Below are 72,089 nucleotides of genomic sequence, written 5' to 3' on the forward strand. Positions count from 1 at the left end.
CTTGTACTGAGGATTTTCGTCCCGCAGACGTTTATTGCCTTAGCAGCTTTAGGACCAATTTTACCAAATTCTAGGTTTAAAATTTTTTCAACTTCTTAGTTGATTTGTTGACCATTGTTGACCTTTCAACTGTTTTTGATTTGAGCACCAATGATAAATCTAATGATGAAAAACGTGCGTCGGGCGTTCCAAATTATGAGTCTGGTATCTTTGATGAGTTTTTACTTACCCATATTCCCTTCATTTAACATGAATGTACAGTTGAATAAAAAACCATTGACATTCATGATTGAATATATGTCTTATCACTGTGAAGAGATAAATGTTTTAAAATCATGATATATCTGTTCAAGTTGCCATTACTAGTAAACCAATTTTGAACTGAAACGTTCAAATTGATCTGTACAGCTCTTAGGAGAATATATAATGAATTATTTTGTTATTTTACTTTTACAAATTGTGACTTGGATGGAGAGTTGTCTCATTGGCACTCATACCACATCTTCTTATATCTATGTTCAGTTTTTCAGGTAATTGTCAGACTTATCCACTAGGGTAAGTTCGGTACTGTTCAGACTATTCGCTTGCAGTCAATTAAAATATTTTTTTTTTATTTTACTCATATTGTTTGGTAGCTGTGATTTACATGTATCAAACAATACCATACTGAATTGTCAGTAAAGGAACTGAACAGTACTTGATTTATATCAAGTAAATTTTCTTAACAGTACCGAATTAACAAGAAAAAAACTGAAAAATAACTTAAACTTATTAACAAGACTAACCGTTTTAAGTTTCAGACCGTTCAGATGAAATTGAGATCAAAATGACAGTTTAAATACATTTATTAGCGCTGTCGGTGATATTTCAACCGACAGACCCCATCTTGTTTTCACAACCATAGACAATTATTGGTTTCATAACGATTGAGAATTACATATCGCTTGACATCCATTCGAGTTATTGAATTTGTGATCTTTGCCGATGGAAAATGTTGCAATTTCCAAACACGCTAGAGGATCAGCAACTAAATCAATGCATTTTTCGTATAACTTATGTATTTCATACTACGTTCAGTGTGATTCTAAAATAGCTTTTCATGCAGGAAATAGATAGCAGTCCACAAAAATATAAGAATCTACAATTTCGACTACATTTAAGTCTGAATGTTTGCTTCGGATTTTAACATATATCCGCTAAAATCTGCTTCCAGTTCAGAATACTATCACGAATGCGATCGGTAAAACGGATAATGACAATATGCATACCTCCTTAATTATTGTACACATAAGTTTTCGTTTACAAATTTAATTAATTTAATTTTCAGTTTGGCCTTCCAATTAATAAAATACAAATAGACGAAATGTGATATCTTGAAAAGGCACATTTGACTTTATTTGAATATTCTAATTTTATTCGATTTAGTTTGAATGATACTTTGAAATGGTATGCCCAACTGTTTCCTATATTGAATTCAAAGGAATGTGTTTTTCTTTCTAAATTTGTTACTTTAAAGCGGTCATTTATTATTATGAAACATAAAAGATGATATTTATTGAATCCGCTGTATTTTGTAGAATAGTGTTGAAATTAATAGTGAATGAACAAAAAATGTTTTACTGTCTGTAAGCTGAATGCTGGGTAATTGTTTTCAGTACACCGATACACTACTGAAGCTTCTAACCTCAGATATGCAGATTCAAGAAATGATGTGTAACAAGATTGAAATATGACCTGTCGATTATTTAGTTGATTATTATTTTTTTGTATGTCTGCTTATCTATTCATTCAATTATTTATTTTTCTGTATAATAAATGCTGTATTTTATTCATTTATTTATTTATTTATTTACAAGTTTGATCGTTTATATAAATATACATTGTTAATTTCCATTTTGTAGTGCAATGTAGGCGTACATATAATAATAATTTTGCAGCTGATATAATAGTTTTAGGTAAATGAATTGAAGAAAAACTACGGTTTCTTATTGGTGCATTCTGAATAAAATTCGGATCTATCATAACTTTCATTCGTATACACCTCTATGTCTTGCATTGTTCTGGACATAATATTCAATTTCATGTATGATAATATAGTATCAACATATGCTAATCTTACTTCAAGCATACGGATTCATTTCATCTCTATGGGTAGCAGATTCTGCTGAACAAATTTTATTGGTTTTAAAAAATATCGGATGCCTATATAATTCTTTCATTGCCTTTTGTAGTTGAGAGGTTGTTTAATTCAATTAACAACAATTATTTTTGTATACAGGATATTTTAAAAATGTGTTGGCGGATTTTACAAAATAAATGGAGAATGTCTCCCCATGGACACAGATGATGCCCCTGCTTGCATACATTATAAAGGGACATAACTCAAGAACAATAAAAGTGACGCTACCCAAATTTGTACTTGATCTTAGTTTTGTGGTAATAAGTATTGTGTATAGGTTTCATGTTTGGTTTGGGCAAACTTAAGTTACAGAACGGAAACCTAAAATTTTGCAATTTTTCGATTTATAAAGGGGCATCACTCAATAATGGTTAAAGTGACACTAACCAAATTCAACTTGATCTGTGTTTTATCAGTGGAAGGTAAAATTAAACATTGCATTGTATAAAGCATTGATTGTAGTTGATTCAACTATAATCATGGACAATGGAAGATAACTCCAATTTTAATAAAATGCTCCGCTGGGGCGCAGCTTGATACGACCGCAGAGGTCGAACCCTGAACAGTTGGGGCAAGTATGGACACAACATTCAAGCTTGATACAGCACTGAATTTGGATTGTAATTAAATATTTGACACAGCATAGGTTTCTGACACAGAATGACTGTGGTCTAAGAACTTAAAAATTTTTAATTTACCTATTCAAACCATATCATTATTATTTGCTTTTATATATAAATCAGAAATAACCAATTTAAAATGGAAAATTTTAAGGAAACCCCCCCCCCCCCTCCAAATTTTTTGAACCCCCTTATGATTCATCACCACCAAACTCAATCCCAGCCTTCCCTTTGTGGTATGGTACCTTGCAGTACAATTTCAGAGAGATCCATACACTTGAACACAAGTTATTGTCTGGAAACTAGAAAAATGCTTGTTTTTTGGCCCCTTTTTGGCCCCAATTTCCTAAACTTTTTCGGCAATTACCCCCAAACTCAATTCCAGCTTTCCTTTTGTGATATGGAACCTTGTAGTACAATTTCATAAAGATCCATACACTTACACACAAGTTATTGTCATGAAACTAGAAAAATGCTTGTTTTTGCCCCTTTTTTGGCCCCTAATTCCTAAAATTTGGAGGCAATTACCCCCAAAAGCAATCCCAGCATTCCCTTTGTGATATGGAACCTTGTGGTACAATGTCAGAGAGATCCATACACTAACACACAAGTTATGTCTGGAAGTTACAAAAATGCTTATTTTTGGCCCCTAATTCCTTAACTGTTGGTACCATAACCCCCAAAATCAATCCGAACCTTCCTTTTGTGGTATTGAACCTTATGGTAAAATTTCATAGAGATCCATTCACTTTAAGTAAAGTTAGAGTGCGAAAACCAATGTGTCTTCGGACGACGATGCCGCCAACGTCATACCAATATACGACAGCAAAATATTTTTGCGGTCGTATAAAAATCACTTGAACAATGGCATCATTGATATTTTTTGAAAAAAATGAAAAATTGCTATTGTAAAGGGGCATAACTCTAGAACAGTAAAAATGCCGCCACCATAATTCAAACTTGATCTGTGTATTGTGGTGATAAGCATTGTGTATAAGTTTCATAACATTTGGTTGATGCAAACTTAAGTCAGAGAACGGAAATTAAAAATTTTGCAATTTTCCATTTATAAAGGGGCATAACTCTAGAAAGGTTAAAGTGACGCCACCAAAATTCAAACTTGATCTGTGTTTTGTGGTAATAAGCATTATATATAAGTTTGTTTGAGGCATACTTAAGTTAGAGAAAGGAAACCAAATTTGGGACGTACGGAAGTACGTACGTACAGACGGACAAGAGTAAAACTAAATGCCCCCTCCGCTTTGGCAGGGGCATAAAAATATGGAAATAGCATCTTCATCTTTGCAGGATGCTGATATGGCTTTATAAAGTTCCATATTGAACACACCATCATGTGGATGCTGGCATCTTACATATATATAGACTTTGATATACCTTTTGTTTGGATGCTGACATCCCAATTAGATGTATATGCATGCAGACTCAACTTTCTCTTTGGATGCTGCCATCCCATGAAAAAAATTGGATGTTCATCCTTAATCTCAGGGATGCTGGAACCAGTTGTAAGTAAAAGTTGTCTCAACACATTATATATTGAATGCTGACAGTCATTTCCTTTGGATGCTGGCATCTGTTTCTGTGAAAGCCGGTGACCGTTTTGTTTAAAGGCTGACATCTTTGCATTATATGTTTCTTTATATATTTGACCAGGTGACTTAAGTTTAATCGCTCAATTGAAAAGTCTTTTATCTTTTAAAAAAAAATCACATATTTGGTGTTTGTTTATTATTTACGGTATATAAAAAATATATAGGAAAAGCGCATAAATCTAAAACTTGTGACTATTATTGTGATGAATTACAAAAATACAAATAAAACGAAACAGTAATATACAATATTATATTGTATTAAAGAGTGTTTGGGGTTACTGAAAGTGAGCTTAACCTCATAGCCTGCTGAAATGATATCATAGACATACACTCTACTATTCAGATTGGTGACTGCACTTTATTAAGGTGCTTCATATGAAGTCTGTAAGCCTGCGTTATAATTTTGTGTCTATGACAAACCCCCATTTTTAATTAAACTATATATTGGCATTAAATATATAAGATATCATAAGGAGATCTGTCTTCCCTAGTTGCCTGCATACAATAATACAGTACTGGTTTAATAACAATGCAAAATCTTTTAAATTTTTATTTTAATTATCAGTACTGGTCTCTTTCATTTGTACGTACTGGATATTGTCAATATCACTGGACTTGCTATATGCACATCATGTCATGATCTGTTTTCATTTCACAAGGAGATTTGTTTTCCCCAGTTGCTTTCATACAATAATACATGTCATGCATGTACCACTTTGATAACAATGCAAAATCTTTTAAATTTTAATTTTAATTATACGTACTGGATATTGCCTATATCACTAGACTTGCTGTATGCAACTTCCCATGCGTAGGCACATCATGTCATGATCTACTTTCATTTCAATCACAAAACTTACATTTTCAGTATTACGATCATTGTTAAGCTTTTTTCTGTATTCAATATTTATCAATCATCTAATAAAATCAGTTACATGAACTAGAGCTTTCTAACTTTCTTTTATCATTTATTACTTATCTGAAATCAGCTGGAATCGCAAATGATCATAATGATCTTGTGCTGTTTGGATGTTTTGTCGCCTAAATTCAACCTGTCCAGTAACTATAAAGTGTTACGATACATAATACACAACACATGAATAGTAACCGGAAAGGTACAGCCATTGCTTAAAAAACACTGAAACGAGAAATAAAAACAGTATAGTTTTTAATACAGATAAATATTCTGACCAATATAAATGTTTAAAGAAATTGCTTAAAATGAGTTTCCTGTGGCTTACGTATTTCATCCACGACAATTTGGGCTCATATTTGTCTCTAAGGCAATTATACCACATCTCCTTAGTTTCACATTCACAGTAAAATATAAACTGGCCTCAAGCAATCAATGATTCTATATTCTTCATATAAAATCTTGCAAATATATGAAAGATTGTCAACAATAAGTTTTTGTTGTAACATCACAATACTTTTAAAGTAGATATTCATGTAGAATGTAGTGTTAAAAATATATTGCTTTCCTCCCAATGTTCAAAATGACTACTCGTGGTTGCAAAAAAAAAAATACTTACACCCTTCCATCCTTTTCCACCCCCAAGAAAATGCATGATTGTTTGTGAAAACCTCCATTTAAACTTCACTTTACCAAAGATTTCCATACCAAGCCTGGTGCTTCTGCGTAGTCACAGATAAACCTATTAAAAAAAAACATCTGAACCACTAATTAAATCGAATTATAATTATGGAACAACACTCAGATCTATACACTATCAAATAAACAGCTGCGCCATGAGCGCATGATACGCCCGTCGCTTTTTAAAAGAATAATAAAAGTTCAATAACTTCTCAATGTCATATCAGAAATTTATGAAAAAATAAACAAGGGAGGTTATCTTAATAGATATAAACCAGTCACCAAAGTTTCATGAAAACTCATCAAAGCACTTTAAAGATATTGTCTGAAAACTGGAAAATCACCCCTTTTTTATGAATAAAATCCCATAACTCCGAAACGTAAAATCTAAAATTTATAATAATCGAAATGGAGCTTACGTCAATAGATATAAACAATTCAATAAAGTTTTTTACAAATTGGTGAAAGTGTTTTTGAGTTTTTTTTCCGACGTAACTTGGAAAGTTAATATCTAAAATTTATAAAAAAACGAAAAGGAGCTCACGTTAACAGATATAAACAATTCACCAAAGTTTCATGCAAATTGGTTAAAGCATTTTTGAGTTATTGTCGGACATGTTGACGACGGATGGACAACATTATACTATAATAGGTCCCGTAAACGAGCGTATAAAAAGGGTGCAATTTCATCAATGTCATTCGTTTTGGAGAAATATACCCTATTTGGAGATATTTCATGAAATTGCAATCCCGTGGGTAGATTCATTTTACATCTTAATTTATGTTCCGTTTTTTGCTTGACCCTAGTCCTAAAACACAAACATTGTGTGGCGATATTTACATTTTCTTTAATTTTTTCGTATTTTCTTTTTCATTCATTTTTGCTATTTGCTATTTTCAACTTTTATAATCAAGCTGTCACGATCTTCAAAATTAAAAAAAAAAGCAAGAAATGAAAATATCAGCTTTAAAGAAGCATGAGCTACGAGATACAGAAAAAATACTTTTCCATTTTGTTCAATCATTAATGAAAGTGAAATAGTGAAATGATAATTCGCTTTTAGCAGCCAGTTTGGTCCAATTTTGTCAAAATAAGCTAAGAATCTTCGCTGATTAATTATTCACTTGCAAGTGAATAATTCGACCTGATTAAATCCATTTTTATGTGACCTTCAATAAAACCCCTTAGCTAGAGATTGATTAGGCATAAACTAGGCATGTTCAGCTAATAAAAGGAAAAGAATGTCAACATTGAAACTCAAAAAGTAAAACTAAAACTAAACCATTTGGTTGACCGATTCGATCAACAAAAACTCATTCTTATACAGGAAATCAAAGCACTGTAAGCGCTGTAGGCAGTGACCCAAAAACCAAGGCTAACGCAATTATGAAAACTGTGGCAGTGTTGCGTCAATTTTTTTTTAAAGATTTGAAAGAACAAACATTAAAAATTCGTATATTGTACATTTATGTTTATTTAATGAATGATTATTAAGGAAAATTAATTAATATTTTATCAAGGTTTTCAAAAGCAACGCATATATCAATGTATGTTTTTAATGGTGAGTCTGCAGTGGTACAAGTTCTCAATGATTGTAGTTGTTCTAGTTGGTAGTTAACGTTGGTACCAGTTGACTTTTAGTGGTACAAGTTGACGTAGTACGAGTTTGTAATAGTATGAATGGACTTTCTTCCCTGGAAGGAACACTGAGTTTGGGTTCTACAGTACAAAAGTTATGAGACACAAATCAGACAAATGGTTACTACTACACTAACCAGCTGCCCATAGTAAATGTAAATGACCCCCACCTTCACCCCAAGTCCATGATGTCACTCCATACCAAGTTTGGAATAAAATGACAGGTGATTATAAAACAGTTGGTCAAACATTCTTGGGCTTTACACTGCTTGAAAGATTTATATGTTTTCTTTAAAATGAGCCATATATGAAAATTTTTATAGGCCCAGAAATAATTCAAAAAATAATTAAAGTAAATTCAATTAACCTAGACTCATTTTTTGCATCAATAAAATTTTATAATAAACAAGAAATAATTGTAACAGGATGCTGTTATGAAGTCTCCCAAACAAAGCACCCATAATTCGTCATTCCCATGGTCTCCTGATATTGGGCAAAGTCCAGTACACATTGGTTTGGTCTAGTAAAGTGATATGCATATGTGACGCCTAGGAGATTGACCCTGTATGTCATTCAAATCTTTTTGAAATGACAAACAGGAATACATATGGTTTAGGAGTGGGTATCTCGACCATTTACAAGTTCTCAAACAGGAGGGGGTGGGGTGACCCCAGGGACTCCCCCTATATTTTATTTGATTTGTTATATTGTCCCATACATGAATATATATGGTTAAGGGGTGGGGATCTCGACTGTTTACAGGTTCTCAAACAGGAGGGGGTGGGGTGACCCCAGAAACTCCCCCTATATTTCATTTGATTTGTTATATTGTCCCATACATGAATATATATGGTTTAGGAGTGGAGATCTCGACCGTTTCCAAGATAAAAGCACATTTTCAAATTGAAAGGGGGGGGATGTGGGTATGTGACGCCTAGGAGATTGACCCTGTATGTCATTCAAATCTTTTTGAAATGACAAACAGGAATACATATGGTTTAGGAGTGGGTATCTCGACCATTTCCAAGTTCTCAAACAGGACGTGGTGGGGTGACCCCAGGGACTCCCCCTATATTTCATTTGATTTGTTATATTGTCCCATACATGAATATATATGGTTTAGGGGTGGGGATCGCGACCGTTTACAAATTCTCAAACAGAAGGGGGTGGGGTGACGCCGGGGATTCCCCCAAATTTTCATTTGATTTGTTTTATTGTCCCATACAAGTATATATATGGTTGAGGGTTGGGGATCGCGACCGTTTACAAGATAAAAGCACATTTTCAAATTGAAGGGGGGGGGGGGGGGGGTGGGTGGGATGACCCCAGGGACTCACCCTATATTTGATTTGATTTGTTTTATTTTCCTGTTCTCATTACTGAAGACCGTGTATGTCTATCACTTACTGTTTTCGAGAAATAGTTATTTGAAAATTTAAAAAAAATTAAATCCCATAGGGTTCTACAGTAAACCCCTCCCTTCTTTTATGCCCCTCAAAATACCCCTAAATAGTTCCCAATGCACAAAAGAAAGATTGATGGCTCCGCTAAACATGTTAGTCTTCCATTTAATGAAACCCTAAGTAAATCTTACAAGCGGTCCGAGTATTCTTCTTAGACGGTCCAAGTGGACTCGGTCCGACTTGTCTCTGGGACGAGTTGTTCCGTATTTCTTAAAACATCGACCTGATTGGTCGACGTTGATTACGTCGATTTCCGGTTCTTTTTTATTCATAAAATAACAACAACAAGGTCAGTGATAAACAGAATAATTTGATAAAAGAAAGGAATTTAAATGTGCATACATTTAATTGAAATCAATTAAATAATCACAATCTTCTTAAACTAAAAGAATATCATGATTAACAATACTTTCTTTTAATCGGGCTTTGTATCACCAGAATCAAACGAACTTACGTTTCGTGTAAGTTAAAACTACCGCCAACTTAGACTACTATAAATAACTTTATTTCCTCTATCATAGAGATTTGGTGTATATGAACAATAATCCTGCGCATTTTGCCATTTGGGAAATATAAACGACTTATAATTACAGATTTTCGGCGATGAAATATTTCATACAAATGTTCTGTGACATCTTAGCCAAAAGAACAGGGGATAATAAAATACGTACGGATTTCTATTGAGCACTATTTCCTATGTGCAACTTCAAATATTATGGGTCGTTCGACGATCATTTAAGGTTATTCTGGTCATATTTGTATTCCAGAATTAAAAGTATGAAAAAAATGTCCAATTAGTTATAAATAACATATTAGCCTGTTAGATTATAGCAATGGCACTTTTTTCAGCATTCGTTGGGAAGAACACAAATCTAGGGTGCTAGCATAAGGCAGCTTAACTGCCTAAAAACGATGATTAACATATTTTTTTAACCTACAATATGAAATCAAACAGACCAAGAAAAATCCAATTGCACGTGTTTGCTATCTATTTGTATCTGTATTTATGTTTATATCAGGTCACATGACCGTCGGCAGTCTTGGAGGTCACCTCGATGGTTAATTAGAGGCGTCTAGACTAAAATACACACGAAATTCTGATACATATTATCGAGTTCATATATTGCAAATTGTATATTTAAGACTTTTCTTAAATTGGGATATAAGTTTTAGTATGTTATAAATCAAATATGAGAATTTGAGTCATATCGGTGAACATGAATTTGACAGCTAATGCCCCTTTAAAAACACTAAATAACTAGATATCATTGAGATGGGAGCCATCTCTGTGGGCCCCGTTATGAATAATGTGTGGTAAAAAATTTGTATCTTTATCATTGGACATGGGATTGTCAACTGAAACCGAAGTTTATGACCTTGACCTTTGACCTAGGAAGTTGTACATAAATTATGACACACCCTCTGGTGTTGGTTTATATACATGTCAAGTATAGACTTTGAAATCATAATGGTTCTCAAGATATAGAGCGGACATGATCTTTACCATAGGACATGGGGTTGTCAACTAAAACCAAAGTTTTTGACCTTGACCTTTGACCTAGGTAGTTGTACATACATTATGACACACCCTCTGGTGTTGGTTAATATACAAGTCAAGTATAAACTTTGAAATCATAACGGTTCTCAAGATATAGAGCGGACACGATCTTTACCATAGGACATGGGGTTGTCAACTAAAACCAAAGTTTTTGACCTTGACCTTTGACCTAGGAAGTTGTACATACATTATGACACACCCTCTGGTGTTGGTTAATATACATGCCAAGTATAAACTTTGAAATCATAACGGTTCTCAAGATAAAGAGCGGACACGATCTTTACCATAGGACATGGGGTTGTCAACTAAAACAAGTTTTTGACCTTGACCTTTGACCTATGAAGTTGTACATACATTATGACACACCCTCTGGTGTTGGTTAATATACATGTCAAGTATAAACTTTGAAATCATAACGGTTCTCTAGATATAGAGCACACACAATTTGTTAAGGACGGACGGACGGACAGAGGGACAGACTGATCACTATAGGGAGTCCGCCATTCGGCAGGGCCCTAATGAAAAGATGACGCAAAGGCATATATATATATATATATATATATATAGGACTAGCTTGACCAATAAAAACATGTAGCAAATTTATTTCTTCAAGTACAAAAATATATGTATTAGAGTAAATTTTATTTTAAGTCGATAAATCTATATATTCTTTAACATTATTTACATGATAGTATTCATAGTGACATTCACCCTTTAATATTCATACATGACAATGCAGTAAGGGTTTTGCTCATTGTTGAAGACCGTACGCGGTACACTATACATGTAGTTGTTAACTTCAATGACATATGGTCTCAGGCTGGTGGAGAGTTGTCTCATTGGCAATCATACCACATCTTCTTCTTATTATATATGCTGTAGCTCTGGTTCCTTAACTGATTTGGGTCCTTTTCAACATTTGTATTAGCTGTGGAATCGCAGTGGCGGATCCAGGGGGTGGGTGGAACCCCGCCTTTTTTTTTGACGATCAATGCATTTGAATGGGGACATATAGTTGGAACCCCCCTTTATCCTGGGTTGGGAACCCCCCTTTTAAAAATGGCTGGATCCACCCCTGAATCATGACACATATGATCCTTGTGATTTGATTCGACCCTCAGTTTTAATGATATGAACTATTAAATCAACCAACTTGCTAGATGAGCACAGTATTATCAGACTTTAAGGTAAGCTGGTGAAAATGAATGTTGTCAGATAAATCCCCCCCTCCCCCACAAAGAATTTCAAATACTTGTTCCCTTCAGACCTGTGCAATTAAGATGCGAACAACATATTCAACTTTCTGGTAAACTGGATAGACCTTATCGCTATTTGTCTGTCATTTCTGGACATCACAAAGGTTCCCGTAAAATTTTGACTTCACAATACAAAATGTGTGACGCCACAAAGGAAAAGTGATTGTTGTATGACGTCAATACTTCAAGTGTAGCAGATTATCAGGTCAAGTGTTCTGATATTCAATTAGCGATATGGTCTATTGTCTGCTGGTACGAGGAAAATTCTCCCTTACGAACCCGAAAATCAGTAATTCATGGAATTTCTTTTCGTTTATATGGCTTTTTTTTGTGAGGCATTTTTTTCAGGGTGAATTCAGTCTTTGAAAAGCAAAGCTTCTTGACTTTCTAGACCGAAAATCAATCTTAAATCAAATTCTTATACATTGCCTGTATTAAAACTGTAACTTGTAAGGCCTCTTACCAGTGATGAAATTTACTGGTGTAGGTTATATGGCTAGTGGTGAACAAATTAATTTACCTGACCGATTTTTATATTGGCCATGGCAGTAGGGCTTGTGGTTAATCGTAATTAGAGACATAGTCTTGGATTTGGTGTCATGTGCATCAGATTTTTGTCAAATCTATTTAATTCTCTGCGGAACAGCTTAATCCCGCAAAGCATGATAGGATACATATTTTAATAAAATGCTTCGCTGGGGCGCAGCTTGATACGACCGCAGAGGTCGAACCCTGAACAGTTGGGGCAAGTATGGACACAACATTCAAGCTTGATACAGCTCTGAAATTGGATTGTTATTAAATATTTGACACAGCAGAGGTTTCTGACACAGAAAGAATGTGGTCTAAGAACTTGAATTTTTTTTAATTTACCTATTATGGTCCAATGTCCAAAATCAAAATACATGGTTAGATTCAGCATATCAAAGAACCCCATATATTCAATTTTTGTTAAAATCAAACAAAGTTTAATTTTGGACCCCAACTTGGACAAACTTGAAAACTGGGACCATATTCAATAAAATGCTTCGCTGGGGCGCAGCTTGATACGACCGCAGAGGTCCAACCCTGAACAGTTGGGGCAAGTATGGACACAACATTCAAGCTTGATACAGCTCTGAATTTGGATTGTTATTAAATATTTGACACAGCATAGGTTTATGACACAGAAAGAATGTGGTCTAAGAACTTGAATTTTTTTAATTTACCTATTATGGTCCAATGTCCAAAATCAAAATACATGTTTAGATTCAGCATATCAAAGAACCCCATATATTCAATTTTTGTTGAAATCAAACAAAGTTTAAATACTGGACCCTATCTTGGACCAACTTGAAAACTGGGCCCATAATCAAAAATCTAAACACATGTTTAGATTCAGCATATCAAAGAACCCCAAGAATTCAATTTTTGCTAAAATCAAACTAAGTTTAATTTTGGACCCTTTGGACCTTAATGTAGACCAATTTAAAAAACGGGACTTAAAATTAAAAATCTAAATACACGGTAAGATTTGGAATATCAAAGAACCCCCATAATTCAATTTTTGATGAAATCAATAAAGTATAATTTTGGACCCTTTTGACCACAATATGAACCAATTTGATAACGGGGTTCTCAAATAAAAAATCTAAATACATGGTTAGATTCAGCATATCAAAGAACCCCATATATTCAATTTTTGTTGAAATAAAAAAAAGTCTAATTTTGGACCCCAACTTGGACCAACTTGAAAACTGGGCCCATAATCAAAAATCTAAACACATGTTTAGATTCAGCATATCAAAAAACCCCAAGAATTCAATTTTTGTTAAAATCAAACTTAGTTTAATTTTGGACCCTTTGGACCTCAATGAAGACCAATTTAAAAAACGGGACCCAAATTAAAAATCTAAAAACACGGTTAGATTTGGCATATCAAAGAACCCCAATAATTCAATTTTTGATGAAATCAAACAAAGTTTAATTTTGGACCCTTTTGACCTCAATATGAACCAATTTGATAGCGGGGCCCACAAATAAAAAATCTAAATACATGGTTAGATTCAGCATATCAAAGAACCTCATATATTCAATTTTTGTTGAAATCAAACAAAGTTTAATTTTGGACCTCAATTTGGACCAACTTGAAAACTGGGCCCATAATCAAAAATCTAAATACATGTTTAGATTCAGCATATCAAAGAACCCCATATATTCAATTTTTGTTGAAATCAAACAGAGTTTAAATACTGGACCGTATCTAGGACCAACTTGAAAACTGGGCCCATAATCAAAAATCTAAACACATGTTTAGATTCAGCATATCAAAGAACCCCAAGAATTCAATTTTTGTTAAAATCAAACTAAGTTTAATTTTGGACCCTTTGGACCTTAATGTAGACCAATTTAAAAAACAGGACCCAAAATTAAAAATCTAAATACACGGTTAGATTTGGAATATCAAAGAACCCCAATAATTCAATTTTTGATGAAATCAAACAAAGTTTAATTTTGGACCCTTTTGACCTTAATATGAACCAATTTGATAACGGGGTCCACAAATAAAAAATCTAAATACATGGTTAGATTCAGCATATCAAAGAACCCCATATATTCAATTTTTGTTGAAATCACACAAAGTTTAATTTTGGACCCCAATTTGGACCAACTTGAAAACTGGGCCAAAAATCAAAAATCTAAATACATGTTTAGATTCAGCATATCAAAGAACCTCATATATTCAATTTTTGCTAAAATCAAACAAAGTTTAATTTTGGACCCTTTGGACCTTAATGTAGACCAAATTGAAAACTGGACCCAAAATTAAAAATCTGAATACACTGTTAGATTCGGCATAACAAATAAATAAATGTGATCAAAGATTTTACAAATCTAATGCGCCATACTGTGCAATTAAAGATTACTTCTTGAAATTTTTCAATATTTGAAATTTGAAAAAAAAATAATATTTGAAGAATAATTCTTTTTAATTTCTGAAATCTGAAATGAGAAAAAATTGACCTCCCACAATTTCTTTTTATCCCCCCCCCCCCTTTTTTCCCCCAAAAAATTCTTTCCCTCACGTTTGGTCATAATCTCAATTCAAATTTCCAATGGAGTTGGCAACCATAATTACCCATTTAAATTTACCATAGTGCTAACCTAATCTATTTTACAATAGAATTAAAAATATAGTGTCAAATCTTTCATATGGAATATTTTTGTAAAAAAAAACAAGATGCAACATTTGCAGATATTTTTGCTGGTCTTCCTTTATAAATATGCATTTCTTTAAACATAATTTAAAAGCAGTGTAAGGGAAGTAACCAAAACGTTGTATTTGGATTACCTCCCTTACACTGTTTTAAATTATCTTTATTGTTCATTAACCATTACTTTATACATAATTTAAAAGCAGTGTAAGGGAGATAATTTCAATGATGTATTTGATTTATCTCCCTTACACTGCTTAAAATTATGTTTTGTACTAAAGTATTTGTCCATTAACCAGGACAACCTTGTCTTCCCCCTTTTTTGCCCCTAATTCCTAAACAGTTTGAGCCATAACCCCCCAAAGCAAATCCTAACCATCCCTTTGTGGTATGGAAACTTGTAGTATAATTTCAGAGAGATCCATACACCGTTCAACAGTTATTGTCTGGAAACTAGAAAATGCTTATTTTTGGCCCCTTTTTGGCCCCTAATTCCTTAACTGTTGGTACCATAACCCCCAAAATCAATCCCAACCTTCCTTTTGTGGTATTTAACCTTATGGTCAAATTTCAAAAAGATCCATTCACTTAAACTAAAGTTAGAGTGCGAAAACCAATGTGTCTTCGGACGACGACGACGACGACGACGACGACGCCAACGTCATACCAATATACGACCACAAAATTTTTTTGCGGTCGTATAAAAATTTAAACACATGTTTAGATTCTGCATATCAAAGACCCAAGAATTCAATTTTTGCTTAAATCAAACTAAGTTTAATTTTGGACCCTTTGGACCTTAATGTAGACCAATTTAAAAAACAGGACTTAAAATTAAAAATTTAAATACACGGTTAGATTTGGAATATCAAAGAACCCCAATAATTCAATTTTTGATGAAATCAAACAAAGTTAAATTTTGGACCCTTTTGACCTCAATATGAACCAATTTGATAGGCCCACAAATAAAAAATCTAAATTCATGGTTAGATTCAGTATATCAAAGAACCCCATATATTCAATTTTTGTTGAAATCAAAAAAAGTTTAATTTTGGACCGTTTGGACCCCAACTTGGACCAACTTGAAAACTGGGCCCATAATCAAAAATCTAAACACATGTTTAGATTCAGCATATCAAAGAACCCCAACAATTCAATTTTTGTTAAAATCAAACTAAATTTAATTTTGGACCCTTTGGAACTTAATGAAGACCAATTTAAAAAAGCGGGGCCCACAAATAAAAAATCTAAATACATGGTTAGATTCAGCATATCAAAAAACCTCATATATTCAATTTTTGTTGAAATCAAACAAAGTTTAATTTTGGACCCCAATTTGGACCAACTTGAAAACTGGGCCCATAATCAAAAATTTAAATACATGTTTAGATTCAGCATATCAAAGAACCCCATATATTTAATTTTTGTTGAAATCAAACAAAGTTTAATTTTGGACCCTATCTTGGACCAATTTGAAAACTGGGCCCATAATCAAAAATCTAAACACGTTTGGATTCAGCATATCAAAGAACCCCAAGAATTCAATTTTTGTTAAAATCAAACTAAGTTTAATTTTGGACCCTTTGGACCTTAATGTAGACCAATTTAAAAAACAGGACCCAAAATTAAAAATCTAAATACACGGTTAGGTTTGGCATATCAAAGAACCCCAATAATTCAATTTTCGATGAAATCAAACAAAGTTTAATTTTGGACCCTTTTGACCTTAATATGAACCAATTTGATAACGGGGTCCACAAATAAAAAATCTAAATACATGGTTAGATTCAGCATATCAAAGAACCCCATATATTCAATTTTTGTTGAAATCAAACAAAGTTTATTTTGGACCCCAATTTGGACCAACTTGAAATCTGGGCCAAAAATCAAAAATCTAAATACATGTTTAGATTCAGCATATCAAAGAACCCCATATATTCAATTTTTGTTGAAATAAAAAAAAGTCTAATTTTGGACCCCAACTTGGACCAACTTGAAAACTGGGCCCATAATCAAAAATCTAAACACATGTTTAGATTCAGCATATCAAAAAACCCCAAGAATTCAATTTTTGTTAAAATCAAACTTAGTTTAATTTTGGACCCTTTGGACCTCAATGAAGACCAATTTAAAAAACGGGACCCAAATTAAAAATCTAAAAACACGGTTAGATTTGGCATATCAAAGAACCCCAATAATTCAATTTTTGATGAAATCAAACAAAGTTTAATTTTGGACCCTTTTGACCTCAATATGAACCAATTTGATAGCGGGGCCCACAAATAAAAAATCTAAATACATGGTTAGATTCAGCATATCAAAGAACCTCATATATTCAATTTTTGTTGAAATCAAACAAAGTTTAATTTTGGACCTCAATTTGGACCAACTTGAAAACTGGGCCCATAATCAAAAATCTAAATACATGTTTAGATTCAGCATATCAAAGAACCCCATATATTCAATTTTTGTTGAAATCAAACAAAGTTTAATTTTGGACCCTATCTTGGACCAATTTGAAAACTGGGCCCATAATCAAAAATCTAAACACATGTTTAGATTCAGCATATCAAAGAACCCCAAGAATTCAATTTTTGTTAAAATCAAACTAAGTTTAATTTTGGACCCTTTGGACCTTAATGTAGACCAATTTAAAAAACAGGACCCAAAATTAAAAATCTAAATACACGGTTAGATTTGGAATATCAAAGAACCCCAATAATTCAATTTTTGATGAAATCAAACAAAGTTTAATTTTGGACCCTTTTGACCTTAATATGAACCAATTTGATAACGGGGTCCACAAATAAAAAATCTAAATACATGGTTAGATTCAGCATATCAAAGAACCCCATATATTCAATTTTTGTTGAAATCACACAAAGTTTAATTTTGGACCCCAATTTGGACCAACTTGAAAACTGGGCCAAAAATCAAAAATCTAAATACATGTTTAGATTCAGCATATCAAAGAACCTCATATATTCAATTTTTGCTAAAATCAAACAAAGTTTAATTTTGGACCCTTTGGACCTTAATGTAGACCAAATTGAAAACTGGACCCAAAATTAAAAATCTAAATACACTGTTAGATTCGGCATAACAAATAAATAAATGTGATCAAAGATTTTACAAATCTAATGCGCCATACTGTGCAATTAAAGATTACTTCTTGAAATTTTTCAATATTTGAAATTTGAAAAAAAAAATATTTGAATAATTCTTTTTAATTTCTGAAATCTGAAATGAGAAAAAATTGACCCTCCACAATTTCTTTTTATCCCCCCCCCCTTTTTTCCCCCAAAAAATTCTTTCCCTCACGTTTGGTCATAATCTCAATTCAAATTTCCAATGGAGTTGGCAACCATAATTACCCATTTAAATTTACCATAGTGCTAACCTAATCTATTTTATAATAGATTAAAAATATAGTGTCAAATCTTTCATATGGATTTTTTTGTAAAAAAAAAAAATGCAACATTTGCAGATATTTTTACTGGTCTTCCTTTATAAATATGCATTTCTTTAAACATAATTTAAAAGCAGTGTAAGGGAAGTAACCAAAACGTTGTTTTTGGATTTTACCTCCCTTACACTGTTTTAAAATATCTTTATTGTTCATTAACCATTACTTTATACATAATTTAAAAGCAGTGTAAGGGAGATAATTTCAATGATGTATTTGATTTATCTCCCTTACACTGCTTAAAATTATGTTTTGTACTAAAGTATTTGTCCATTAACCAGGACAACCTTTTTTTTCCCCCTTTTTTGCCCCTAATTCCTAAACGGTTTGAGCCATAACCCCCCAAAGCAAATCTTAACCATCCCTTTGTGGTATGGAAACTTGTAGTATAATTTCAGAGAGATCCATACACCAGTTATTGTCTGGAAACTAGAAAATGCTTATTTTTGGCCCCTTTTTGGTCCCTAATTCCTTAAATGTTGGTACCATAACCCCCAAAATCAATCCCAACCTTCCTTTTGTGGTATTTAATCTTATGGTCAAATTTCAAAAAGATCCATTCACTTAAACTAAAGTTAGAGTGCGAAAACCAATGTGTCTTCGGACGACGACGACGACGACAACGCCAACGTCATACCAATATACGACCACAAAATTTTTTTGCGGTCGTATAAAAATATATGAAAAGGGAAATGGATGTCCCAGATGCTCACCACTACCACAAAAAGATCGAAGTGCTATATGCACATATCATTGGCCAAATGAACGACATGTCCTAATCAGTGTTTTTAAAACTTCTCAGAAAAATATTGACGGAAATGAGGAATGAGTAGTGAAAAATAAATGAAAACGGAATGATTCTGATTCTAAAAACGGATGTTAGATATACTGAACATGTATATTTGAGTTAATTAAGATGCATACGATGTTATATTTTTGTCCAGTTTCCCATGTTAAATAATTAAAATGAGAAGGCATTTACCTTACAGCTTCATTTTCCAGCGATGCTGGAATGTATAAATGATATAAAACAAGGTAAGAAAGCGTCTTGGACCTACTTTATCTCTTTATTCGGATACTTGCAGATATCTTCTCAAAGTTCAACAGGAATATTAGAAAAGAACCCGGATAGAACCAAGAAGTTGGGTTTCTATAACCAAACAACCCGGATTTTGAACCAGTTACCATGTCCTAATTTGGTGTAGATAAAACTTCTAGAAAAATATAGACGGAAATAAGGGATGAGTGGTAAAAAATAAATGAAACTGACAGTTTCTTTCCGACTGATTTAAAAAGAAAAGGATGTGCGATATACTGTATATCTAGGTTTATGGAAGTATCATAAGATTCTATCTTTGTCTAGTTTCCAATGTCAAAATAATTTAAATGAGAAGATATTTACCTCAAAGCTTCATTTTCCGGTGATGCTGAAATGTTTAATGTTATAAAACTAACACCTCGTTCATATAAGATGCGAATACATGAAAGCTGAACTGATAATCTGTCCTGCTTGAAATATTGATGTCATGCAACAATCATTTTTCAATTGTTGCATCAGATATTTTGTATTGTGACATCAAAATTTTACAGGAACCTGGGTGATGTCCAGTAATGGCAGACAAATAAAAATAAGGTGTATAGGAAAACATGACCTAACACCTCGTTCATATAAGATGCAAATACATGGAAGCTGAATGGTTGAATGTGTTCAATATGAAAATAATAGTTAAAATGTCATAATCACAAAACAGCCGTTGGACTATGAGTATGACTTTTGAGCAAATTTGGAGGGAAATGGGGAGTAGAGGGGGTCAAATAGTGTTCAAGGGAAGCAAATGCTCTTTAAATTTTGCGTGTTTCAAAAATTGAGGAAAAATTACAGGGAAGTTGGGTCATCTTTTCAGACTTAAGTTAAATAATGACTAATGTACTTACCTTCTATCTGGGATATATAAAAAAATCACAACTCAGAACAGCCTGAACAATAACACTATGTCTATGTCTATTTTACTTTGACTACTGATCTGCAAACCTACAAACAGACACAAAAATATCATAAAATAGAGAAATATAAGATTGATTGCACTTTGTATGGATAATTCCCACACGTGTTACATGGGGAGCCAGTTTGTTTACAAATAATAATGTCACGTGATCGCGCACTGACGTCACAAATTTGCATCGCCCTTACAATACACTACACAATTCACGCATACATAGCCCATTTATCATGCAAAGTGAATGTGATTGGTTGTCAAATAATACAAAAATATCGCATGTACAGTTAATGAAGAAATTAGTTCATCAAATAGATAAGATTTTCACTCATGACACAACATAAATCGACTGGGTTAACATTTTTGTCATCGGGGATAATTGATAAATGGGATTAAACTGACCGTCAAGAAGGTTTAGAGAACCTCTGGAGAACCTTAACATTAATTACATAATTTAATACTTACCAAAATTACTCTATATTATTAAACGCTATTTAAATGAAATGTCAGACAGATTACGATAGAATACTGATGCAGGCAGTGATGCAGGTTATTTTGGCGCGAAAAAATATTCTTACTCCTATTGTTTGACGTAATAAAATTTGTATAGAATCAAATTTAACTAAAGTTCAGCGTAAACAAAAGTGAATATGCAGAAGCATGACAATATATTAATGATAAAATGTGTATATATTTCTGTAAAAGAAGTTGCCAGTATACTTCACTAAGAATTACATTTGAGCGAAAGGAGATCTCTATTTGTCAATTGGTTTATTAACCCCGGTTGAACCCAGGGTCGAAGTTCAACATGTTAACATTAACGGAAAATTACCTAATTGCATTCGGAATTCTCATGACTTTTTATACCTTCAACGTATTTTGCATTCAGAATTCTCATGACTTTTTATACCTCAACGTATTTTCCAAATCATTTATTTATTTAGTATATATTAACGGAAATTTACCTAATTGCATTCGGAATTCTCATGACTTTTTATACCTTCAACGTATTTTGCATTCAGAATTCTCATGACTTTTTATACCTTCAACGTATTTTCCAAATCATTTATTTATTTAGTATATTTATATATAATTTATTTATTTATTTATAATAATGTATCGGCAGATACACGAAAAGGATCTTTTGAGTCTCCTGTTCAATATGATATGATAGGTAATGAACATTTTTTTTTTCACATTAACTATATACAATTTCTATGTTTTTCATATCTGTTTTGTAGTGAAATACATTTAAAGATATATCACACTTTAATAATTTAAATTTGTGATATATGATATACTGCTGTTTCAGGTTGATCGCAATATATATGATATGTGTCTATTAGCTTTATGATTTTATGATATCGGAAACAGTCATGATATGGAGGATTTGACCATTAGCAACAATGAAATGAAATTTCTAAAGGACGATGTAACGTCTAAGAGTCCATGGATATCTATAAGGAAATGCTAGCAACAGTGATACGGATTTGTCACAATCTAAATGTAAACTTTAAATCATCAAAAGGACACACGGAATCGTTTATATTGTACTTTCCTTGGTTCATGACTGAATACAAGCATTATTTAAATGGTTAGAAGAACCAGTAATATTATATCCCTGACTGCATTCTTTTATTGGGAAATTACTTCAATAAGTTAACTGAGACTTAGAAATTAATTCAGATGGAAAATTTACTGAAATTAGCTTGAGAAATGAGATATGTCATCCAAGATACGTTTTATCAATACAATTATATAAGTATGGAATAACCCAAAAATATTCTTTACAACTGGTTCAATGCTCATTAACCAACTTATAAGCAATCAAAGCAGCTGATGTTCAATGCAAACAAAAATTAATATGCCTTAGATTTTTTATAATTGCATAACATTCTAGTTCATGCATGTTTATTCATTGGATAAGGACATCATTTAAATTTGTTGAATATATTCAGCTGATTTGAATAATTCGAATAATGTATGAATGTTAGAAGATGACACGTGTCGCTTGTATCCTTTAATTGAAACTTCTATATATATACACCACTATTTTGTGAAATTTTAGGGATCGATTGTAAAAAAAATGTGGAAGCATTCTGGTTAACCAATAAACTGGGATAAAAATTCATCAGAAATTTTTGCTATTCTTTATTTCATTATTGAAAGTATAAGCTTTGCAGTAAAGCATCTATGCTTATTCATGTAAAACAGATAAACTTGTGGAGTTATAATCTCTTTTAAAATTATGACGTAAAACAATAAATAATGATTGATTGATTGGTGATTGGTGATTGCATTACGCCGCATCAACAAGAAAAGGCTATATCGCGGCGAGAGCTATTTCAAATATTATAACAACATGAACAAGACGGTTTCTTTTAAAAATCAGACAAACAGTCTTTCAATTTACTAAAACTTTAGTTTAAAGAGAAAATATTTATTTACAAATAAAAATTCATCAATAAGATAACATGATAAAAGCTTAAAATCATATTCAACTAATAAAAGAAATTCAAATTTTGAAATACATTCCAATTTCTTTTAGAAATGAAACAATTATTTCAAGAGGAATATTATTAAATAAATCATACATATTATTCATTGTTATTTACATTAAAAGGTTTTTTTTTCGGATATCAGAAAAGTCTATACATTCAATTGAAATATGCTGTATACTAGCAATCGCAGAGGTATATATACTGGTTGAATACCATTTACTAAAAGATACTCATGACCAATACGGCATCTAGAAATAACACACTGATCTTTCCTGCTTGTAAATTTGTTTAAAGGTTTGAATAAAGTTGGTTTAATTTCGTGTAATTTTTTGTCGTCCTTTGACTCCAAGCATTTTTCCATATATTTAAAACATATTATCTTATATTAGATTTAAAATCAGTATATGGTATTTAACATTTAGATATTGGGTCGTTCAGGACATTCTTTGCTTCCTGGTCTACAACTGTGTTTCCTCGGATGACGGTATGACTTGGCACCCATACATTTAGAAATATTATTTCTTTTTTGAGAATTTTCAAATTTTCCATTACGTAAAGGATTTTAAGAATTAACGGGTTTTTAGTTTTGGTATTTTGTATTGCTTGAAGACATGATAGCGAATCAGAACATATGATAAACTTTGATTTGTCAGAAGTACAAAAAATAATGAGGGGTCTACATCTTTTTAGTAACATAAAAAATGCGTACCATTGATATCTTTCATGCGTCTCGTCATGATATAAGCTAACTATTGCAAAATTGCATGCAACAAAAGTATTTACTGAAATACATACATATATAATGTGTAATTGTACATATATTCTGTGTCTTGATGTATATTGAAGGTAGTGAGAACCTTAATTTTACAATCTTATCACTTTTTTGTGATTGTTCCCTTTCGACTATTAAAATATCACGATAAGGATTCATTAATGATTGTTTATTTGGTTTAAATGTTGTTTTTCTGTTATTTCAGGAATAGTAGCTGGTGTCAGTGGAGGAGTACTTGTTACAATCATAGCTGTGTTTGTTATATGTCGCATAAAAAGGTTATATACTATTGTTATCACGCATTTTCATTTCAAAAACGTATTGGACTGAAACAATCAATATCATGCTAACAAAATACATCCAAGACCCTTCGTAAAGACTATCAATGCTTGGCAACACTTAAAATGTAAGCGCAAACAATCTAGACGTTCAATTAGGTGTACCCGAAAAGATCTTTGAGAACTTTCTCACGAGCAATTTATACATCAATTACTGTGCTTACAATATTGGAAACTCGTCCAGCGACTAGAAACATGATGCATACCTAGTTAAAAAACAAACTTTGGCATATACCGTAAACATTACACAACATAATGGACACTTGAACTAACTTATTGTTAAATTACTTTAATCTGCCTAGACCAAAATGTTGACCTAGTACGGGACGGACGAACAAACGGATTGACATACAGACCAGAAAACTAGTATCGTAGGCGGAGCATACAAATACACAAGAACCATTGACATAAATGCATATCACTTGATGAGCTATTGATATCCCATCTGGTTTAGAATCCGTGTTAATGTTATTCATTGTCTCCCCGCAGTGTCCTTTTTATTGGATAAATACAAAAATAAAGACAGGTTGTATGATTGTCAATACCACAATGTTTTACGAACTGACTTAAAGAAAAAGAATGTAAACAACTATAGGTGAACATACAGCCCTCAACAATAAATCCGATTTAGAGGAAACTTTGGCCACCTTTATGTGTATTACACGAGAAAGTATGTTGCAAAAATATATTCATTTATTTAGTTTCCATGTAAAAATAATGTACGGAGAGGGCTGAGTTGTATGTTTATCCTGGTCATGTATTACTTAAATAGTTAAAGATTTTGTATAATTTGTACAATTACTAGTATACAATTATGTCCTTTTGAACACTGGCTGAAAACTTATATTTGAAACAAAAGTAATTTGATTCAACTTTCTTTCTTTTTTGGTCAAAAAGGAAATATTTATCTTCAAGTCGACGGATGTCAATAGTGAAGTATAAGTTGCTTACACTTCATGATCACTTGAGTGTTCCCTCATAAACATTTAAGAAAAAATAATCAGGTACATGTGTTATTTATTTTTTCCAATATATTTAGTATGGCATGACAAGAAACAAATATGTTGTTTATTTTTACATGTATTTTACAGGTCAAAACCTTGTAAACAGGAGGCTAGCATTGGCAACGGTAACAAAGCTTTTGATGAATTACAATATGACGAAGAAAGTAAACTAAATCCAACCTCGTCTCAATGTTTAGGTCAAGATTGAATCACACATAACAATTCAAATTTAAATATACCAAAGAAGTTGGATCATGGGGGTCAAGAACCAACCGATCTTTATAATATTTCCAACGAGGATGGGACGTACGATATTTCCAGTAACGATAGACAACGAAAAAACGAAAATGATAACGATATATACAGTCACACGGCAGACAATATTTATGATTATGGAAGTCAACACAAGCTACTGGACAGACATGAAGAAACGTATGATCACTTCTTCGGACAGCAAACAGAAGATGAATATTACACCACCACTCGAACGTAAATGTTACACGTTTAAATTGTATATATGGCGTAAATGCAGACCTTTTTTCGTGAATCAGCTTGTAAAGCAAACAGTTATAATGTCAAACATTTCTATAAGTCTAGTTAAACCTAATATATCATACGCACATGGCAGATGTATGCTCATTAAAAACAATATCCAAAATGATAAAGTGTACAGTACAAAATTGTTAACATCAAATGTATTATTCTATGTTTTGAATTAACAGTATTAATCATGTTAACTTAGTTGAATTAAAATGCCTTCTGCAGTTCTTACAAATAGATCTTTATTCAACGTATTTTTATGATTCGTTTTCTGTGTAGTTATAAATGAAATGATAACTCAGATGGATTTGATTGTTATTTATTTGTCCCTTTTGATATTGTAGCTCTTCACGTGCTTCAGCAGGCGCGGATCCAGCCATTTTGAAAAGGGGGTTTCCAACCCCCGGAACACTAGGAATCGTTCACATAATTAAAAATAGGGGGACAGTACCAGAATCGAGACGATTTTAATTTTGAAATTATCAATTTCCCCCACCTTAATAGCAATATACCGACTTTACCTGCATATGGGAAATACATTTCTCAACTCATTCGGTATTCAAGGGCTTGCAGCTGCTACTCAGACTTTATAAAACGTCACCAGTGTCTGAGTAGAAGGTTGATGAACCAGGGTTATGTCAAAGAACGTCTCGTCCTTTTTCTAAAAAAAAGTTCATCGGAAGATACCAAGCCCTTGTTGATAAATATTCCGTATCAACTTCAGAAATAATACATGATGGTCTTGAAGTATATATTCTAGGTAATGACGTTTTTTATCATCTTAATTACGTGTTACAGTGTTCTTTTATTTGTTTTGTAAATTACCGTGGCTCGGTACATATGCATCCCGCCATTTTGTTATTGTGCTGTGGTCATTTTTTGTATTCTTGTCTTTCATTTTTGCTTATGTGCTTTGTCTAAATGTCATTTTGTTTTTCTTTGTTGACATATTTGTTGGTTTTTATAGTGATTAAGATTAAAACACAATGTTGACCGCTGTACTCTTATTTTTGACATTTGTACCTGTTATGTCTGTTTGTGTTGTTTACACATTGTTGTCAATATAATGGAATTTTATGCGACTGTCATACAAGAGAGAGGTTTAGCTAGCTATAAAACCAGGTTTAATCCACCATTTTCTACATAAGGAAATGCCTGTACCAAGTCAGGAATATGACAGTTGTTTTACATTCGTTTGATGTGTTTGAGCTTTTGATTTTGCCATTTGATAAGGGACTTTCCGATTTGAATTTTCCTTGGAGTTCGGAATTTTTGTTATTTTACCTTTTTCCAACCTCCTGGACAACATCCCCCTTGATTCTGCCAATGCTTCGGTATTTATACATCCTTAGTTTTCAAATACTTGACTTTGATCGTTCATGATGCAGGTAAAATCAGAAAGCTCTCCGTATGTTATTGTGTCAATAAGAATGTTGTTTAGATGTTACTAAATGATACCAATGTACATTTTATTACAGTTAAAAGCCTTATATCAATTCAACACGCAAACACATTAAACCATCGGTTATATTGAGGAGCAGAGTGTAAAAAAGATTACGATGTTGATAATATGTTTTTTTATGGCCATTAAGTTTTCATATGAAAATGTAAAGGTACTCCCAAAAATCTATCTGTCACTTCCTTGTTCTTTATTGTGCTTAATGTACTGTTTCGTCAGCTATATATAATCTCAGTATTATTTTTGTATGTTTGAATTAGTATAAAATATAAGGAGATGTGGTAGAAATACCAAGAGATACCATGCTCAAGAGGCAGAAAAGAGGATGTTAAAAACTATAGGGCACTGTACAACCTTCAAGAATGGCAAAATCCATACCGTATTGTAAGCAGTACAAGGCCTTGGCAAGTTAAAATGTGAAACAATTCAAAATTGAAAACAAACCGCCTGATTACATGGACCAAAATAGTAATTCGTTTCCTTGCATCATGGTACTTAAGTCATCAGTGTATAAAACAAGTAGTTTATTAAAAACAAAAGCTGCGTTTCCCAATATTGAATAAGTTGATCTTGAGTATTTTTTTGTAGGACTTAATAGTGGTGATGCCTACACCACATGCAGATGCCATGCGCTCAGAGTCGTTTCAAAACGTTCATATTGTTTTATACATTTGCTATTTTTTATCCATGTTAATTCCAATTCGATAAACGGGTTAGTATTTGTTAAATAAATCAACAAGGCAAGTACTACCCTGGATGGCACTAAATGGGATACTCATCTTGATGTAAGTCAGGCTAGGCGATATGTTATATGGAAAGCATGTATGTGGACTATACTGAATAACAATTGTGGAGGATACTACGTTCCATGCAAGTGTAAGACACGTTTTGTGTGCGCACATCAATGCTACAAAACCTGTATTTATCATGTTTATAAGCTTTCTACCCAACTCTTCATAACTTGTTTCTTAAAGAATTAAACGAAGTCATTTTTTGTATTTCATCAAAACCATATTTGTTTAAACTACTAGTATTCAATGTAAATTTAATATCGTCCATGTCACATTCAACGTCTCGATAGAACATTGTTTGTGCTGGCACGTTAAACACAAACCATTTGATCAAAACTGTTAGTCTGTGTACGCGTTTGTATTACATAGAACGAAGACTGAGTATACTGGTGCGAATAATAGGTTTTGTTTGAATAATACTAAAATAAAGACGGATGTCAATAACTTCTTGTATTAGTGGACAACGACTGTACATATTATATTTAACAATTTGTAGAGTAAAGAAGTCGATATATTTAAGACATGTTGTGTATCCATTTTTTTTCAAATTATTTGCTATACCTTCACAACAAAGACCAACTGATGTAGACTTACGCACCTACAGACCACCGTACGGCCTGCAACAATAGGCAAAAACCTATAACGCATAGTAAGCTTTAAAAGGTCCGACGTGACAAAATCTTGATAAATTTAAACGAAAAAACCAAAAACAAAACAACACATGAAAAATAAACATGATAGACACCAGTCATCGACAACAATTGAATTATTAGCTCCTGAATTGGGATAGTCACATATCTAAACATGTATAACATACCTGAATACATTGTACAATCTGTATTGTACTCTTTTTTTATTATTATTATGTACACGCTGCTTTGGTTTAAATTTAGAACGAATACAAGGAGGTAAAACGAATGCGTAAACAACCCAATAAAACAACAAATGCTGAAACAATATAAAAGGATCAATAGCATAAAGCATTTAATGTCAAGCTACAATGTATATATTTTATGACGTCATCCTTCGCACTAATTCTGATTAAAAAAAGGAAATGTACTACATGAAGTTATGTATGATAAAGCAACAAATAACAGGAAATTAGCAGTAGTTCAATTAACCAGTTGATATAAGTTAAACTTCCCGTTTGTATTTGATAATTGATACTTTCATTTCGGTTGACAATTTAAAATAAAGCAAATATTAACAAAAAAGTAAAAAAGAAAAAAACATTTTTGTTAAGAACGCTCCACTGTAATTTTTTTAAAGCTCAGTTCTCCCCTATTAATTTCGATCAATTGAAAGATTAATATAAGAACACGAAATGACTTTACTTTATCATATGGATAACGAAGCAAATGAAAAGCAATAACAAGCTCTACTCCTTGCATGTTTTTGTCCTATCTATTTATAAATTGTAGCCTAAAAATGTCATGTTGCATTCCTTCTCGAACATTTCATTCGACTCTAATTAATATTCTCTTTTAGTTAAAATTTGATACTAGCTCACGTGTGCGGTCAAAGTCAGGAATCTCGTCAGCGATATTTTAATACCCCATTTAAATTATCAAAAGTAGGTTTGGTAAAGTGTGTCGACCACGAAGAATTGCGATTCCCTGTTGAACGTGGCATGTTGGATAGAAGATATTATGCCTTGCATTTTTCACCCCGTAAAGAGATGGTGCAAGGGTTTTTCAATTTGAAGACACCGTGACACAATCTCTTAACAAAGGATCTGACAGACCTTTGCTGTGTATCTGTACATCCCGCATATCCCACCATACGCCCATCTTGGCATGACTTGTGATTACCATATGTCTTTGTCCAATAAAATGTCAACCCTTTGGGTGATTTGACACCTAATTTAAACAAATGTCAGTCTGTGAAGAATGAAACAACCTGTTTTTAATTTCGTGAGTCCGAAGCGCGTTTCATGATTAAACTTTATAAGGAAACCTCTAATCCAAATATTTTGACTTCCAAAAATCAAAATGAACTTATTTAAATCTACTTAAAAGTACCGACATATTGGTTAGCCAAATATAATTGGTTCATATATGTATCACATTTTATTTAACAGAAAATCTGAATAATGAAATACGCCGATACATTGCTTCCAAAAGGTCATGAAAATACAATATAACAGTTTAGTCATTCTACAAACCAATCTACTGGCATATTGTTAAAATTCGGTAAAGGGTCATACTAAATCCATCAACTCAGACAAGTAATTGGCCATCCAAATGTCCTTAATAATAGTTAAAATGTTGTTTACAAAACATTTTTATTCGAACACATTATAATAGTGAATAGGTTATAACTTTTAAACATGAATAAATAAGATGTATTTCTTGATATGTGTCTATGTATGTGTGTGTGTGTGTGTGTGTGTGTGTGTGTGTGTGTTTTGTATATTTTAGGTCATCGATAATATCCCCAAAAATATCACATATGTTTTATTTAACTAAATTCCGAAGGTAAGCTTACTTGTAATAATGATTTGCAAAAATTAAACAATTCATTAGATTATAATTATTACCTGTGTAAAGTAATAGAAACATGACGATTAAATAAAAGCTATTTTAGTTTGAGTCTTAAAAGCAATTTGAAGTTTCCATGTCCTTGGCGATACCTTGTACGACAATATTTATACTGAAAATTGACGAATAAATTTATTTTTGATAGAATATAATGACAGTTAATGTACCAAAGGGCTTTTATATAATATTTTAAAAATGATTTGACATAGTGGTTACAATAGTTCACAAAGTCATACATTGTAACACAGGGCAGCCACTGTACTTCCCCAATTAATAAACAATGAAATATACGTCAGTATACATCCGATTTACAGGGTATTTTACTAGTATAATATATAAATATAACATTTTCAATTTTCATAACTCATACATTCAAACATTTAAACCTTCCTGTACGTTACCACATATATCCGTTATGTTTAAAATGGATACGGTGTGGATAAGTGAATTCTTATTTGTGTATGTTCATTGTTTTGGTATATCAACGATGCAGGTAGCAGGTAGGCTTTCTATCTTTAAAATCCATGCACTACCTTTTAATGTGTTTATTTATACGTTACATGCATATTTTTCATCTTGATTACTTTTACTTCAAACGATTTCTCTTATTTAATTTATGTAGTATAGAAGTCTCCTATTAAATACATTTTTTTTAAATATAGGACTAGTATGATCGACTTATAAACACTGTTGTCGAATCCAAGTAAATGTTGATGGATAATTAACCATAGCTTTCAATATTTATATGAAATACATTATTACTATTGTCTCCACAACTGACCTGTCCGCTTTGAAAAATTCAAATATGAAAAAAAGAAGATGTGTTAGCATTGCAAATAAGACAACTACCCATTAAAGATCAAAATGAAATTGTGAACAATTATAGGTTATAGTTATAGTTCAATAGTTCACTATTCTTAATAGAACAAACAGAGGATATGGGGTATACATCTATGACACAAAATAAGTACATTCACAACAAAAACACACAAAAAGCAAAGGAACAGCACTTTAATTGCTGTTCTTCATCTCAAAGTCACGGTGAGGCCTTCAATACTGAGCAAAAATATCTCACATTACTGCAAGTTTTTACATGCTTGTACCATTTCTCAGTAAATATATCAAAAACAGATAAATTACAAATAAACGGCATACTCTTTTTCGTACCAATTCAATGAAACACCAAGTTTGGTGGATGATCACTTAATGGATCAATGGATGAATCATAAACATCCAGCGACAAATATTACATTCATATGCAAGACGGGAAAAAATATGTGATATGAATTTGAATCTTGCTATGTAATTGTTATGTTATATGAATATGAATCTTGCTTTGTAGCAGTCCTTCCATATTAGCCGGATATTAAACTTCCTTGTTGCACAGGTAACATCTCTTCCCGGACACATTGCCGACCTTTATTTGTTTTTTTTTTATTCGAACATTCCGCGTGTATAGCCATTATAGGTGAAGGGCAAATTGCATTACAAATTTGCCGGTAATAAATCCAAGACTTTTCTATCTCCATGTATGCATGAAAGCACCGCAGTGATAATGTACAAGCTACAGTACTTCCCATGCAATTTAAGAAAACAATAAATTTTTCAAAGAAACTAGTTTTTTGAAGTCCATCATCTAAAACAGTTAGAGACCCCTGCAACGACAAAAATAAGAGATCATATATAACATCAAAATCTGAGTAACTGTTTATAGAAGATCTATAAGGACCAAACCACGACAGGACATAAAGAGGGACAGTGGTAAATACCAAAACATTATAGGGTAGCAACTCAACGAAGTATTTTGTAACGTATGATGTCATTTGTGGGCCTTTTTCAATTCAGAGCATTTATTTACTACCCGCATACAGCTTAGTTGCTTGAATACTTTATAGATTTTTGAACGGAAAAAAATGTGATTGATGGACGTACTGTAGCGCAGTCATATAACCTATGAAAAGACATTTTAAAGCGTTTCGGGATAATTACACAATGTTTTAAGCAGTTTTACTCTTCGACGCTTTGTGTTAGAATAAAGTCTCGCTATCAGACCTGCATTATATATTATACTGCATTTGTCTGTGTGTTTTCCTGTCTTGACTAGTTGTCGTTTGTGTGATCTTTTAATTGTCTGTTTGAAGAATATCAATAAGGACCTACTAAGACTTACCATGGAATCATTTATACCGAATCTAAAAACATATGTAAGGACTTCAGATAATCAGGGGCAGATACGAATGTTGTTGCATCAAAACGACAAAAGAATTTGAATATATAGATCCCAATAAGCCATTTAACGCAATACAAATGTCCAACTCCAAACAATATGTATTGAAGGCTATCTTATGTGAATGAATTAAAAATGCTTTTATATCTGATAAGGCAACTGAACATGAATTTCAACATAAATATTATGTAACGTACGACGTCCTTTTGGTCCTTTTCAATTCAGACCAATTCATTTCTATTCTAATATATACTATGTATAAAGTAATTTATAGCGCTTCGATTTAATTACGAATGTACTTCAACCATGTCAACAGTTAATTAAACATAAATCTTTATTTTGTGTGTCAGTACTAATCCTGGCTTTCAGGCCTGCATGTGGTTTTATGCTGCTATTTTCTGTGAGTTTTTTTTCTGTTTGACTTGTTTTCGTAAATGGGTGGTGCTGTTAGTTACTTTTAGGGTCTAATATGTATGGTAATTGCAGTTATATAACTTTTTTCTATACAGTAATGACCGTCATTTATAGTCTAATTGTTTATGCTAATCACTTTAATCTTATTGTAAATGGTAGGATTGGTTACGACGATACAGTATCCAGACGAAAATACAGTAAATATCTCATGTTGGAACACTTCTCTAATACAAATACAGAACATAAGTGTACAAGTAGAGGAAACGACCTGTGGTCCAAATCCATGTGTTTTGAATTATAATGATACACAGACTGTAGAAGATAGTTGTGACGGTCGTAATTCCTGTCTGATGGATTACAATTTTACATCAGCCTGTTTACGGGAGTTTAAATACATAAGTCTGTCGTACACTTGTAAACACGGTACTTAGTATTTTCAAACCTTTTTATATTCATTATTTCTGTATATACCTCTTTAAATAGGTAACTCAAGATGACGAAAATATATAGCATACACTCATATTAACCGCTTCAACATGATATATACTCATAAGAAACGAGATACATTTTGTAATCCAGATACTTTTTAAATACTAAAGATACATTTAACTGTATCCATAAAAGAGGTTACAAGTCGAGATTTTCATATTAATTTGGTTATCTATAGTTTTTTGTTCATTTGTTCAGCTATTATATATATATAAAATCTACTTTCAATAACCATTTTCAAAGTATATTCTGTCATTTGCCAGGGACAAGGATTTTAACAACCGTAGGAACCGTACGACATCTTCAATGAGCAACACCAATATGGTTTACTTAGCTAAACAACCCCAGCATTGTTCAAGTGAAGGGTGATGCAGATGGTTGATGCACTGGATTGTTATTGTGTTTCGACTTATACGACATATTGTCTAGATACACTAAGGAAAATTTTTATGATATAACCCCAACATATTTTGTGAATGTAACGAATTAGGCGATCTTGATCATGTGTTGTTTGTTGTGGTTTTGGTTTCGTATGTACGTCTATCTTTTCCGTAGTAGTAAAGTGTTTGCGCACATTGTTTGTGTTGTCTGTTGTACTGGCCTATAACTTTTGGCATTGCTGTTATCATTTTAATGATATATGAAGTTTTAAACTTTATAAAAAAAAATAAGGAGATGTAGTATCATTACCAATGAGTAAATGCGAATATAGCTACGCACTAGAGACAAAATGACATGTGTGTGAAAATCTTTTTTGATATATCACCGTACAGTCATCAACAATGAACAAAATCAGTACCATTCAATTTGTTAGCTATAAAAGGCCCGACATAACAAAATGTAAACAATTCTAACGAGTAAACGAACGACATGACTAATGTAGCAACTGAAAACTGTATAAATAAAGGCAACAGTAGTTTATCGCTGTTCAAAAGTCATAAATCGATTGAGAGAAAACAAATCCGGGTTACAAACTAAAACCGAGGGAAACACATCATATATATAAGAGGAAAACAACGGAACAACAGAAACACTGAAGTGCAACAAAAACAAACGCCAACATACATAGAAACGAACTATTTGATAACAACTACCATATTCGTGACTTGGTACAGGACATTTTAAGAAAAAATGGTGGGTTAAACCTGGTTTTATGGCTAGCCAAACCTCCCGCTTACATGGCAATGTTAAAAATAACCACTTTCATTTTTTGAGAAAAAGGTCTTTGCAAAAATTAGATATGAGCCAAATTTAGTTTACCGACATATACAATCTGTATCAGACATCTTGTTACATCATACAATTTTTTGTGTGGCAAAACCTTGGCTTGTATCTTAATACTTCAAGACGGCAATATTTTTCTTTATTTTATTTTAAAGTCAAGAAGTTATTATCCCTAAAGCAAATATATAAAACATAAATCAGATATATAAATATTAATATATGACAAACTATTATGAATTCTGAATTCAAGGGGCTAAAAAGTAGCCATAAATGAATGACACCTGATCCTTACCATATTAGTTCATCGTTGAAAATTTATTATATTTTCTTTTTGCAATTAGATACATGTATGGTCTTTAATTTGTTTGTAACATTCTGTGTTTAAAAACCTAAATGCGTCAATATCACGATAAATATAATAATCAATATTGATGTTACAACAATATCCTGATCAATTTAAGGGGTAAACAACCTAGCAACACCAAAAAAAACACAAAAGTGGCCAACATGCAGTCTTCGGCAATTTAAAATGTAACTGTTCCTATACGTTTAACGAATGCTGACATACTAAAAAGTAAAATAACAAAAATACCGAACTCCGAAGAAAATTCAAAACGGAAAGTCCGTAATCAAATGGCAAAATCAAAAGCTCAAACACATCAAAAGAAAGGATAATAACTGTCATATTCCTGACTTGGTACAGGCATTTTCTAATGAAGAAAATGGTGGATTAAACTAAATTGGTTTCGGGTTATTGCATATATCTATCTTACGGAGGCAAATATTATGGGTTAATCGTTATATATTTATAATAGATCTATACGGATATTTCCATATTTTCAAAGGAATAATCGAGACATCCCCGTATGAGACTCATTCTATGAATTTTACTGCAATAATCAACTCTACAGGTGTCAATCAGTTTTTGTTTGTTGTTATGTGTACCTTGCATTAGATGGAGATAAGTTTATCGTATTTTAAGCTTAAATTACTTAAAAACTTGGTTCTGCTGTCGATAATAAACTAACTATACAAAGTTCGTTACTGCATGTATTAAACCCAATTTGCGGCAGTAAAACAACGTTTAACGTAGGTCCAACTTTAAATACAATACAGTTATCTCTTATTAATATGCATTGCTGCTGGTAGTTACTATACTATACTAAATGTACAAAAAATATATTAATCAGCTAATATAGAAATCATTCACATGATTAAAGTTCAAAATGTTTTAAATTAACATATGTATTGCCGAGTTGAAATACAGAAACCTCATGGAAAATGCAGAAAAGCATGATACAAGATAATTTAAGTGCAAATTTTCAGTACCATTTTTATACTTTTTAAGTCGTGTTTCAAGCAGTGATTACACGAATCGATATTTCAAAACATTTGTAAATATAACCTTTTTTTTTTACAAAATGAAGGTTGCAAGTCTTTTTACAGTAGTGATACGTTTTCCCATATCATTCGATGCCTAAAAGGAACATAAAGATAAAAAAAGCGGATATTTAAAAGAATATGCTTCTTAGGTCGTGTTCACATTAGTTAAACTCGGTGTGATGTACATGTGCTCAACCATCAAACTACCTCTATTACGTTTCCATTGACAAAAATCAATGTTTACATGTAATTTAAATCAGATTTTCGACAACAGGCAGTCGAAACTCAATGTAGGCTTTGTGTGGGTTATGTGTACATAAAACAACATATTACGGACGTGGATTTTATTGTGAAGATTTAAGAAAGTAACACATATTGAATAAAAATGATTATAATAATATTATGAATTAAGTTATTTACCTATTTATATGACAAAAACTAAAACATAATAAGTTAAAAACATGATTATTTTTTATAGCCTTAGTGGACCTTTTGATTTTTAGTGGGAGGGGGATTTTTTGCTGATGGAATATTCATTTTACACTTGTTGATAGTACGGCTTATCTATTTAGTGCGATTTTTTTCTCACTTTTTGAACACAACTATTTCTTGCATTATGTAGGACGAAATATTCATTTTCATCATGTCTTGGACAATGTTGTTTTTTTACAGTTAGTACCAGTCCAGAATATTCATTTCCTAAATCACCCAAGGGTGACTGGGGAATAGCAATATGGCCACTAAGGTCTTCTTCCGATCGGCAGAAAAACCTTTGCCAAAGTAGGGACTCCGTTTGGCTGTGGTGGATGTACAAGTACGCAGCCAGGTTCGTTCAGCATTGAGACGTTAAATCCCATGACTCGTGAAGAGAGTATGCCACGCTCTCTGCACGATAAGAACACTTGCAACAACTCTTTGTGGGTTCAGTATATGGCCTCTTGCCTGGCAAAATTATTGTTCCTATCCAATGTACTCCCGTTTTCCAATTGCTGTCCAAATTTCCCAGATTTTCATCCCGGACGGTCTATATTAGAGGAGATACCTTTTGTATTTATTGTGAATTTATTCTCGTCCTGAACATGCATGTAATATTCGCCACTGGACGTAAAGCAACCAACAGTCAACCAATCAATCATACCAAATTTCCTATTTTTTGCCTATTGTTATGCTGCTTTGGTCTGTGTAATCGTGACATCTTTAGAACTCTCAAAGTTCTTCAAACCAATAGAACGATTTTTTAAGATACCGACCGGTTATCTTCGTGGGTCAAATCATTTTTTTTTATTATTACTTTAACAAATACAAACATTTTTTTTTTCTTTCAAATTGATGAATTGGTCTTCGGCTATTTGTTACAAAAGTTTACAGAGAAATTTTCAATTCTATGTAATGTAAATGTTAATTACGCATTTATGTGGTTTACTGGTGTGAATAAGGTAATTAAAACCGATGTACAGATGAGAACAAAATTGATGTGAACCCAATGTTCCTTACATGAAACTAAATTTAAACATGTTTACACAAACAAATCCATTGAAGATGAATGTTTGGTGCCTTAAAAAATTGTTCTACTCGACTGGAGAAAGGAGTAGGTCCGGTAAGGGCCGATTTTGGCCTCAAAATTCAGGTTCATCTGATGAAAGATTTTGGACACTTTTTAAACACTTAAGTGTCTACTTCAGTCGATTCAATTAGTTTATGTGAAAGATTTGAACTGATTTAGTCATTAAAGACGCTCAAATTCAAGCTTAAATATGAAAAATCTATCAAATATGCCATAATATGTCACTTTTCAGATGGTTTTTGTCAAAAATGAAAGTGGCCGCATCCGTGTTCATTCTCAACCTTTATATATGTTATGTATTATCATCAAATACAGCTTACATTTAAATATTAAGAATGAACACAAATGCGGCCACTTCCATTTCAGACGGAAACCGTCTAAAAATTAACCAAAATTCGAAAATTTCGAAGATTTCAGTAATCTAGCATGACTTAATGATGCTAGTACCCGATACATGTGCATTGTATTGTCAAAAACAGCACATATTTATGTAACAGAAGTATTCTTCTTTCCAATAAATAGCTAAAAATTTACATTTTAACAATTTTGTAAAACTTCTATATTTTGGGGCCAAAAAGAGGTCTTACTGGGCCTACTCCTTTGTGAGTTCTAAAGATGTCACGATTACGCAGGCCAAAGCAATGAACAAAAGACGAAAAAAAACTTTGGAAATGAATATTCTGGACTGGTACTAATTGTAAAAAAAAAATTATATTGCCCAAGACAGGATAAAAATGAATATTTTGTCCTAGTCCTACAAAATGTAATAGTTGTGTACGAAAAGTGAAAATAATTTTCGCGTGCAAAAAATAAAAATAAAAATAACCCGTTCTATCAAGAGGTGTAAAATGAATATTCCATTCACTAAATTCCCCACTCCTTCTGAAAATCAAATGGTCGTCACCTAAGGCGATTTAGATTTAATAGATATAAGAAGATGTGGTATGAGTGTCAATGAGACAACTCTCCATCCAAGTCACAATTTGTAAAAGTAACATGTTTGTAACTGAGCTTTTTGTTTTTATTTTTTGTGTGTGATATGAATAGGTAAATAACTAATTTCTTAATATTATTATAATTATCATGTTTTTTTGAATATATGTGTAACCTCCTTAAATATTCATAATACAATTCACGTTCTTTATGTACACTTTATCCACACAAGGCATACATTGACTATCAACTGTAGGTAGTCACAACCTGATTTAAACAACATGTAAACATTGACTTTTATCAATGGGAACGTAGTTGAGTTTAGTTTAAGTAATAGTTGTACACCGAGGGATAGGTGTGTCTGGATAAGAAACCCCGTCGGCCGGAGGCCGGAGGTTTTTTTTATCCAGACACGCCGTATCCCGAGGTGTATAACTAACTTACACCCCATTCTAAACCCTATATTTGTTAACATTGATTATCAATTTAAAAAAAAAACAAAAAAACGATAGCATATTTATTGACAATATCAAACCATGATTTATAAAAATATTTTTTTTTATTACATGAAACCCCACTAGTAACCTTCCTTTGGCTATCTTCGTTCAAACTTTGACAAGTGAGTATATTTTACAAATGTCAAGTTGTTTTGCATATTCCCGTTAAATCCTGTGCTAATATGGATCAGCAGGTCAAGGTTGACTGTTTCGTGTATTCTTATTACAAACAAAAATAACATCATACTCCTGGTATACAGTTGTCAATATGGACGGGTATAAGACGGACGACATTTTGTGGCAAGCGTTGGATTTGGTATAAGAGACTAAAGACAAAGACAATATTATAACCCAAAGTACTTACCTATATCAGTTTAATAAAGGTAATCATAACTGTACTGTATATCTTACGATTTTATCAAAAACGAAAGCCCCCCTCCCCCTCTTCTCGAGAATACACAAACATTCCGGGGGTTAGAATCCCCATTTTTTTTTTAAAGATCAATGCTTTAGAATAGAGACATATGCTTGAGATAAAAAAAAATACCTTCAAGCAAAAGAGTATTTAAAGGATTATTTTTGTATTCCATATAGATGCTTATTGGAATTCCTAAAATGTTTTTTTTTAATATCATGAAACAATTTGTAGTGAACACTATTAGTAATTTCTTATGTTCATGCTATTTAAAAAATAATCAATTTCTATTATTACGAATAACAATGGACTTTGTTTGCGGGGTGTAGAAGCAGGGGTTTCCCGAAAACCCGCTCGTCACACCCTGTGGTCAAAATCCATTGTTATTCGTAACAATAGATCTATTCAATTTACACATGTTTCAGAAATAGAAACTATGAAGTATAACAATAGAACTGGGGTGTAAGTTTATGTATACCCATACCACATCGAGTTTAACTCAATGTAATTACGGTCTTATTCACCTCCTGAATATACCGACATCTTGTGTTTAGTGACAACACAATTTCTCGAAAGGAAATGCATTGCTTAAATTGCCTCGTTATAATGAGTATCTGTATTTGAGACATCCTGATCAATGTGAACATAATTTTCATTTTCTAAATAAATATAAAATATCTCTACATATATACCTATAAATTTCTCCAGACACCAATGGCGACAATGATGTTCAATGAATTTTTTTTTAAAATCTCAATATTTTAAAGTAGTATAGTGTATCCCAACACAAATGTTTGCACAGTCTTTGATTTTGCAAAAATCATAATAACAATATAGAAGACGATTATCGTGTATTTGGACAATGTTTCATATATTCTTCTTATAATACTATCTTCAGTAAAGATACGTCTTCGGCTTTTTAATAAATAGAACTCGTAATTTACATGATGTATCACTAATTATAACAAAATCAATTCATTTCAGAGAACGGTACAAGCGTAAGTACTTTTGAGGCAGATTTTGGAGATTGGATGGTAGATTCATCAAATGGTACTAAATGGAAACGTAACGCTCTTGTGAAAGATCACACCCTAGTACACTTAAGTAGGACAATATTTTATCTTTATTAGTATACCTTATTCAAATCTCCACAGACAAAGGAGGCCTATGGTGTGTTTAATATACGCATGTGTACTGTCGTCGATTTGTATTCTATCTAGTGGTAACAAGAACGCCGTTTAATTTTATTTGTTTTTCCCATAATCAAATATCGACTTTTCTTGCTTTACACTAAAATAGTTCGCTTGGCAGTACATTTTCATTTTTGAATATTCATTAAAAAAAAAAAACTCATGATAAATACCGGGTCTCCTCAAAAAATAATTGATGAGATAAAAAAAAAACATGAAATTCTTGAAATGTAACAGGATTATCGATTCATGTATGTATATATTTTTTTTTATATTTTAGATAAGAATGGTTATAGCATTTATGCGTTTTCCTATTCTGGTATAGCTGGTACAATACGTATTGATACAGATAAAGAATTCGTGGAACCAATATGTTTGTCACTTTGGTATCAATTGTATGCCAATTCTTTTGATTGCCTTTTTAGTATATACAAGATTACTGACGGAAATCAGACTTTACTATTTACTGTGGATGGCAATTCTACATCTTTAAGTCAATGGATCAATATATCGGTAGATGTATATGGACAAGATCCGTTTAAGATAGTATTGGAAGCAGACTTTAAACAACGTTATGCAATAGCAGCACGTGCTGTTTTAATAGATGATACATCGATAGCGTATAGGCCATGTGAAGGTAAGTGTGAAGTAGAATAACATCGATTCAGACACGAAGTAATAAGCTTCAAATACCCATAACTTCAATGTAATTTCGACATAAAAAACAATTGATTTAGGCATTCTACAAATCTTTACAATAATATTGTGACAAGTACAATGATCAAATTTGTATGCAACTGTATCTTCAGTTGCATGTAAACAATGTAAATAACAATATGAATAACAATGGAAATAACAATATTAATTACAATGGAAATATCTATTATATTACAAATTTTCAATGCAAGAATGATGACATATAATAACCTTTATTTATTTTTTCTGGGTTTAGATACATATGTCGAAATACCAAATTATATTTTAATAATCCAGATTGTGACAAAAAAAGTCCATGATCCAACAATAGTCCTCTATGTTATGTTAAGTAATTTTATGGTAAATAAAGGCAACAGTAGGATACCGCTGTTCGAAACTCATAAATCGATAGAGACAAAAACAAAACCGGGTTACAAACTAAAACTGAGGGAACGCATCAAATATAAGAGGAGAACAACGACACAACAAAAATACAACATTAAAATGTAACACACACAGAAACGAACTATAATAGTGAAGCTACATTTTTATAAAAGTTTGACGGATGTCACCATTATTCGGATGGCCGTAAGGAGATTTATGTGGCACAGATTACTATGTATGTTCCACCTGTCGAAGTCCTAGTCCAGCATCGTTCATATTATAGTGGGGCACTGAATGCTATCCATCAATTGATGCATCTAGATCAAGCAGGAACTGTTTACCCTTCACCAGTACACGTGTGCTCCACAAATGTGTGTATTATATACGTCCGGTACCTTTGATGAGTTTTTTTAGTTAGATATGTGTCGATTGTGCTTTAGTTGACTGTGCTGATTGTGGCTAATATTTATTTTTTTACTATGTTGATTATTTTGTCTATCTTGTCTTCGTGTTGAAAACTATACATATTTTCTTTTTAAATCTCCACGTTTGGTCATACTTCAGGCTTAGATAGTTGAATTGCATGTATATCTTATTAGCTTGATGGTATCTAAGGTGTTCAAAAAGAGTTATTTACGAAACTCTATGGTATGACGACTTTTCACTCAGTCTGACTTTAACGCTCCAGATGATTTATTGAGCAACATGCCGGTGGAGGTGGAACTGCTGACCCATGCAGAGCACATGAGTGTATCCATGTTTTTTAGTTGGACTTGTGTTGCTATACTCTTTAGTTTTCTTTGTATTATTTTGTCTGTAAAAGCAGCATGTTTTCTGCTTCATAGTTTGTCTAATAGAGAGACCAAGGATACCAAAGGGACATTCAAACTCATAAGTCGAAAATAAACTGACAACGCTATGGTAAAAAACGAAAAAGACAAACAGACAAACAACAGTACACAAAACACAACATAGAAAACCAAAGACTGAGCAACACGAACCCCACCAAAAACTGGGGATGATCTCGGGTGCTCTAATCTTATGTCAACAAAACGGTAGAAAATTTCTTTACAATTGGCTACTACAGAAATGCAACAAAATTGTAAACCAGTCTTCGCAAATATCAACCTGCAAACACTACACAAACGGGGGGACTGCCTTGAAAGCTTAGAAAACTATATGTGTCTAAAATATTAATAGGGCTCGTCTTCATCTTTTAGGGATTTCCTATGGGTGTTTTGCATTGAGATTTTGTAACACTGTTGTTTCATTATTCTTCTAGTTGCTTCAAATCTACATAAATAACTATCTGGTTAACAATTACTGTCCAATCTTAAGCCCTGTGTAATGTAGAAATGTGTTTTGAGCAATACAATGCAAACGAGTGTTTTAAGTCAAAAATCATGTTTTACTTGCACAAAATCTTCATCTCTATACTTTTTCTATCAATGAAGGTCAACAAGTGCATTCAACCTGCCTCGATTTGAACGAACCAATTGAAATAGACTGTGAAAAACAATTCCTTGTCGGTGACATTAGAGCTGTACTCGAACCCGAAAATCCGACCAATCATCTGAAAAAGTGTCCCGCAGAATCTATTGGAAATGAGATAAATAGCTTTTGTAGAAACTTGACGGAGACGGACAAATGTCAATTCAGCGTATTGAATTTTATGAACGGAAATGAAGAATGTTACGTCTCCAACAAGAACATTTCTGTTTTGTTTCAATGTAGTAGTAAGTTTTTTTTTTATTTAGGTTTACAAAGTATATAGATACGTTAATGTATACACGTCTAAATGTTTGTATTTGAATGCATCGGTTGTGTAAAGGGATGGTATTTTATTCCATAAATGTTTAATCCCATGTGGCATTTTCAATGTAATGAATATAAGTTTGAGTAGCTTTGCGATATAACCCCTTCATTATACATGTATACTATATTTTTACCATTTTATCATCTATTTTAATTAACACAAATACCGAATAGTTCATCTGTCATTCGATCTGTCAGTGATCCTTTTCAGATTATAACTTAATAATCGTAAGCTTGCGTTTCATTTTAATTAATCTATTAATTATTGTTTTATATAATGAAAAGACGTTCCATATTGACCTAGGGTCACCTTTTAGAAAATCACGGTCATATATACCATGAATAGATCAGTGCAGATGAACACTCTTGTTGAAATTAATACAACTGTCTTCGAAAAATGGACCCATCGAAAACGTTATCTAATGACAAAGGTCAAAGTTGCTAAACAAATAAATGAGTGCAGAAAAATAATGACTTGTGATAAAACCTTATTTTAGATTGAAATCAAATTTGTATTGTATTGTATTTTTAATCAAAGAAATATTTGGGATAGGATTTGAACATGAATACTTGTCCAAATTTAATGAAAGAAACCTTCATATTCGGAGGTAATAACCATGATAACGTTTAAGATCTGGGTTACATACACTATAATTCGATCAGTAAAGGAATGATAATCCATGAACCACATTTTGTATTTGAACCAACTTGATATATTCAATGTATGCAACATGATAATCCATAAAAATGAGATATATGTGAAATTAACCCTGCCAGATGTACATCTACACCTTATATACGTTCCATTCATCAAATATAATTGCACTATAGCCTATTTTAACTGAGCTTGTTTTCCTATATATACGTCAACCCGTATTTTGCAATACACAACAGTCTGTCTACTAAAAGATAATAAACATTGTTCTGCATTTTAGACAATTTCCAGACAACCACCCATGTGAAAATTTCAACAGAACCCAGCACCATGTTTGAAGGTAGTTACAAACACACCTTATAATAACATAAGCAACACGACGGGTGCCACATGTAAAGCAGGATCTGCTTACCCTTCCGGAGCACCTGAGATCACCCCCAGTTTTTGGTGGGGTTCGTGTTGCTTAGTCTTTGGTTTTCTATGTTGTGTCATCTGTACTATTATTTGTCTGTTTGTCTTTTTATTTTTGGCCATGGCGTTGTCAGTTTGTTTTCGATCTATGAGTTTGACTGTCCCTCTGGTATCTTTCGTCCCTCTTTTATACATTCCATTCATCCAATATAATTGCCCTATTGCTTATAGTATCTGAGCTTGTTTTCTCATGTACATTGCACATCACCCATATGTTGCGTTACGAATTGACCAAAAGTTAGTCCACTTCAAGATAATTAACAATTTCTTTTCTGCATTTTAGACAATTTCCAGACAACGCCACATGTGGAAACATCAGCAGAATCCAGCACCCACTTCGAAGGTAATTATACATTTTTATAAAGTAACAAAGAAAATATAAAATTAAAATTAAGAAGAAAAACAGATACAAAGTCTACTCTAAAATCTCCATACCGGACCATCACAAGTCTATCATTATATAGAGTTGAACCAGTCAATAGGTACGTTTAATTTATATATTTGAAATACCTAATCATTCTTACTCCAGTGACCATCAATTAAATATAAAAAGAATAATTGTAATAAAAATTTACAAATTCCATCAAATGACATAAATTTCAATTTTCGTGATATATTTTCAAAGACTATTGTCACATTGAACATAGTTCAACATATTATTTTATGTTTACTAGTAGTACGTGTAACCAATTACAATGTACATGTATAAGACACCGCATTCAGGAATTTAGGATGTCCTTTTCTCTCTATTTGTAGAATTTGTAAGCCATGTTCGATGTGCAACATAAATATTAGGGACACAAACTACATGTCACTGAATATACATTTTAAAAACTCCTAGCAGTTCTAGTGAAATATTTTGGAGATATCTTCAAGTTTATATGTTATATGCATTTTAGTTTCAGAATTAAATAACCCTGACAACGCTTATACTGAAACAAACTGCATTACTTTGTGTAACTTCATTTAGCTATTTAAGAATTGTGTTTTATGTTTTGGTTTCTTAAGGATGTTCGCTACTCTGTTTCAAAATAACAAGCTTTTTAAAAGACTATTATAAATTGATAGTATATAAATAAAGGGACTAATAAAGCAGAAAAAAATGAAGGGTCTGTGTGCTTGTTTTCGAGATATAAGCCATTGAAAATTCGGCGGGAAATGATTCTCTCTAGATTTTTCATGCATTTAACATTGGCACCTTTTGTTTCTTTCAAAAACAATGAAAAAATAACAAGGATTTTATAAGATTTTCAAATATGTCTTTTTAAACTATATGTAATACAATTATGAAAAGAAAAGTAGGGGTTAGCGGGCAAAATTTTGAATGGCACTACATGGATAAAACCAGAGGTTTCCGAATATCTGGCATGAAATCAAAAACAAGAGGAGCGAACATCCTTAAATATGTTTGCGCCTAGCATTAGTTTAGATACATGTCGAAAAGGGAATAACATGCGTGAACTTATCGTTATTGTGTGTACCTAGAACAAACAGTGTTCACTCCATGTTGACACAGAAGCAGTTCCTTGTAAATTCTCATCCGTTTGGACAAGTTTTGTTTATAGTGCTTTGCACATATTCTCTAATTTAACTTTATGTCTGAATACCTCGCTCTTAATCCAACAAAAGTCAAACATGGCCTCCAATCTAAGCAGGGGCGTAGCTACCTTCTTAATGAAGTGGAATCAAAAACTAAAGAGCGAGGGGTCTGGGGCGAATCTTGTGAGCGTGCAACCGTACCCTAACCTGGAAGAGTGGTGTAGCAGCATAATATAAGGACAAACTGTCATTTGAAAGTTGAAAATGGATTGACTCATCAAATTGACACGAAGCACAAAATACGAAATAGAGACAAGAGACACAAAGTACCCATCTGAGACACAGTTTTATTTGTTTAACTTAGTAGTTGAAGTTGGCTTTTTATTTATTCTGAATTGATTTTGTACGTAGGAAATTGATGTTCAACTATCCGTCTGAAAAGAAGATGATTTTATATTTATCTCAATCTTTTTCTGTAGGTTATTTTACCCTGAAAGCTATCAGTGATTATGTAATCGGAATTCCAGATGCATTATCCCTAATAGCAAGATTACTAAACGGAGGGGGAAGGGGGAAGGGGCGATCCCCGTAAGCTCAGCGTTTCAAAACAATCATATCCGTAATCAAACTTGTAAATTTTGTTTGTGGTTTTCTTGTCAACTATTTGTTTAACTTCGAGTCGAATGAAGACTTAACATTGTCGTTTGAGTGTGTATGAAATTTGCATGAGGCAAACTTAAGTAAGAGTACGGAAATGAAAAGTTGAACGGACGGAAGGACGGAAGGACAGTCAAGGGTAACACCTATTGTCCCATTCGCCTAGCGGCGGGGGCATTCAAATGTGTCTCTTCAAAATCACTCAGTATATGTTTATACAAAAGTTTCATGTCTAACAGACATACGGATAGACGAATAAAAATGTCCAGACGGTAAAATTCACATGTCCATGAAGGTACATTTTGATTCTGCAAAAATCACCGTCTTCATACAAAATACTTCAACATGTTTTTGTTATATTTTTTGCTTTTGCTTTTGTTTTTGTTTTTGTTTTGTTTATCTGTTTGTTTGGTTTTTTTTGGGGGGAGGGGGGATTTTTTTATATAAAGTTTTGAATATCAAGGGGGTTGTGAAGGAGATGACTTTATTTTCATCGTATGAGGCATAACTCTTTAGCCTGTCAACCAATGCAATGACAGGTAAAAAATTCATGAAGCTTGTTATTGAATATTACATTTCTGCCAAAAATAGTTCCTGAGAAAAATGCCACGAAAACTTCCTCGTATGACCATATGTACGAAAATAAAAGGAGTTCAGAAAGTAGGAAACTGAGGAGTATTTTGCTGTGATGAATAGTTGCTGATAAAAATGTTGTTACAGACGGACGCACAGACAGAGATACACAGTAACCAGTATATCCAGTACTCCGTTGGGCAAGGAACGGGAGGATAAAAAAAAATGTCATTCCCAATAAGTGCATTATGTGGGAACCAACGCAGTCGTTTTTTACAGGTGGTGGCCACAGATTGCATGACTAATCTATTAAAGTAGAAAATACGTTCTGTATATATTGCTCAATTTCTTTATAATTGCCTGCACCAACTCATTGACATAGAAATTTTAAAGGGTGAGTGTTTGGATGTTTTTCTTTCACAATAAGGCTGCATTTTTTTTCATTTTAACTGCCAGAATTATAAAGATTTTCCAAGTAATAATGGGGTGCGGCCCACCCTTTCTTTGCATCGACCTTAACTTAGAAGTCGCGATTTTACAAACACACCGATGGTGAGTCGTTGTTAGTGATCAACGAAAGGGACGCTATGTTTTTTTTTAAACTGATCCTAAAGTTTGAGTAAAAAATGTTTTGGCTTCGATGGGTTTTAAAAAATAAATAATCGGATGTTTTTTTTTTCACCAAATAAACAATGTTAAATTATGAAATAGTTTGTCGTGCCGCATACACAAATTTGGCCCGAGAAAAAAAAACATATGGCCCCTTCAAGTTACATTGTCGGTCCCCAAGTTCGTTTCCCTCTGGGTGCTTTACCCTATGTTCGGTGGTTTTTTTTCATAGACTTAGATCTAACCGTCTTTTTAGCAACATTTATATTTTAACTTTGTTCGTTTCTCTCTCTCTCTATCTGTTTTTTTTGTATGTGAAAACGACGTGGATGCACGTGCTGTCGTGCCTCTGGGTAGCTACGCCCCTGCTAAGTATGACTACACATACACGAAGTGTCTTAAAAAGTAAATTAAAGTAAATTTTAAGCTCTCGAAATTTTATTTGGATTTGCTTAAGTTAAGAAATGGTTGTTATTGTATTTATCATATTTTGTTATGTATGCGAATCATGATTGTTTCCAAAACGTTTTAATGAGAATAAAGCATATATAACTGTATATTTCTTTCAAGAGTCCACTGTCAACTGTGGTTTAGTTAACTTTAAACTTTTTAAGATGTTTCCGCCCATAGCCGATTTCACCATCATGAAATATGTGTATCATATATAAATGATGACGGATTTGTTCGGTTTCTCAGTCACTAACCCATCACCTTTTGTTCTTGAATACCACCATGGTAACTTGTTCATGGCGTTTTTTGATGATATTATCAATTTTACGAGAGCAACTTAAAGAACAAGAACTGATTATTTACCCTCTGGATCATGTGATTTCACCACTCATGTTTCGTTGGATTCATGTCGCTTAATCTTGAGTGTTCAGGGAAGAAAAACCAAAATTAACCCCGTTGCATTTTCAAATGCCTGTCTCGATTCAGGAAAATGCAACGGGGTTAATCTTGGTTTTTGTTTTTGAATGTCAACCTTCCCCCATTTTAATCTTGATCAGTATGTACAAACTTAAATGAGAACATACATTACAAATATGTAAATAAAACGGATCTAACTCTGAAAATACGATTATATGATAACCGAAAAAAAAGGAAATAATAACACATTATACCGTATGAAAGAATGCTCGCAGTTACTGCAATAAACTTAATGTACTTAACCTCTGATAAGAAAGTAATCATGCGTCCTATGCTTAGTCTAAAATTTTAACATACTATCGTGTCAACATCTGGGTCCCCTCTACAAAACAATCTCGACTACGACGGATGATAACCATATATTTACCTACTAAAATATAGTACAATTCTTGTTTGAATTGTTTTACATGTTGTCATTTTGACCTTTTATAGCTTGCAATGCGGTATGGGTTTTGCTCATTTTTGAAGGCCGTACAGTATATGTCAAAACACATTTTATTGTTCAAAAGGACAAATTAAATTAATCCGACAAAAGTTTTTCAACTTAGTTACGTCTTCCCCAAACCTTTAGTTGCTAACATGTTCACTTAGTACGTCTTTTTGTCTCTGTGAGATAGTTGTCTAAGATAAAAACCAAGGATCCAACTCCATAAGGCATAGTTGACCTAGATGAATTTTGGTATTATGTTTAAGTAACTTTGATCCAATAACAATTCACCTGTTATGGTATCATTGGCTTTCAAATATTGGTATTCAGCGATCCCGATGAAGGTAAATCAAGAAAAGCGCAATGGTCTCGTACAGTGTTATTTTTGTTGTTTGTCGCAATGACAATTGGCAATTATACCACATCTCCTTATTTAATTAACAAACAAGTTCTCTTTACATGCTGTAGTTTTTTTTTTTTTTTTTTTTTTTTTTACTAGTTAAAACTCTATATGGCTTTTGTTTTAGATATGTAATATTTCCGATTGTGTTGTTGAATATACTCTTTAACAATTATAGCATAATCAAAATGTATTAAATATGAAGTTATTTACACTTTATTTAACTATTTAGATGCCTGAATATACAATTGAACCGTTACCGTAGTACAATAACGAAAATTTACGGTAAAATGCACATTCACAAAAAATGATTCACTCGAGCATGGCGCAACTAAATAATTATTATTTCCGTATCAAATACTGTACTACACTTTTCACTGTATGATGATTTCATGTCTGATAACGAACCATAACTGATATCAGTGGTATATTTCAAATTCTCGTGTATCTAAAAAATAAACCATTACGACGAGGAAGTTATAACTTTTTATGTAAAAATCTTTAAAAATGTAGTACATGTATCTAGTATGTCGTTAAAAAAATCGCGCGTTTTTTGAAATATCGTGACATAAAACATTTAATGTTCTTTTAAAATAGGTTTAAATAAAGTTTGAAAGTTATTTTGAAATTATAAATCTCAGTGTTTTTTGTTCTAATTCTGTGAACCAAAGAAATGTTAATTCTTTATCCATTTGTTACATACATGTATATAGAGATATATAACTGTGAAACAACAACAAAAAATGTAGTTAGTGAAATGCATTTTACAGTTAGTTCTTATGTTGTGCTGGTACACCACTGTCCCAGGTTAGGGCAGGGTAGAGCGCTTACAAACATAAATCACCACGCCACATTATTTATGAGCCTGTTACAAGTCAGGAGCCTGTAGTACAGTGGTTGTCGTTGGTTCATGTCTGTCATATGTGTTTTTCTTATATTGATTTGTTATAAATTAGGCCGTTAGTTTACTCGTTGAATTGTTTCCCATTTTTCAAGTCGTGGTCTTTTATAGCCGACTATACGGTATGGGTTTTTCTCATGGTTGAAGGCCGTACGGATATCTATATTTGCTTACACTTTCTTCATGTGAACTCTGGTGAATAGTTATCTCATTGGCAATCATACCACATCTCCTTATTAAAAAAAATGTACTGTCGTATTTTGTGAAATTTTGTAAAAATTACTGATATGTTAAATATAATGTATTTTTGTTTTGTATCTTTAGTTAGCTGAATATTGTGATTAGTTCTTCTGTAATTATATATAGGAGAAGACGCATGACTTTCAGTAATAGTTATCCCATGAGGACGCGGTGTGTCAGTGTAAGATCATCCCGACGGCCGGAGGCCAGAGGGTGATCTAACACTGCCACATCAAGTCCGAATGGGATAACTATTTTACATCCCAGCTGTTCTAGATTAGATAACAAAAACCATTTACGCTTCATAAAATCTAGTTTAGAACGCCACACAATCATTATTATATACTTTATATATTACTATATGGTATATACCCTTGATGAACCCCGGACACAATGTTTAAATATGTTAAATTAACATTGATTTGTATCCAGTCGTGCTGGTGTAGGGGTATGACTCGTATGTCTATATACTAAAGATCTTAGTTCGATTCCCAGCATAGACACTGAATTTTTCAACATAAATTTTGATAGTTAGTCTTTTCCGTATAAATATTTCTAAGTTTTAGTATAAATTTGACATTCCCGCCAAAATGTTACAGAACAAAGGAAAGCATGCAGAACAAAGAAACTCAAGCTAGGGTGATGTTAGTAGCCGCTCAGATCACCCCTGGTAGAACAAAGGAGCTGGGATGTAAATATTCATAATTATGACTCTAATAAAAAGTTTTTTTCATGAATACATGTACTTCATTTTATTTTTTAGCAGATATGACAGGAGGAACTTTGAAGTCATCCGTTCAATATAATATCATAGGTGATGAATTGTTTCTTCTTCTTTACAATAACCAATATTTTTATAAGGACGTGCATCATTGCTTTATCATTTAGTGAAATAAATAAGATTTCCGCCTGATATCTCATGGGAAACATTTGAAATATGTCCTACCGTATGACTCACATATAAGTAGGTAACATTTTCAGTTTTCCTACCGATTGTCAGTGGTTCTCTCCGGGCAACCCGACTTCCGCCACCAATAAAATATGGACGCCAAGGAATAGCCAACAGTGCTCACAGTGGCGTTAAACACCAATCAATCAATCAGTCAATCCATATAAGTAGGTTACAATTTATAGGGTGATGGAGATGGAGTATAATTTACCAGAATCCAATGAAAGTTAAAAGGATGTCGCACGAAATCTATATAAAAACAATTATTAACTGTGTAGCTACATGTACCACTTATACAGCTCCTGTATGTTAATTAAACTTCGGGTATATGTTTCTCCGTTACAAAATAATCACGTGAAACCCTAGGAAACAATAAAGGGAACTATTATATGTTTTGCAGTAACACTTTAAATGTGTAACCTGATACAGGTTTGCATGTGGTCTACAAGAGCGCCAAAAGCACTAAACCTTAATGAAAAAATGTCTGTGGGTTTTTTTTTCCTTTTTTTTTCAGAATGCGCATGTAGGGGTTGTTGTACCCGTGGTCTCATAATCTCGTTTTAGTGACTGGACAATTTTAATTCTTTATACGTCAATATAAGGATTAATAAATTATCATTCCAAATCGATTATAATAAATATATTCTGTTCTTTTAGCAATAGCAGCTGGTGTTAGCGGAGGCGTACTTCTTATAATCATAGTTGTGGTTGTTATTTATCGTGTTAGAAGGTAATTTACAAGTCTGTATTTTATTTCAACATCTGATTGGACTATCACATTCAAAATTATTATATTAGCATATATGTACAGAAAACTTCCACATGTTTGTTATCAACTAAAACAGTATATTCTAAGAAATCAAGATGCTTATAATTAAATGTGCCAGAATCGAACTTATTTCAAAAGATGACATTTTTGAAATCTAACAGGAATACAACTGTCCATAATATATTCCAAGAACTTTTTTGAATGTGCATAAATTTAAAAGGAACTATACATACAAGATATAATTTTCAAAATAACATAAAGATGGAATGAATGGGTGGCTATAATTAACACTTTTTACTGATAATGATTCAAGATATTTAATGGAAAAACATTTTTATTGCTGTTTTTTTGTCCTCTTGTCAATTTCGGAAGGTTTATTTTTATTAACAAAATTTCAAACGACCCCTGGTGTTGACTTAATTGGTACACGTTGCTTTTCACTGTCAACCCCTGCAAATAATTTTAAATGTAGATGTGTGGAAGTTGTCAACATCTTTTAAAAATACCATTCATTTCTTTATATCATAATACTATTTCAATAACATTTTTTTAAAGACGATGAAGGCATTTATTTATAAAGGACGACTTGTCAACACTAATTATAGGTAATTTTGGTGTTAAAAGAAACTATATGAGCAAAAACTCTAATACTGAAAAACGCATTATGAGAAAAAACCGTACGGTCAAGAACACATTTTACTGCCTCCACACATTAAAGGAGATATACAAGAACATACCTACTATCAATCAGTAAATTTATCAAGGATTCATCATATGTTTATCAAAATTGATACTCAAAATGCCAACTCTTTCGATCAATTTTTGGTTTGGGTTCGTAGTTGCCTGTGGCTTGGATAATGTCATAATTATTATTCGCTCAGTATGCCATTCTCAAATCAAATCCAGGCTATGCGTAAGGTCATTCCACTTTGTGCAAGAACCTGCATTTTGTGTCACTGGATTTCGTCCTGAATATTCATGAAATATTTGTCACTGCACTGTGGACAATATGTCAAAATAGATCAATTATTATTTGATTTTGGCAATACATTCAGTTCAGAACGTATGCCACAGCATTAAAAAAAAGTTTACTTGATAATTGATTATTTAAATTAAATTTTACAGGTCAAAAACTTGTAAACAGGAAACTAGTCCTGATCATGCTAACAAAGCTTATGATGAAAATCAATACGATTACGCAAGTCAGCAACATTTAACCTCGACTGGATCATCCAATCAGAATAGAAACAAACAAAACAATTCGAATTCAAAAAAACAAAAGCAGGTTCTAATAGCTCCGGATGGTCAACAGTCAGCTGATCTTTATAATATGACTGACGATGGAACGTATGATGTTTCAAGAAACAACAAACACCGAAAAATCCCAAACGATAATAATTTATACGGTCAAACGTCTGACGATGGAACGTACGATGTTTCCAGTATCAATAAACAGAGAGAAAACTCGAATGATGATAACGTATATAGTCAAAAGGCAGACGATGTTTATGATTCTGCGAGTCATCACAAACTACCAGACAGAAGTGAAGAGACCTATGACCACTTTTTTGGACAGCAAACAGAAGATGAATATGATACCACCACGCGAACGTGAATTCATTTCTACTTACCTCCATGTGTATCATCGCGTATTGAAGACAATTTATCTTACATCGGTTATTACGGTACCTGGTTTGCTGTCATTCGTGTGCATTAAAGTATTCAGATTGCAAATATTATCCTCAATTTGTTTTTACAAATGTCCAAATAATAAATTTTATAAGTTGTATACTATATATGTATGTGCCTTAGTTCCTTCGTATGTATTTTCTGTAAGTGTTATTCTTATAATAAAATCTCGTCGCGATATAGCCTTTTTGAAGTGATGCTGCTGAGAATAAAAATTAATCAATCAATTAATATAATATAATCAAATGCAAGTAACATTCATCCTTTTAAAAGGTGTTTTTAATAAACATGCTTTTCTTTGAATAAAATCTCTTGCTCTAAAATGTTTATTACACCGTACTAACATCTTTTAATATTTATCTTAGTTTATTGTATATTGGAAACTATGTGTCTAGTTATAAATAAAATTAAATCATTATGAAAAGAATACATTCCGAAGGTATGTTTCGGTTTCAAGATTGTTTTCTACAAGGTAAATATTTAAAACTACCCTTCACAAATCGTCCTATTTTTTTTTATAAATAAATATAACGTAAATTGAATAATACACTTGAAATTTCATTTTATCTGTTTATTTAGAAAAATGTATGACACTAATGTAAAATTTATTACAGCCAAATCCTTACATTAAATCAATACACAAAAACATCAAACCATGCGGTACTTTGAGAAGAATAGTATAAACAGATTTCAATTTTGATAATATTTCTGTTCGGGCAATTTAATATTCATTAAAAGTAATATTTATATTTTAAATTACCACTTAACAATCCCTGTTACTTCCTTATTCTCTGTTGTACCTGATACTATTTAGATGTATTGTGAATCACTTTGATATTTTTTTATATTTCACTTTGTAGTTAATTAAAGTGAACATGAATTATGTATTTTCCTTGTATCACTAAAATTGTTCTTGCATGTTAATAGAATAAGTGTATTCTGACTGATTTTTTTTGTATGAATAAATCACTTACAATAAATGAAAAATATCATAACTTAGACTGTATCTCCCGTATCGGATCAATTGATCATAATTATGTTCTCTTTAGACTTTTTGTATTATTGGTGGATAGTTTACAAACGTTTCAAAATGGATATTGCTTCAAATAGTTTGGATCTTACTTCCATGTTACATAGGTCCTCGATGGCCGGGTGGTTTAAGTAATAAAATATTCATTCACATTAGCCGGTCTGACGTTCGAACCTATCTCATAGCGAGGTGAATCCGATCCTAATTGAAAACGATCTGACTAATACCGGTGGTTCTCTCTGAGTACTCCAGCGTCCTCAACTCATTAAAAACTGACATCCATGATATAACCAAGGGTGCTTAAAGTGGTGTTAAGCACCAACAGACCAACAATCATTTTATGACGTTTTTACACTAAATCCATTTGATGTGTTCTGATGGATATTTTCGTTTTAGAGACATAATATATTTAGTTGTAATTGGCTTTGAACTAGCTCTCAGTAACCGCTAGTGCTCATAGATCAATACTTCGTGTCTATTTTTGTTACTTTCTCTTTTTTTTTATTTGTGTCGATCTGGTGAGTTAAACCCTTATCAACTAATTTTTACAGCTTGTTCTTAAATTGTGCTGTAGGCCGACTATCTAGATATAAGAAGATGTGGTATGAGTGCCAATGAGACAACTCTCCATCCAAGTCACAATTTGTAAAAGTAAACCATTATAGGTCAATGTACGGCCTTCAACACGGAGCCTTGGCTCACACCGAACAGCAAGCTATAAAGGGCCCCAAAAATGACTAGTGTAAAACCATTCAAAGAGGAAAACCAACGGTCTAATCTATATAAAAAACGAGAAACGAGAAACACTTATGAACCACATCAACAAACGACAACCACTGAACATCAGGTTCTGTTTATATGGTTGTAGTTGGTTGCTGTCTATCAAAAAAATATTTGTTTTTCGTTTATTGTTTTGTACATAAATTAATAGGTCGCTTGTTTTCTTGTTTAAATGGTTTTGCGTTATGCCATATCGGGTCAGTTATAGCTTACTAGACAGTATGGTATTTGCTCATTGCTGAAGGCCGTACTACGCCAGTTGTTGGTCTCTGTTGAAACGTTGGCAATCATATCGCATCTTCTTATTTCAATAATCAGTCAATGTTACATTAAGTCCAAAATCACATGTCGTTACACAAGATTCAGTATCGTTTTATACGTTTCCTTTTTTTCTGTGTGTAAATGTCAATGAGATAAACATACGAGCTGATGATATGGCATTTTTGGTTTGCGAATTTGTTAAATTATTCGTCCCCTTGTAGGAAAAAGAGTAATGCCAGTCCTGAGGTAAGTCAGATCATATATGATACGGAAAGCCTGGTCTCGGACCATTATTGGTATCGTGTGTGGAGAGTACCTGGTTTAATTCACTCACATAAATGCTTCATTTGAAAACTTATAAAAGGTAACAGAAAGTCGTTGCTACAAAATACGTTATTTGCGTCTTTTCTATACTATGTATAGTTATTTTATTTTGGCATTGCACAAGTCATGTCTTCTTTGACTGGCCATGACGTCAAAACACTAAATCCCTGGGATGTGTTTTAGTTGATTTTAGTCTCTGATACATGATTTTTTTATTATTAATTGTTTTTGACTTTTAACTAGCTTTCAGTAGCTGCGAGTACTCTCAAATCGTACTTTCGTGTTAATTTGACCCGTTGATACAATTTGTAATGCATTTTTGTTATTTAATATTTACTTATTTAGTGTTATATCTCGTCTCACTATTTTAAATATATACCACCTTTTATAAGTGTTTGGTATGACGATAAATTTTCACTTCTGTTCTCGTACTATGAACAGCAAAATTATTTATTTTGTAAAAAATATTTCCATACTCCATGTATACCTAACCACAAAATTATTTGTATTTACATGTGTACGTTATTTTATTTGTCGGCATTTTGTCCAAGGTTATGGTTGTCTTTCTGATATTGTTTTACATCTCACCACCTTTTTTTCTTATTAATTTTGTATTTACATTGTGTCATAGATCAAACTTATTCGTTCAGTGTAAGTTTACTTGTTACTGTTGATATGTCTTTTGATTGAGTTAAGCCATTTCAATTGATATTTTATAGTGTGTCTTTCTATGTTGTGATGTTACACTATTGTTTCAGGTTAGGGTGAAGGTTGGCGCCTATTAAAACGTTTAAACGCGCTGTATTTGATTGCACCTGTCCTAAGTCAGGTATCTGTTGTTCAGTGGTTGTCGTTTGTTGATGTGGTTCATAAGTGTTTCTCGTTTCTCGTTTTTTATATAGGTTAGACCGTTGGTTTTCCTCTTTGAATGGTTTTACACTAGTCATTTTGTGGCCCTTTATAGCTTGCTTTTCGATGTGAGCCAAGGCTCCGTGTTGAAGGGCGTACTTTTACAAATTGTGACTTGGATGGAGAGTTGTCTTATTTGCACTCATACATTGTACCACATCTTCTTATATCTATGTGTCTTAAGGAAACTAAAATACTTTCCCTTTTTTTTAACCAATGCGACCCATCTTATTTTTTGAATTCGTCCCATGTTTAAATTAAGTTTTCTCTTTTATTTTAATCTCCTTTATATTTAATTAGCCTGTTTTGCTGAGGGGCCGTAGAATACAAACAATCAATTGTTATTTGAGATGGTTATTTAGGCTAAATATTTTTTTTAAATTTTATTTAACTTTCATGGTCCGTACTCTTGCTGCTTGTGTTCGCGTGTATTTCACATCTATAGAAGAGAATCTGTAGAAGTTGGGAGCAAAAATAAACATCCTCCATGAAATAATGGTATAATAATACATGCAAACGGTTTTCAATAACATCATTAAAGTGTGAATGCCAACTGTCTTTTAACCATGTGTAGTGCAAAAAACAAAATATTATATTCCGACTAGGCTGGTTTTCTCCCTTGCAATATACGGGCATCTCATGTTGTTGTCAGAGCTAAACAGATAAACAGATAAACGACAGGGACAGTCTATATTCCGACATGACGTCTGTCCAAATCTTTGTATTTTTCTTATGGGTTCCGAAAAGTTAGTTATCTATTATACCTTAATTCACAATATTAACAATTGACATTGATAAGACTAAATATACCATTTTTAATTTATAAAATAGAAAAAGAAAGGATATAGGGTATTCATCCATGACACAAACTCAGTACATGCACAGCAAAAAAAAAAAAACAAAAACAAAAGAACAGTTCCTTTTATTGATGTTCTTCATCTCAAAGTCACAGTGAGCCCTTCAATATATAAATCAGAATCTTCCTGAACATGCATGACATATTTGGCACTGGACGTTACGCAACCATCAATTAATCAGAAAGTCAGTTAATTAATCCTCATCATAATTTGTCGTTTTATAGACCATGTATACATATACACTGCTTGTAAACATTTATATATTTATATATATATATATATGTGTTGCGGTCATCCTTTACATTCAATTTGAAATTAAAAAAAAAAGAAATATGATAAAATTATGTGTATGATTAAGCAAATTGAATGTTAAACTTACAAACAACAGGAAATATCCCTAGTCTGGTCAAGGACAACAATAGGAAATTTTAACTATAGTTTTTTAGCATTTCACTTCCTATAATTATTGTTTAAATAAAAGAAAAAAAGTATCAAATTATTAAATAGTCAAATAACATGTTTTGCAAATGAAAGCATATCATTCAAATTTGTTTTTCATACCTGAACATCCTTCTTCTAATTTTAATCAGTTGAAAGGCAAAAGTTACAATAAAAGTAATTGGAGAAGGAACACTTAAATCAATGTTGATGGTATATTGGCTAACGAAAAACTAAGAGCAATCTTTTAATTACTGCATGCGTGTTTTCTCGGGTAATTTAGTTATGCAGGAGCCCGAGAAGTACCTTGTTTATTCCTCGCAAACCTTGACCTTTGAACATAATGTAATTGGACCTTTGACGACCCAGCATACATGCTATAGAAATTATAGAAAATAGGCTTTCGAGTTGTATCCGATATAACCTACTGCATTGTCATATATAAGTCCCTTACTAATTGAACAGAAGCAGCAGATATCAAGTGGGTTAAAATACTTCAAAGAAAAGCAGACAACATCATGCCTAAATAGAAAAACGACAAATAAATAACAAATAAGTCTTTAACCCCTTACAGGAGGGATTGTGCCTGATATTCATATGATGAAGACATAATCTTTCAATCAGTTTAATTGAGGTCTGGAGCTGGCATGTCAGTAACTGCTAGTAGTCTGTTGTTATTTATGTATTATTGTCATTTTGTTTATTTTCTTTTGTTTCCTATTCTGACATCGGACTCGGACTTCTCTTAAACTGAGTTTTACTGTGCGTACTGTTGTACGTTTGTTTTTTCTACATTGGCTAGAGGTATAGGGGGAGGATTGAGATCTCAAAAAACATGTTTAACCCCGCCGCATGTTTGCGCCTGTCCCAAGTCAGGAGCCTCTGGCCTATGTTAGTCTTGTATCATTTTTAATTTTAGTTTCTTGTGTATAATTTGGAGTTTAGTATGACGTCCATTATCACTGAACTAGTATACATATTTGTTTAGGGGCCAGCTGAAGGACGCCTCCGGGTGCGGGAGTTTCTCGCTGCGTTGAAGACCCATTGGTGGCCTTCGGCTGTTGTTTGCTCTATGGTCGGGTTGTTGTCTCTTTGACACATTCCCCATTTCCATTCTCAATTTTATTTAAAGATGGTTAACAGTGAAAACCCTGTTCTGTTCTACTAGAAACACCCTCCATGTTACTACCGTTAAAATGCTAGTCATGATCGATGATGATGCATCACACACTAGCGTATTGGTAATTGCCTATTATCGCTATTTTATAAATTTTTCCTTTGATCTTGCTGACTGATAATTTCCGTTCTCAGCGGAGTCGAGTGATTTAAAAACGGAGTCGAGTGATATGAAAATTATCGCTAGAAAATAAGGGAACACGCGCCGTTGTCAAGGACATTAACAACGTCTTCATAGGTAAAATAGCGATAAACAGATTATCATTGGTCATCTCAACTCGATTGGTTTTCTCACTTTCGTCGTACCGGCTCAAGCGAGAAAATCAATCTCGTTGAGATAACCAACGATAATCTATAATTATCTACAAGTAACCCTAAGGCAAACTCAAATACATAAACAATCGTTTACCTCGATTCTCTAACTTTATATTTGGACTCAAAACGTGATTTTCCAATACAAGATAGAATCGGAAGAAACAACATGGATATTGAAAAATAAGTCAAGCGTTTTCCCCGGAAATTTCGATGGTCTCTTTCGTTAATATTTGTTACAAGTTCATGTGCCTGTCCTAAGTCAAAAACCTTGACAGCGGATATTATAACTTTAAAAATCGAAACGATTTAGAGCTTGCAATATCAAATAGCGACACTTGTTTATTGATGAAGACTGTATGTAAGATTTTGTATTGGGTCTTTGACAAACTCTCCTTTTTTCACAATGATCAAAAATGCAATAAAACTAAATATATTGTGCTAAATCACTACAAAAAGCAAATAAATACATAAATCAGGAAAATTTAAAATTTTTAAACACTAAGATATGCCCTTATCTCTTACCAAAACAATTTCATTTACTTAGAAAAGTTTTGAAATGCAGATGAAGAAAATACAATCACTATTATTATAATACATGTAGCAGTATAACCTGAACTAGACTCAAGCTGGCAGCCACTTTTAGCAGCCAATCAAGATAGCAGCCACTTTTTTCCAGCAGCCAATTTTGATGATATGTCTAAAAACCAAAAAACTGTATAAGACTCAAACGTTCCAAATATCTCAAAATCTTAGTTAAATGTAATTTAACAGCGGAATCTGACAATTTCACGGCTTGTAGTCATTCTCAAAGGATTTCAGTCCGTTCTAAATACCAATAATGATAGCAGTCACTTTTTTGTTGGCAGTTGTAAGGAATCGTGTTATATATATAATTCAAACCAATTTGGAATGAATAAACCAGATGCAATGCACGATAGAAAAGTTACATACATGCTTTCCATAAACTCGGCATGCTCAAATATCAAGTATTTTCGCTGAAATCATTTTTAATATTTATTTTTGTACATATGAAATGAATACATTTTGATATACTTGTAATGGTTATCTATATTTTAATGTGAACAAGTATTTTCACAAAACTCCTGCGTGGACTATTTTGTACGGCATGCATCATTACCAACTCATTGAATTAAAACTGAAACTTTCCTTGTCAAATGTGCCAGTACAAATAATTGACATATAACTAAAACTGTGGGTAAACGGACCCGGATCCCAGAAATATATTTAAGCGGGGAATAACCTAGGTCAACACCTTTAAAATGAACTAGGTCTGGTTCGGAACTTTGCCGTAGGGAGTTGCCGAGGAGTACCGAAAGCATGTGTAGTAAATACAAAAAAGTACGTATAGGGACAACTTTGAACCCCTGTGGTTGCCAGACGTATTTTTTTCTATAACAACAACTTTGAAAATCTACAAATACCGAATGGGCCTAACTCCCAAAAAAACCTTCCAGTGGGCCCTTCCCTAAGTTATTACTTTTCATTTGAGCCATGTCCGGTAGCGAACTTTGCCGTACGAAGCTGGCGAGGCTTACCGAAAGAGTGTAAGGTGGAGACGTATTTTTTTCTATAACAACAACTTTGAAAATCTACAAATACCGAATGGGCCTAACTCCCAAAAAAACCTTCCAGTGGGCCCTTCCCTAAGTTATTACTTTTCATTTGAGCCATGTCCGGTAGCGAACTTTGCCGTACGAAGCTGGCGAGGCTTACCGAAAGAGTGTAAGGTGGAGACGTATTTTTTTCTATAACAACAACTTTGAAAATCTACAAATACCGAATGGGCCTAACTCCCAAAAAAACCTTCCAGTGGGCCCTTCCCTAAGTTATTACTTTTCATTTGAGCCATGTCCGGTAGCGAAATTTGCCGTACGAAGCTGGCGAGGCTTACCGAAAGAGTGTAAGGTGGAGACGTATTTTTTTTCTATAACAACAAATTTGAAAATCTACAAATACCGAATGGGCCTAACTCCCAAAAAAACCTTCCAGTGAGGCCTTCCCTAAGTTATTACCTTTCATTTGAGCCATGTCCGGTAGCGAACTTTGCCGTACGAAGCTGGTGAGGCTTACCGAAAGAGTGTAAGGTGGAGACGTATTTTTTTCTATAACAACAACTTTGAAAATCTACAAATACCGAATGGGCCTAACTCCCAGAAAAACCTTCCAGTGGGCCTTTCCCTAAGTTATTACTTTTCATTTGAGCCATGTCCGGTAGCGAAATTTGCCGTACGAAGCTGGCGAGGCTTACCGAAAGAGTGTAAGGTGGAGACGTATTTTTTTCTATAACAACAACTTTGAAAATCTACAAATACCGAATGGGCCTAACTCCCAAAAAAACCTTCCAGTGGGCCCTTCCCTAAGTTATTACTTTTCATTTGAGCCATGTCCGGTAGCGAACTTTGCCGTACGAAGCTGGCGAGGCTTACCGAAAGAGTGTAAGGTGGAGACGTATTTTTTTTCTATAACAACAACTTTGAAAATCTACAAATACCGAATGGGCCTAACTCCCAAAAAAACCTTCCAGTGGGGCCTTCCCTAAGTTATTACCTTTCATTTGAGCCATGTCCGGTAGCAAACTTTGCCGTACGAAGCTGGCGAGGCTTACCGAAAGAATGAAGGGTGGACTCGTTCTTTTTTTTTTTCTTAACAGCAACTTTGAACCCTAACAATTCCTGAATGGGTTTAACTCCCCAAAAACATGTCAGTGGAGCTTTTCCCAAGTTATTATCTTTCATTTTAGGCATTTCCGGTGGTATGCTGTCTTTTACTCGATCATTTGGTAGCGATGGAGGTTCAGGTCTGTTATATAGTTAACCAATGATTTTTGGCATTGTACACATTTACGTAAGACACTGTTCACACATTGTCGAATTGCTGGTATCCAGTATGATTGTCTGTCCGACTCCTGCATGTAGATTTCTTAGAGGTGCGTCCCTCATAACAAAATCTGTAAGTTTGTAGTTCTTGGGTATTAAATAGGAAACTTAGCGTTTTCTTAAAGAGATGAATTTTGTATTCTGCTTTTAAATCGTATGATTCCACTTTCATCCAGATATAAACGTTATTGTTGCACAAGCGGTAGTGATTTAATTTTCGGAATCAATGAAATATGTTCTAGCTCTTTCACGATCCTGCCTTGTTGTGTATCTTTGATTCATAAGTTCATAGCTAATGAAATTTCCTATTTTGTTAAAATTCTTTTGAGCTTCCTGTCACCTTGTGAACTTCTAAGTCGATCTGGTCGTTTTTCTGACAATTATTTACGTATTTCAAGACGTATCCAGTCACAGTTATAATTTTATGTAGATTAGAATACCTTGACATATCTATGATCTGTGAAATTCGCTGCGTACAGTATTATCGTCAATTTTGTGTCTCTCTGTTCCTGTTAGATTGGATATATTAGTGCTTATCTCCATATGTCCTGCCCACGTAGGCCATTTACGCTCGTCCGTTATCCACTGGTGTCCATAAATCCATAATGTCGAATCTTCAAATTGCGATGCAGTTATTTTACGTGTTTGAAGGTCAGCTGGGTTCATTTCTGTGGGTTCATATTTACATTCGTGAGTTTCAGTTATATCTTTAATTTCACTTACACGATCGGTACGAGTAGTCCTAACGAATCACAAATAGCGGCAGACTGTCGCAAAAGTACACGTTTTGTCAATTGTGTGTCCTTGTTTAATTGTTTAACGGTTTGTATGAGGTAAGCCAATGTAGAATTTTTTGACTATCGCTCCAAAATACTGCTTTTTAATTCCTAAGTTTTCGATTACATCTTATGAGAGTCGTGTTCCGATCACTGCAGTCATTTATTCTAATTCGGTAACGTTATCAATTTCAAAGGCGCAACACGGTTTTATGCGATAGCAAGTGTCGACACTGTCCCTTTACTCAAGTAAACAGAAGCTCCATATGCTTTTTGATTTTCATAAAAAAATGTGTAGACTAGATTCGCTAGTTTCCTCGTCATGGTTTGCAAAATAGTATCTCTGTAATTTAGGTTTCGAAGTTATGTATAAGATGTCATTCTCTACATCGTCCATGGGTTTTCAATTTCTTTCGGTAGTGTCTCGTCCCATGCATATCCTTTTCCCCAAATTTCTTGAATACGTATTTTTATTCTAATAGTGATCGGTACGAGTAGTCCTAACGAATCACAAATAGCGGAAGACTGTCGCAAAAGTACATTATTGTCAATTGTGTGTCCTTGTTTAATTGTTTCGTTTCGGCATTACTGAGTGTATCTGAAACTGTATTCCAGTGCATACTTAATATTTTCGTCTCCTTGTCTGTGGCTAGTACTTTTCAGATGGGACAAAATCTCTGAGTTTGTCGCTGTTTGACATCCATGACTGTAAGTTAAAGCCTCCCTTTTTATGTAATTTTCTCGATTCATTGAAGTAGAATCATTTTCATAACAGCGTGGACAATTGCAATACTTATGTTGGTAATGCAACTGAATCATTTTCTTTAAACTGGTTTGTCATCGGCTATCGATAACAATGATTTTACGCTCACTCAGTCTGTCAGAGGCCTTCAAGTGGGGATATAAATGGAATAAAAGAGTAAAATACAAACAGGTGCACGAGAGGGAAAAAAAGTTTAAGTATTCCACATTTAAATCAGCACACAAGATTTAGTCCTCTAGTTATTTGAATAATTTGATTTAGGCGTTTACAACCTTTGGCGACCTACAGTTTAAATGTTTATAACACGTACGATATGACAACTGGGCGTTACAGTCGAACGTTCACCTTATCAGACCCAGTCAATTGATAACCCTGAGCGCGCCAAGAAATAGTCATGTCCACGCTGTGATGAAAATGATTCTTTTTAACTGCTGCTTATTCGGAGTACATGCTGGTAAGTTCATTATCAACATATAAGTCTTCTTGTAGAGTTGTGTAGTGACAATAAGAGATATATATAAATACAGCCATTCTAGTCAACAATTAAATAACATATAGTTTCGACTTCCGCCCATGCCGACGTCATTGACGTTCCGACGTAGACAAACAAAAGTACATTAACATATGAACGTAATCCACGACATTCTCCGGGCGCGCAAAAGAAAATAAACACAATTTATAAAAAAATAAATTTTCCTGTTACCAATTAATTGCTTTTAGAAATGAAATAATTCTCAACATTGTCCATGTGTAGTTGCGGTTGAAAGTGAAATTAACTTTAAACTGTCAATATTAGATTTCACTAAAATTTAATTGTAACTTTCACAAAATACAAACTGGTGAATTCTTTCATTCGCTCGCACTGATGCTTCTCTTTTTGATAAAGTACGACATGTGTTTTCGTGAGATTTAACGTGATCGTTAGAATCGTTTGTTCGTACAAAGTCAGTTTTTAGATTAACTTCAATTGGATAGAGTTAAACAATGGGTCGCGTTGTTTGTCCTGTGCTAGTTCTCACTGCGGCAGATCTGACGTGCTAGTTTCATTTTGCTTCTTGGTAACATGTCTTCATGAATATGCACGACATCACCAGTGTTGATTGCTCTTTCGTTGTTTCCTGTAGTCCGATGGAATTCTCGTATGACGTGAGATATTCCCTTTTCCAACGGTTCCAAAAAATTGTCCAGTATGTTACTCTGTAGTTGTGCACGTTTCAAGATATCCGATTTTCCACTGCAAATATTTGCTATATCTTGATTGTCTGTTTGTGGATACGGGGTTGCAGTTATTTTCCTCCCATATAGCAGGTGTGATGGTGTCAAAGGCTCTTCGTCTGCGATGTTTGAAGAAACATATGTCAGGGGTCGGTCATTGATAATCGCTTCAATTTCTGTGATGATAGTTTGAAGTGTCTCCATAGTGACGTATAACCTACCAAGTGTCCTTCTCAAACACGTTTTTGTCAAACCAATAAGACGCTCCCAAAAGCCTCCATACGAAGGTGCGCGTCGTGGTATGAACTTCCATGTAGTTCCATTTTTTGCAAGCCGCTTGTCCTTCAAAGTTGATGAATTTGTGAATTTCTCTATTGTGTTTGCTGCTGCTAGGTATGTAGACGCATTATCCAGATCATTGTACGAGGAAGAGATTTATGGCTAGTCAATCTTCTAAATGACTGTATAAATGATTCTTCTGTTAGGTCAGGTACTACTTCAAGATGACTGTTACGTGTTGCAGCACTCGTAAACAGGCAGATAAATACTGTCCTCTCATTTCAATGTCTGTCATTAACGTACAGGGGTCCTGCAAAGTCCACTCCAGTGTCTGTAAAAGGCGGAGCTTCTGTCAATCTGATATTCGGAAATGGCCGCGGATAAGGTACTATGTATGGTTTTCCGCTGACTTTTAGGCAAGTAATGCATTTGTGTAGAACCTTCTTCACGTACTGGCGAATGCATGGAATCCAGTATGTTTTTTCACATCTGAGTTACTGTAGCTAATACGCCAGAATGCTTCAATCTTTCATGTACACCCAGAACAACCAATCGAGTAAGTGGGTGGTCTCTAATTAATAAATAAGGGAATCTAGCAGTCTCTGTCAATGGTGCGTTGTGAATCCTTCCCCCGCAACGAATAGTTCCAGTTGTATCAAGAAATAGTCTTAACTGTTTCACGATCGACAATCTTTTGCTGTACTATGACTTAAAGTTTGCAATTTCCTCCGAGTATTGTCTCTGCTGACAGTTCATTATTCATAGTTCCATGGCATGTTGTACATGTTTGTAATTCACTAGTTGTAAGCTGGTTGGGTTTTCTCTATGATTTTGGAATTTGGATAGTTTTGAATAAAGTGCTGTACCAAGTACTGTCAATAATAATGTCAATTCCAGCTTCATTTTGACTGTTACTTTATTCTTTTGTTGTTGGGTCGTCGTTGTTTTCGTGTTCTTCGAAGGATGATTATACGGTACTATCTGTGAGTGTTGACATCCATGTCGGCCATTCTTCCTCATCGGTTAGCAATTCATGTCCGTTAAACCAGAGTGCGTTCTGTAAAAAACTGTTCTGCAGTCAATCCTCGAGTCAGTAAATCTGCTGGATTCTCTTTAGTTGGACAATATCTCCATTCATCCTGTGCAGTCAAATTTCTGATCCCATCAATTCTGTTTTGAACAAATCATTTTAACTGTCTTGACGTATTCAACCAGTGTAGAACAATTTGACTGTCTGACCAAAATACCACTTTGTTGATAGGTAGAGTAGTTCTGATGTGGCTAGCGAGGCGAGCGCCAATAAATGCGGCCATGAGTTCTAATTGTGGAAAAGTCACCTTCTTTAGTGGTGCTACACGATTCTTCGCCATTACTACTGCTGAATGTCTTCCATTACAAATATATGATAATGCTCAATATGCGTCCATACTTGCATTGACGAAAATATGTAATTCATTGTGGTCCATAATAACTAACCAGCTTGTGAAATAGTGCCTTTCAATTTCTGCAGTTGTTGTTATCTTTAAATCTTTGACAAGTTTTATACATAGATGTTGTAGTTCTGCCGAGTGTATAAGTTTGTCCCAGTCTATTTTCTGTCTCCATAAATCTTGCATTAATGTTTTAGCACTCACAGTTATGGGGCTTTAAAGTACTAACGGATCGTAAATCCTTGATGACTGGCCTCAAATCTCCCGCTTTGTGATATTCCCGATTTCCTAGTTCAATTGTACTTCCAGAAAAGAAAGTTTGTCTGTAATTGTATCCCAACGTAGTCCAAGTATTTTCGTTTTGGTGTCTTTGTCAAGTACATTTTCAGATTGTGCAAGTTCTCGTAGATGGCTACTATTTGATGTAAAAGAGCGTAGATCAAACCCAGCTTCTGACATTAACGATCTTGCTTCACAGAAATATGTAAGAGCATTCTTCTCATTTTCAAGGCTTGACAAAACATTATCAACATACAAATCATTCTTCATAGTGGATGCAGTTTCCGTTTTGTATTTATCTAAGTGTTTCAGTAATGCTGCATTTAAGATAAATGGAGAAATGGGGCGCCAAATAATACAGATTTAAACCTGTAAGTAGTCAGCTTGCTTGTTTGATCGTTCGGATCGCTCAACCATAGGAAGCGTGTTACATCTCTGTCACTGTTGTCTAGGCCAACATGTAGAAAGGCTTTCTCAATATCTGTGCTTACTCCAATTTTATCGGAATCTCATCAGAATTTTGTTAGATCATTAAGTACTGGTGGTATTGGCATTAAACAGTCGTTTAAGCTGGCATGGTATAGCGATTGTCTGCAGCTCCAATCGAATACTATTCTAATGGGTGTGGTAGCTGAGTCTTTTTTAACAGCATGGTGAGGAACGTAATGAGTTTTGACTGGATTTGTGTCTTCATTTACCTTTTCTATGAATCCTCTTTTCTCTTGCTCTTGAATAATATCCCCATATCTATGTAGTATCTATGGTTCTCAAAATAAGTCTTCTGGTTGTGCTCTCTGTTCTCGATTTAGCGTTATAAAAATTTGATGGCAAGTCAGGGTGGTCCTGTTTCCATGGCAATTTGGCGTGGTACTGTCCATTTTCAAATCTCAGTGAAGTCTGCTGATATGTATGTATGTAGGTACTTTAAATCTTCATCTGTTTCACCTGGATTTATCCCAAGTGGTTCTAGCTTCCAGAAGTTTTCAAAACTTTTCTCCTCCATATGATGACTTGAAATAATATTCAAAAGGACGGGAGAAATTGATGAAGTCCTGTTATCCTTAACTGGTCCTGACAATGAATTACCAATTTTCGAGCCTACTGCTGTAGGTCCATCATCTCGTATCACCTTATCCTCCACTATCTTCCGTCACAAAAAACGCAAGTATGTGTCCCTTTTGTCTGTTTATGGTCATAATGAGGTTGTTCTCTCGACTTTGCTCTGGCGAAAAAGGTAGCGGTCATGTGATTATTTCCGTAATCTGTAGTCTGGCCTACTTCTAGTATTTCGATTTCTTTTACAATCGATTTGCATAATTCAATCAAAGAAATGTTGTCGCTGTCATGTTCTCGTGCGATATTTTTGCGAATTTCAGCTGGGAGTTTTCCAAGTACTACCGGAATTAACAGGGCTCCGTACATCTCTTGCGTCAGACCTAATAATTGTAGTTCCCGGACATATGCTTGAAGTTTTTAAACTGTTGCTTGGCTCTGCATTTCCATTAACGCTTTCATGTAGGAATAAATTATCTTGTTGGGCGATCCAAAACGCTCTTTGAGCAAATTTACGGCTGTGGTGTAATTGGCATTTGTAAGTGCAAAACCTTCAATAATTTAGGAGTGATGACCATGGAGTTGGGCCTTCAAATAACTAAATTTCTGTATCTCTGTCAAATTACTGTTAAAATGAATATTTGATTCATACGAATCCCAAAAGGTTTGCCATTGTTAAATTTCTCCGTCAAATTGCGGTAAATTTAGTTTAAGTTTAATTAATCTGTCGTTTTGACTACTATTTGATACCGAAGAAAAGCCTTGGTTGTGCAAATTATTTGTAGAATGCAAATCACGATGTGTATTTTGCACGGAGCGGAAATTATCAAAGTGGGTTTGCTGTACATTAATTTCAGTTTTATTGCTGTGTATAACATTGTCGTTGGTAAGAGATGAATTTGTGGGGTAAGATGACGTAAAACTGTTTACGTTTGGATCTAAAGACTTTGATGCGACATTTTGAGAAAGTGAATCAGTATGTGATATTTTTCTAATTTTCCGAAGCTTGGACTCGAAATTAAACATATACTCATCAGACTCTTGAATTTCTACCGCTACATCCTCCTCCGACGTCAAATCCAGTATCTTTACATTCAAATCTACTATAGTCCTTTGTTTCTGTTTAATTGCATCCGATTTTACATCGTCTTTGTCTAAGTCCGAAATCTTTTCAATTTCATCAAATTTCTTTAATAACTTTGTAACTTACCCTCTGCGTCCTGCCCGTACTGCTTTTAACGTTGATTCCAATGTTTCCGACAGTCACGGCACCAAAAAGTAGTGGCGATAGGAGATATATAGAAATACAGCCGTTCTAGTCAACTATTTCATAACATATACATGTAGTTTCGACTTCCGCCCACGCCGAAGTCATTGTTCCGACGTAGTCAAACAAAAGTACATTAACATAGGAACGTAATTCGCGCTATCTTCACAACAAGTTGTAGCTACTTTTCTCGGATTCATCGATATATATTTTAGGAATGTCGCGTTTAAAATGAACGGCGAACACGTCGCTCAAAAAAGTACAACTTTAAATCTGTACATTGTCAAGTCACGTGTTGATTCAGTTGAATCGGACAACCAAAAGAATCGTGTAGCGTCTCGGTCTTCATTGTCAAGTTTGTCTTGTAAAAATGCCTTTTCTATGTCTGTTGTGATTCCATATTTTTCTTATCTAAATCTAAGAATGTTTGATAATTTATTCAAAACAGGTGGTGTTGAAGATAGGCAGTCATTAAGGCTGGGTAAATCTAGATTTCCATGGCAAATGCAGTCATATAAAATTCTAATTGGGGTCGTGTTTGATTCCTTCTTAACAGGATCGTGCGGTATGTAGTGGATTCGTTCATTTTCGCGATCGATTTCTGTAGAGGGTACATTTTCTATGAAGTCTTTCATCTCCTGTTCTTTGATTATCTTTTTTGTATAAATGTAACATATCCGGGTCTTTAGCTAACCCAGCTGTAACATTCTTGGTCCTCATTCTTGATTTATATTCATTTGTAGGTAACTCTGGGTGATCTGGTTTCCATGGAAGTTTGGAAGTTTTAAAAATTATGCTTATTTTTGGTACTCATGCATTAGGTTTTGTACATTTTTTATATTTTCAACAGAATCCATCTCTTAACAGTTCGACTCAATCTCCCCAAATTTCTGTAAAGCGCACTCCTTCGGTTTGTCCGCCACTAAATCATTCATCACCGTAGAGGTCCATTATCTAGTATTAATACCTGTGTTTAGCGGTCCTGACAGCATATAGGCTATTTTGGAATTAACCGCTGTTGGTCCGTCACCTCGGATAATTTCATCTTCTACTAAAGACCAGTAGTAATCTGCTCCAACGAGTAGTGAAATGTTGAACTTTTCATCGTGTGTGACGGTGTGGCCAAGTTGTAATCCTCGTAAATAGGACAAGCTGTTGATATTTACACGTTTCTTCATATGTATCGGTTGGGCAATTTATGGAACAATTATTACTTCCATTGGAATTCTTTCTTTTCTTTCGGTCTCAATCGATATTGTCGCTTTCTCCAGGTTGCGTACCTAATCTTCTTTGCCGACAAATGCTGAAATTTGATTGCTTACTATACCATTCGGTATGATATGGAGTTTTTCTTAAACTTCTTGAGAAATAAATGAGTTTTGTGTGCCTTCCATGAGTAGAATGTTAGTCACTTTCGTCATGGTATCACTCGGGCGCTTCGGCAGTTTTTGGTAGAATTTCGGTAGGTGCTGTAACGGCAGA

The 72,089-nt window shown here is 33.4% G+C and overlaps 2 long non-coding RNA genes across 2 annotated transcripts; both read left to right on the forward strand.

Annotated features, from left to right (window-relative positions):
• Window positions 1-21,706: 21,706 nt before the first annotated feature.
• Window positions 21,707-25,999, forward strand: LOC127709449 (uncharacterized). Its single transcript, XR_007985680.1, has 3 exons — window positions 21,707-21,750; window positions 24,055-24,127; window positions 25,279-25,999. It is a non-coding gene; the product is annotated as an uncharacterized LOC127709449 (long non-coding RNA).
• A 7,328-nt stretch (window positions 26,000-33,327) lies between these two features.
• Window positions 33,328-43,667, forward strand: LOC127709450 (uncharacterized). The gene is made up of 4 exons (XR_007985681.1): window positions 33,328-33,585; window positions 40,652-40,771; window positions 41,138-41,494; window positions 43,392-43,667. It is a non-coding gene; the product is annotated as an uncharacterized LOC127709450 (long non-coding RNA).
• Window positions 43,668-72,089: the final 28,422 nt, after the last annotated feature.

The sequence above is a fragment of the Mytilus californianus genome, unplaced genomic scaffold (assembly GCF_021869535.1).
Source record: "Mytilus californianus isolate M0D057914Y unplaced genomic scaffold, xbMytCali1.0.p SCAF_7, whole genome shotgun sequence".
NCBI lineage: Eukaryota > Metazoa > Mollusca > Bivalvia > Mytilida > Mytilidae > Mytilus > Mytilus californianus.